The sequence below is a fragment of the Phaseolus vulgaris genome, chromosome 7 (assembly GCF_051622355.1).
Source record: "Phaseolus vulgaris cultivar YP4 chromosome 7, ASM5162235v1, whole genome shotgun sequence".
Taxonomy (NCBI): Eukaryota; Viridiplantae; Streptophyta; class Magnoliopsida; order Fabales; family Fabaceae; genus Phaseolus; species Phaseolus vulgaris.
The window spans coordinates 44,433,751-44,505,839 of NC_143504.1; the positions used below are offsets into that span (position 1 = coordinate 44,433,751).

Genomic DNA, 72,089 nt, shown 5'->3' on the forward strand with positions numbered 1-72,089 from the left:
TCTTGGTTAAGAGTGAACCAGTATAAACCTGTGTGTTCAATCTCTCTATCCCTTGAACTCTTTAAATTTAGTTTTATATTTGTGAACTGGTATAAACAACCGATTGTTTCTGTGAAACAACCGATTGTTTTTCTGATGTTGTGCTTATTTGCTTTGTGTTTTTGGCAAACTGATTTCTTAATCAAGTTCTCTCGAAGTAATTTCATTCTAGACTTAAAAGTTTGTGAAAACCCTCTTTAAACCATTCACACCCCCTCTAGTTTAAAGCCATACATTCTAACAATTGGCATCAAGAGCTTGGTACTTGAAAGATAATCAAGTTTGATCCGAAAATCTTTTTCTATGGCTGGAAAACTATCTTTTGAGGAAGGTGCTTCAATCTACAAACCACCTTTATTCTGTGGATTGAATTACAAATATTGGGAGGCTAGAATGAAAATATTTGTGGAATCTATTGATCAAGGAATTTGGGATTCAATCGAGAATGGCCCTTTTCATTCCAAAGCTTAAAAGTAATGGTTCTTTTATTGAAAAACCTTGGTCCCAATGGACCAATGAAGAATGTAAGATGGCCAAACTTGATTGTACTGCTCAAAACATAATAGCTTCTGCACTAGATACTAATGAGTTTTTCAGGATATCAAAATGCAAAACTGCTAAAGAGATGTGGGACACACTCAAAGCTACTCATGGGAACATCAATGAATCAAAGGAAGTAAGGTCAAGAAGTCAAACACGAAAGAAAAGGAGGCAAAACAGAAAAAGCCTCAACCTCTACTTCATGGCCAAAAAGGAAGATGACTTAAGTAGTGTAAGTTCTTCTAACTCCTTAAAATCTGAAAATTACAGTCAATTGCTTCAAGCCTTTCAAGAAACACATGAAGAAGCCAACCGATTGGCCCTCTTGAACAACCGGTTAAAGGGAATGAATAGCTAGCTTGAAAACATAGTCAAAACACTGGAAGAGGAATTGGAAAATTCAAAAACAGATTTTGAAAACCTTGAAATAGTTTACAAAAACTCCTCTTGCAAGTGTGATACTCTTATTTGTGAAAATTGCGAAAATCTTGAAAAGAAAGTCCATTATTTTGTTAAAACTGTGGATAAGCTTTCTAAAGGTCAATCCAACTTTGAGAATGTCTTGACATCTCAAAACGGTGTTTTTGGAAAAGCTGGACTGGGTTTTAACCCACAAAACAAGCAAGATAGATTTCAAAGTCTTTTTCGAAACTGCCAGAAAAACAACCGATTGGACCATCGAAACAACCGGTTGTTACATGCTTCTACTGCATGAAAAGAGGTCATTCTATCAGATTCTGTAAAATCAGAAAATATGTTGTTCCTAGGGGCTTTATGAAGTGGATTCCCAAGTGTAGTAAAGGTTGAAATGATGAATGTAAACCAAATGGACCCACATTTATAAGGGGACCAAATCTTTGTACTTGAAAATCTTCTTTGTAGGAAAACTTGGAGGAGAGCATGCAACAATGATACTTGGACAATGGGTGCTCCAAGCACATGACTGGGGACAAATCAAAGTTTCTAAGCATCTCCTTTAAGTAATAAGGGCATGTTACCTATGGGAACAACAACAAGGGGAGAATTCTTGGGAGAGGATTGATAAGTGTCTAATTTCAGTAATATTTCATATTAAAATATAGGCACTTATGAGGATTTATTGCTAATTTACATATAAAATAATCCCTAATTTATGAATTTATACTTTTTTACATTTTTTATGATCTTTATTTGAATAAGAGTATTTTATTCCCAAATTTGGTGTTAATTGCATATTTCTAAGGAAGATTGGAGATTTGGATTAAAGATGAATGATTTGAGCTAAAAAGATAAAGATAGAAGGTCCCAGAATGGAAAAAGATGCAAAGAAAGATTGGGCATTTTTTATGTTTTATCATTTAGCCCATTAGCGCGACACAATAAACAACCTAACCCTAGAAAACTAGGATAAATAGAGGGCTAGAGGCTCAACCTTAGGGTGCCAGATTGAGAGGAAAACATCATAGAGTGAATTGTAACCCAATTGGGAGAATGGAAGGTGCTAGAAGTATGCGTGGCTAATTCTACCCTTTGGGGTTGGGAGTAATCTGCTTAAACTCTTATGTATTGAGGTGATATCTTATATATTAATATTCAGTATATAACTTGTATCGTCACCCATTCATGCATGCTTTATCTTTCTTCAAGGCACATTGATCAACAACTTGTACACACATTAGGAATCTCATGAACACCCGTGTTTTCATAATACATACATTATTTTGTGTGTACAATTTACTATGCCCATTTTGGTATATCTCTTCTATACCATTCATTTACCAACTCACACGTATTATGCTTATCTATCACTCAATTATTTTTCGTTTATAAATTAAGGCTACTACCAATTTACTATAGTTAAAACCCCACCATTTGCACTACACACACAAAGTTATCTTTCCCTCAACAACACAAGAGTTCATCTTCAAATGGGCCAATTTTGTATCACAAATAATCAAAATTATTTTAATTCTTATTTTGTTGTTGTGTTTGCAAATGGTCATATATGGATGTAGGAGTCCACTTTCAATGTGTGTCTCCTACATTGGTTCAAATTCCCACAAAATTGTACCTTTGATGAATTAAGGGAAAAACTATGCATTACTTTGAGACTTTTGAGTCACACAAATTCAACAAGTTATTGTACCACTGACCTGAAGTCAAGGATCCCAATCTAATTATGTATCATGTTGTTAACATATTAATTGAAGTCCATGTATATAAAATGTTAGTTTGTAAGTCAATTTTCCACTAACATATTTATTCAATTGTGAGCTAAGTTTAGAAGAACTACGAAAATAATTATAAGGCTTCTAATCCCACCCACTACAAGCTAAATTGTCATTCTTTTAGGGTTGCGACATTTGTATGTTAGATAGTAACCATTTCGACTTTACATAATGTTGGCTCGTTAGATAAGTCATCCAAAGTATTTAATAAACTATTTAATAAAACACCACAAATATTATAATAAAAATACCGTAAAAAAGTCACCAAAATTAACTATTAAGTACTTGTTTACAATTCCATAGAAATCAAAATTAATACTAATCTCGAACAAATAATAAACTGTTAAAAACAAAAATAAACTTCTTCATTCAAAAATGTGCTATACATAACCAACATTAAACTATTTATCCAAACTAAAAGTTTAGGCAAAACACAATAAAATAGTACATTATCGATCTATCCATTCACATTTCACTTTTGAAATAAATTTAATTTCACTTAATATTTACTAAATATTTAAATTTACTTTATTAAATATGAATAATATCCATATAATTTAAATATTTTTTCATAAATATATATAAAATACATATTATATTAAATAATTATTAGATAATAATTATAAATACTTTTTTATTTTAAATTTTAATCTGAAACTTTTATAATAAAATTTATAAAAATAATTTTTTTAATATTCATTTTAAATAATTTTACCTTTTTCAATACATTATTAAATATTTATAAAATTATTATTATTATTATTTGTATCATATATAAATATATTTTTAATATTATTCTTAAATTTAAAATATTTTCAAATATTAACAATAATTTTAAACTTTTTATATATTTTATTAAGTTATGAAAACAAATAATAATATTTAAATTATTAGTTATAAATAGTTTATTAATTAAATATTTATAATTTTATTTATATATTTTTATTAAATTTACTATATACAATATAAAAAAACCGTACACGGGAAATCGATCTAAAAAAGTCGATTTCTAGTGGGGAATGATTTTTTCACCCACGTATACAACAGTAGTGAGGTTGATGTTGGTAAATAAATTAGAAAGTGCTATTAAAGTAATTTTTAAAACTTTTTATTTGTGGTTTATTCGAGAAAGAAATTGGTTGATGGGAAGCAGGTGACACGCCGCTAACCCCTGGCAGCAAGCTGACGGTCCTGATTCAACACCAAATCACCTTTTAACGATCCAATGATGAAGTGGTAGCAAATCCCTCCAGCATGTTAAATTCCAATCAACTTTTATTTAAGCAAGAAACTACTCTCAAGTCTTCCACATTTGCTGGTGCTTCTTGATGTGGTGAGGCATAGAATTAGAGAAAAGAAAGAGACTAAGTAGTCGTTAAAGAAGTGGAAGTGTAAATGGGAAGTGTATGGGTGTGTTACTTCCCCACCTGCACCATTCTTCCTTGTCGCCACTGCATTTTCTCTCCAAACCACCTTCTTCGTCACTCCACCACTCTCTCTCTCTGCGCACGTCCTTCTCAAACCACCGCCACCACCGCAAGAACCAGAACAAGGTTTTCTCTCTCACTCACTCTCAGTCTTTGCTTCTTCATTCAATTTCTGCGTTTCTTGATTCGCTCTCTTCGCGATTCAGAAGAAGTCGGAGAATCAAGACTGACGTCGAGATCTGCAACGATATCCGCGAATTTCTTGCTTCGGTTGGCCTTCCGGAGGACCACATTCCCTCCACCAAGGAGCTTCTTCTCCACGGATGGTCCTTTCGCTTTCCTTCGAAACTCTGCGTTTTGTTTGCGCCTTTTGCGTTTAAGAATGAGCATAGTTAACTCGCGATATTCAATTGCTTCATTATTTTGCTTCTAAAATTCTGCAATATTAAAGGAATTGAGTTGTGATATTTTGTTTAGCTGGAATGCTATGAAATTGCGAATCTCCTGCATGACTGCTCTGCGTAAGTTTTCTTTTAATAAACCATCAATGTCATCCCTAATCTCGTTACTGGTAGAGTGGAGAAAAAATAGAGTGGACTAAATGAACATAATAAATGATGAGTGAAGATAGGTGAGAAATAAAATAGAAATTAAAGTTGTTTAGGGAGAGAAATATAGAATTGATGAGGCGAGAGTGAGAGAGATGGGTGGAAGTAAGTTAGAATTATTACATTCCAAATTTAAAATTAATTCTTCTCTAACTTTATAATACCGACACCAACTTATTTCTATTCACTCAATGTTATTTCCATCATAAATAGAAATTACATTAAATAGTTCCCGAGAATGAAAAAATCCTCAAAACAATACATCAAAGCAGGGACTAGATTGACGGATGTTTAATATTTTAATGACTAGTATAATTTCATTACTTTAGGGTAATACTTGAGCCACCGAATTGATGATCTACTCTTCGTTTTATAGTTAGAGGTTGTTATTTATTTTTATTAGCCTAGTCTCCTCTGTTTATAGGAATGACCTGGCAAACATTGTCAGAAGGAGAGGGCATAAACAGATTCAGGAGCTTCTCACTAGCAGCTTATTAAAATCTGACGCTGATTTTTTAAGTGCTGAAACTAGTTTAGACGAGAGATTGGACGCCGCAGATGATTTTGAAGATCCCTTAACAGGTCAATTAAATTTCTTCTTTATGAATGGGTATTATTTTGTGTTGCTCACGACTGATGACTTAATCTAATGCAATTTAAAGGTCAGAATGAAAAGGTGGACAGTTTAGTCGACAATGTTGAAACATCATCAGAGTATTTTCTGGGAAGTAGTTCTAGTAGTTTGTATGTTAACTCTTCTCACAGTTTAGGTGAAGGTACTGACATCGTGGAAGAAGCCTTGGCTAATTTGACCATAGAGGATGGCCTAAGAGAAGTCAAAGATCATGCTGAAGTGGTAAGCAATGCGACAGAGGAGAATTTATACCCAACTGAAGTGACTATTGTGGATGATGATTGCGATAGTCTTTATCCCAACTTCAGTAGCCAAAGTTCCATCATGCCTGCAGAAATCTCTGGTGAATTACCGTTTGAGACAGTGTCTTCTGGTAACTCTGAGTCTGAGGATAGTTTAACGGGAAAAACAATTGGACAGTTAACCTTGTGGACGGAAAAGGACTCTGGCACTTCATTTAATGATTCCAATCTTGGTGCTGAAGAAAAAGAGTTCAGTGATTTAGAGCAAAAGGACTTCGGTGCATTAGAAGGTCAAGATGATGACAATGATGATATTGTTGAAAATGTTACAACAATTTCTGAAGTTTCCATTAGGGAAAATTTATCTGGTGATGGCAGACTTGAGTCAATTGTTCATTCTGCTGACAGCAGTTCTACAAATCTCGACACTTTGGCCAACTTGAAGGAAAAGGTTGCAAAATTTATTCAGAATGGAGATTTGGATCCAGTTGAAGGTAATTGCTAATTGTAGTGATGTATTGTTTGTTAAAATTATGGGGTTTTAAATACAGAGGAAGATAGATGAAAGAAGATGAAACACTGAATTGATATTAACTAAGGTATTATAGGGAGTGAGATAAAAGAAAATGAAACACTGATTTTGATATTAACTAAGATGTATTGCATTGTATTGATGTATTTAATATATTCACATTCTTAACAAATTTGGGTAACAAAATCATCGTAAGATAAGGAAATACATATGAGAAGATATATTCATATATTCTAACTGTTATCATGAATGGCTACAGTTATGAGTTTGACAGAAGTGGTTTCCGATTTTCAACATATTTAGTAAAAAGAAAACAATGACGAAAAAATAGATGATCTACCTTACCTTAACTCAAAATTTCTCTCTAAATGTTGGCTACTAAATGAAAAAAAGTTCTTTGGCAACGAACAAGTGACTATGATTTAGTCAAACCCGTTCTAATCAACAGATAAAGTCAGCATATTTTCTTCGTTCAGTGCAAATTTTATGTACACCTTCTATTTTCCCCTTTTTGACAATGCCCCTATTGTTTGATTCTTAGATCATGTCTCTGGCATTTCAAATGGGGATGATCCCAAGGAAAGCAAAGAGACTATTGAATCAGAACTTGTCATGGCTCATGTGAACTCATTGACATCCAAACTAGATCTATCTGGGCCATTGGATTTGGATAAGCCTCTTTGGTCAGTATTTTATAATTGTGTGGATGTTAGTAACCAACTGGGACTATGAGAAGTCCATTGATGTTTTCATTTGAACTGAACCCCTCCTTTTTTCTGCATTCAAATCATATATAGGGATGATCACTTGCCACATGAGGATCTAACTACTCATTTTGACAAGGACGCAGATACTGAGGTCATTTTGTGTATAAATATCCATAAATTGTATCTATCAACAGCTTCTTGTGATCTTAATTCATTTTACTTATTTTGATTATGCAGACTTCAAAGGTACCAAATGAAAGTGAGATAAATCATCTCAAGTTCATGCTGGTAGTAATTATTTAAAAGTCTTTTTTGTGGTTTAGATGTTGATAAAGCTAACTATTTTTTCTTAGAATATTTATGAATATAACCTGTAATCACACTTTTCCTCTTCCGTTTGCAAATGTTTCAGAATCAGAAGGAGTTGGAACTTTCACTGCTGAGGGAACAGATTGAAAAGGCAAAGGTAAGTGAGTAGTATCTGAAAACTGGCACTACAAGATGTGTGTGTATTTTGCTAAGATCCTACATTGGCTAGGTGCTAGACTACTTGTTATTTGAGCACTCGTCCTTTCTTGGACTAGCTTTTACAGTTGAGTTTGAACCAATCCGTTCTCAATTCTTATGTACATTTTCTGGCATCAGCCTAGTTGTTAGCATAAAAAATGACATTTCTCTGGACTTTGGCCGCTTTAATTCACCAGGTTAAAAAAATACATTTCTTAATTCATTTTGACAGACCTAAGAGTAAAGATTATAGAAAGACAGGAACATGTGTTCCTGAATGAGTGATAAAGAGAGACAAAGATTGAGAGGCAATGTAAAGTGTAATAGGGAGAAAGAGATGACTGTAACGTATTTTGTACTGTTTACTTTCTCTCCTTTTTTTAAGAACTACCTCTTTGGATGTCTCCCTATTTGATTTTACATAAATTCTGTGATGGAATGAATGAAGTCCTGTTTGCTTAATGTGTACATATGATCAGGAGATAACTTTGTAAAGATTCTCTAACCCTTTGGGAACTTGGATATTATGGGGTACCTGGTGATGTGATCTTGATTGGGTCAATGTAATTTTGGATTTTCTTATAATTTGTGTTATGTTTTTAATTAAGAGTACCAAAGGATGCACTTGGAAGAATATGAGGAATAAAGGAAATTGACTGATTTGTATGATAGGCCCATGAAAATATATCATTTCTACGTGTTGATGAAGACTTGGGCCCAATTTGAAGATAAGATACGAAGTCCAAATTCACATGATCTAGAAAAAGGATTGATGGCTGGAGTTTAAATAGTTGGGCTAAATAATTGCTTAAGCCCATTTTCATAATTTTTAATCTATTTTTAGTATTTTTTTTATTTAAATATTCAGATGTCTTTTAAGATGCCCTAGGTCAGTTTTTTAGGGTTCTTCAGCTTCCTAAACTATAATGATAAGTAGTGGGGTAGTGAGGAGTCAATAATAGTGAAAAAGAAGTTAGTGGGAATTTAAAATAAGTGCTAGTGGGAATTTATGTGGAATTTATAGAGGATTCGGTGGAGTATTTAAGTGTTCTCATCTCCTAGTCCCACATCAATTAGTATTACATGCACGGTGGAGTATTTAAGTGTTCGAGTATTCGGTTTTCCCTCCTTAATTGTTAGGTTTTAAGGGTGGGTTCCCCAACTATTTGAGTACTAATCACCCTTATCCTGTAATGAAAGCATTTGAATCTCCTGAATTTATATCATAACTGCAAGTTATTTCTAGGAATGATGATAATCCAAGATCACATATGTGAAAGGTTTTGCTTTTAAAACTTGAATAAGTGTAGTTCAATCTGAAGTTGTGTCCCACATCTGACGAAATTCAACATATTTTTGTTAGTGTGGAAGTGTTAACATGATCATAGCAAACTAGAAGCAATTGAACGTTCAGCCTTTCTCTCACCCTTTTATTCAATATAAGAGAGTTATTCCATAATCCATACAACTCAGTTACATGTATGTTGTTGCTTTCAGCTTGCCTTGTCTACGTTGCAAACCAAGGCAGAAGCAGAAATCAGTAAAGCCCGAAAACTTATATCTGAAAAAGATGAAGAACTACACTTTGCTGAAGAAAGTCTTTCAGGACTCAAGGAGGTATTGCCTTTGTCTTCTTGTTTACTTGTAATCCAGTAATGTATTTGGAGCACCTTGCATTCTTGGGGTAGTGGTTATCTTTTCCAAAATTTTAAGCAGTTTCAGTAGGAATATTGCTTACAAAATTGAAGAGTAATTGTTTTAAATTATTCATACATTTGATTAGAACATTCAACATTCCCTAAACTTACAGTTGCAAAACAAGTCTTGAGTATCGCATGATAAAACCACCTGATCCCTGCTTTTATAGGGTCGTGTTCTAATTTTGCAAAAAGAACAATCAAAGCTGATGCCATTTACGAAGCTGAGTTTCATATGAAAAAAAAAACTTTCAAACGCCATATTTAATTATGTGTTTAGGGGTAGCTGCTGTAGTTTTAATACTCCCTTTATATGGAAGATTTTCGTATCTGTCCCTGAATATACTATAGTTCATATGAAACTGTATACACATTCCTTACAATATATGCAAAGGATGCGCCAGAAGCAACAAATCTGGGGGCTGTTGGACAAGGGGGAAGTGTAGCCTAGAATATATATCTGCTGCTCCTGGATCTTCAAGTATCATTGGATCGATTTACAATTTGACCAGAAACTTCATATTTGATATTATGAGAATCTATAGTTGAATTAAAATGTTAATCCAGCTATGTGGTTGTCTGCTTCAATGAATGCATGATGACAGGAGTGTGTTTTTTCACATGGAAAAGAAGGTTCTATTTGATCCCATATATGGTGTATTTGGTAATCAATACGAACTAATGACTTTATATCCAAACAGATGAAAAATAGATTATTTAGATTAAAACTTGTATGCATGATGATAGTTCTGTTGTAATCATATTCCAGATTCAGATTGAGTTCTGTGGTGATGGTGACATTGTGGAGGTGGCTGGTAGCTTCAACGGTTGGCATCACCGAATAAAACTGGATCCTCAACCATCAACTAGTGCTGTAGACCTTGGGGGATCAAGGTTTTATTAGTTACTTTTAAGTGATTAATTATGTGTCATCATTCTGTCCTTGTTGATTACGTATTGTTTGTTGATCATACCAGAGGGAATGTGTAGAAGATTCTTGGTTTGATGCTGATCAGTGTTAAGGCTAAAATTGGAAGCATCATTTCAATGATTTGTTACTGGAATCAGCCAATGTTATCTATAGGATACAGAATAAAAAACCCGTTGCATATCGTGATAAAAATTATATTAGAAAACTTAACTTGTCTTAATAATAATACTGACCAATGCTGTTCAATGTAATAATATCCAGGAGTTCCAGATTTTGGTCAACAGTACTTTGGCTTTATCCTGGTGCATATGAGGTGTGCATCTTCAACGATACTAATTAGAATCAGTAATAATTAGAGTCAGCATCTTTCTGGTTCCTCTTTCCATTTTTTTCCTTTTTCATTATGGGCTTTATTTTGTCTTTTCGTTTGGTAGGGTAGCAGTTGGAATAGGTTGTTGGGTGGTTTGTTACCTATTTGTTTCAGTTAGTTACCTTTTTTACTCGTAAAGCATAATACTTATAGATGATTTAATACCTGTATTTATTTCTTGTAGATAAAATTTGTTGTTGATGGCAAATGGATAACAGATCCTCAAAGGGAGTCGGTAACAAGGGGTCACATATGTAACAACATTCTAAGAGTAGATAGATGATGCATTACGACTCAGGTCAATTGTTAGATGTATATAATCTGGTAAGCCGATGGTTTTCATCTTGATTGTTCTTAATCATCAATTTAAAAAATGTTGCGAGATACACTGGAAATTACAGAGTCGAACTATGGATTTCAAGTGAAAATTGAAAATCGTGGATGTGCAACATTCTAAGAATAGATTACTGATATATTCAAATATTCAATTATTGTCTTGTTTTTTTTATCATTAATCAGTTAGGGCTTGCTTGCACTTATGTTAATTTCAGCATAGTCTTATAACTTCTTAATTTTTATACAATACAGAATTTTTGTTTGGTTTTTATTAGTGTCCTAATATTATGATGAACTACTATAGGGTACATAAAGATTGAAGAAAATGTGGTTTGCTGTGAATTTCTAAAATCACCAGGCTTGACAGCTAATGGACCAGGAGGGGAGACGCTAGAATGAGCAGAATCTTAACGAGTGTCGTTTGCTACCGTCCTATTTGTACATTTGTGTCTAAAATTTTAAAAATTAGGAAATTTAGGGTGGGTTAGTGGGGAGGATTTGGGAGTCCATAACTGAGAAGTCGTAGCTTCAGACCACGCAATCATTGTATGAATCAGGGAAGAATTGTAGCCTCCTTCGTTTTTGTATTCTTTTGTTGTCGAAGCCAGGATATTTTACATGTGATATTTGATGACTTCCTACGTTTTCAAGTTGGCACGAAAGAAGCGAAAAAGGGTTATGGAGGGGAACAGCAACCGGCGCATAAAACCTCACTTGCACAATTATATACGTAACATCCCTTTCATAATCATTACACAATTTAGAATAGAACATACAGTGCGGTAATGAAAGATATATTTAATAGTGTTTAAATATAAATTTAAACCTTCAACCTTTCCAGGCAGATTGTCTGATTCTTCCTCACTTTGCAATTTCTCTTTGGATATATAGGAAAGAAAAAGGTGGGCCATATGGTAGACTAAAATAAAGAAACCAGAAATAAGTAAAAAAAGAAAGAGACTGTAAATTTATCTTTAGTTAAAAATTGATAGAACCTTGATAAAGATTCATTACAGTTTATCCCATCATCATCTGATAGTCTTGTCTTGAATGTTTCTTTCTCCATATCTAGTATTTTTTCTTCTTGAACACTCACTTCACTTTATTTGACAACCTTGTGATTCCTGAGTAGATCAATAAGTGTTTGTGTTCTTTTTTTAAGATTCAATCTCATTTTTCATGGAAATCTGTCATTCTTGACCTTCTATAACTTCTATGGTTTCTTTAAAGCTTTTAGGTTGAGAATCTTTTATCTCTTTAATTGTAGTCAAAACATAATAAATAATATCAACATGCCTAAACCTATGTACATGTTTGATTGTTTCTGCTCTTCCTATCAACCTTGATAGTTGGAATACAAAAGTACACCTTTTGACCTTCTTGAGTGAGAGATAAAATGTTGATTTTCATCGTTTAATGTTCCATCGTCTAACCCCACCAAACAATTTGATGCATCACTATAAGGTTCTACCTCATCCTTTCTTTGGATCTTTTCACAACATAATCATCGAATGTGATATCCTTGCTACTGGAGGCATTTAACTTCTGTAGGTTCCAACCTCTATAACTTATACCCCTTCAAACCTTCAATGTATCTAATGAAGATACAAGCTCATGCTTTCAATTTATCTTTATTCACATGTGAAAATGTCAAGGTGCCAAACGCTATTAGACTATCATAATCTATTGACCTTCCACATATCCATGAGAGTTCTACAATTTAGAAGGGACACCGACTCCTATCAGATAAACGATATTAATGAAAAAAGAGAAAAAAATATCTTTATCATTAACAACCTGTTTGTTTCTAAGTATCACAAGTGAGGAGGGAGGGGTGAGTGAGTGTAATGTATGTTTGGTTCTGTGTTTTTGAGGGTGTTCAAGCGGATGGGGGAGCAGGTGAGAGCGTTGTTTTTTACTCTTCACAAAAATGAAGAGATTTGTGTTGATTCCACGTAAGCACAATGCTATTTTACTTTGATACCTTGGATGCATTCTGAATATATTAAAAATAGTGAATACATTGGTGGGTAGTTGTGCATGCATTCAGAATACAATGGTGTCAGTTTGTGAAAGTTGTGCTTGCCGTGCTTAGAGAGAGTGAACCTTGTATTGTGAGAGCTGGTTTTGTTGTGCCCAGAATGAGTGAACGTGAGAGCTGGTTTATTGTTAGAGTTGTTCAGTTTTATGTGCTTGAGGAAGAAAAAGAAAAAAAAGAGGTAAAATCATGAGTCTCTGTTGATTTTTTTACTAGAATCAATTTCGCTATACGTCTCCGGAAACAAGCATAATCAATTTTCCAATTTTTCCAAATGGTGCATGTTGGTTTTATAGAATAGATTATATAGTTTTTAAAACTAGAACGAGAATCGATCCTCGTTATGTGACAAATGTGCTATAATTGATTTTGGTTTATCTATAACTACATACAAAATTGATTTTGTGAATTTATAATATTTTTTGTTGTGTTTTTTTTTTCTAGATTGGATCTTGGGTGTTGTGGTGGTTGGATACCCCTAGCAGCCCCATCATTGTTAATTTTAACCCAGTCTCGTGAAGGAAACTCTCATCTAACAGGAAGAGGACGAAGAACTTTACCACTACGAGTATTAATACCAAAAAACTTAATCACGTTGAAATTCAACATATCATTCTTCATTGGACCTTTAAACGAATTTTCCACTAGACAAGTTAAATCTTTAATTACTGAAATAGCCCAAAAAACCTCAATCTTATCCTGAAATGTAGCATAATTCCTCATACACCATATCATCTGTACCGGTGAGACCCATACGAATGAAAATACATCTCCTCATCAATGGGCCGACCGACACCACGAATCTAATTACGCTTAAGCAAAGTTAATCAAGCTAATCAATGGTTAAGAGCTAGGTAATGTATTCCTAAACGTGACCCAAACCCTTTAATCTGGCCCAAGAACCAGGTACGTCATCATATAGTGTTATGACTATCGAGTGCCGTATACTAAAACTGACTTGAGCGTTGGAGTGCCTTCTGCAGGTACCATCCGAGTTTGGGCTACGAGAAGACCGAGAGGTGGAACGAGTAGAGGGAAGGAAAGATCTTGCTTGGAGAGGAAGTGAAGTGTCATCCGATCGACCGATTAAGGAAGGACAAGAACAATCTCAATAGTTCTCTAGGCCTCAACCTTGTTCGAGAACATCATCCAAATAGAAAAATTTATCACAACAAGCTTAATCAATTTAATAAAAGAAATAAAATCATCCTTATTAGAGAAATGAGAAGTAAGAAAACTCTTCCGAGCCCAACTCAAAATATGCAAAGCATTAGAACATTCAAAAAATAAATGTTGAATAGATTCCTCAAGCTTTTCACAATGCGTACACATAGAACATATATGCAAACCTTTATTCTAAATATGTTGATTTGTAGGAAGCCGCCCATGAAAAACTTTCTAGAGTACTAGAGTTTTGGAAGGCGGAATAGATGAAGGCCAAATGAATTTACCCTAACCACAGGGAATTCCTGGTTCCAAGAAAAAAGTCCTAGCCAATTTAAGATTGAAATGACCAGACTCATTTAGAATCCAATTAGGAATATCCTGTTCCTCCCTAACCATGATATGATTAAAAAAATGAGGCATCTGCTGTAAAGATAAGGAAATATTCCAATCACAACCTGTCCAAAACTGAGAGGCTGTATCCGGAATGCTAACACCATAAGATAACCTTGCAATATTTTCTAAACAAGTAGTAGAACACCATTTATCATTCCAAAAATTAATAAAAGAACATGCACCAACAGTCCAAGAAATATAATGAAGTATAATAAAATAAATCTTCTTAATTCCAGGCCAAAGAGATGAAGATCTATAAACCATTCTAAACTTATATTTTGATTTAAGAACCCTATCTTTCAAGAGCAAAGACCAAGACCTGTTGCTATAAGCAAAGTTCCAAGCAAGCTTAAGAAGATATGCATTATTTTCATGATGAAGATTAATAATCTTCAAACCTCCATTCTCAAGAGGAGAACAAATCGTATCCTAATTCACGGTGACTACGCGTTTTTTCATAATATCATCAGTCCAAATAAAATTTCGACACCACTGCTCAACTTGGTTAAGAAGTGAAATAGGTCATTTATACATATTACAACTATAAGCTAGAAATCCAGTAATCATCGTATTGATCAACTGAATCCGATTCATCATGCTAAAAGATTTACCTTTCAAAAATGTTCTAGCTTCAATTTGACTCTATCAGCCAAAGGTTGAAGAATTCGACACTTTGGAGCACCAACAAAGATAGGCACTCCAAAATAATTGAAAGGTAAACAACCATGACTACAAGAAAGAATACGTTGAATTTTGGTGACAAATCTTGCAGAATTATCCATGGTGAAAAAACTACTTTTAGAGTTATTAACATAATGACCAAAAAAATCACCATATATTTTAAGAAAAATACTCAAATTTCTAAGAGACTTAATATCCCCCTAAAAAAAAAAGTATGTCATCAGCATATAAAATATGAGAGGGAGTGAAATAACCGTGCAGACTAGCCATATGTAAACTTTTCTTATCATTCACAAACTTAGAGATACCTCTACTAAGAATTTCCTCTGCAAGACAAAAATGTAAAGGAGACAAAAGATCATCTTGTCTAACCTCTACTGCAAGGAAAAAACCCACCAAACTTCCATTTATTCCAATAGAAAGCATAGATGAATGAAAAATTGTACTAATCCAACCGAAAAACGAGGGGTGAAAACCAAAGCGTGTCAAAAATAATAAAAAGAACTTTCAACTCAGAGTGTCAAAGGCTTTATGAATATTAACTTTGTAAGCCACATTACCTCCTCTAACCTTTTTAGAAATCATGTTAATAGCTTCAGAAGCAATACCAATGCAATCCTGAATTTGTCTACCCTGCACAAACTCATATTTATTAGGAGAAATGATTCTAGCAGCCACAATTGCAAGCCTATCCGCCAGTATCTTGGAAATAATCTTAAATTTGAAATTAGCAACAACAATTGGCATGTAATCTTTAATTGAGTTAGCACCTTGAATCTTAGGAATAAGAGATACCACATTACTGTTTATTCCAGGGAGAACCCAATTTTGTTTAAAAAACTGTTGAACAACATTGCAAACATCTGTCCCAATAATGTCTCAACAAGAATGATAAAAAAAACAGCAAAATCATTAGGATCAGGAGCACTATTACCATTAATAAAAAGAACAGTCTTGATTTCCAAAAAATCAGGACATTTAATCAACATCATATTCTCATCAGAGGAAACTCCCAGGAATATAAGAACCAATAAAATTTTCCATATTACTTGTATCCGGAATATAGAAATAGACTTAGCATAAAGATTTTTATAAAAGTCCAAAATATGATCCTAAATGAGTTTAGGATCCTCAGTAAACTCATTATCAATCCATAGACGATGAATCATTATAATTATTTCTCCTTTTGACCACATCAAGGAAAAAAACAATATTTCTATCTCCATCTTTGAACCATAACATCTTAGCCCTTTCTTTCCATAACAAATACTAACAGTGAAGAGCATGGTCAAGCTCCTCTTAGCAATCTTTTCTTGACAGAGAAGTCCATCTATATCAGAAAAACTAGCAGTCTCTAAGTTTTGTTGAATACCAAGGAGGAGACCTTGCTTAAGAAGAACTGCATTGTGAACATTACCAAAAAATTTTTATTTCAGTCTCAGAGCTCAATTTTCAACCTTTCTAACTTATGTTGCAAAATAAGCATAGGACAACCAACAACCTTATTAGTCCAAGAATCATGAATAAGTTTTAGACATGAAGTGTCCTGAAGCCACGTAGAAAAGAAATGAAAATTGCCAACCTTCCTCAAAGAATTACTAGCAAGACTAGCAAGAATAAAGGAATGATCAAAACAATTTTTAACAAAAACTTGATAAGTACAAGAATCCCATTCATCCAGACACATTCCATTACATAAAGCCCTTTCCAGTCTTCTATGAATTCTATGCAACCCTCTCCTTCCATTACACCAAGTATAACAAGATTCAGCAAAAGGCATACAAAAAAGATCATTAGTATTAATCTAATCAAGGAATTCATTTCAAGAAACCTGATTAGGAGTCACCCGCCTTTATAGTCATCCGTCGAGAGCACAACAGTAAAATCTCTAAAAATACACCAAGGCCCTGTGAAGAAACTAAGATCCCTCCACAAAAGCCATCTAGCCAAGCATGTGTTAGCACCATAAACACCTGCAAAGCTAAAAATTTTATCATGCATAAGACAAGTTACAAAAATAAACTTTATTAACAATAGGATATATAGCCACCAGATGCATATTAACAGATTTGAAAAGGACATCAAAAGCAACAATGTACAACATCATAGGTTCAGCAAGAAAAACCAGGAGGAGTTTATATAGTTTAAGTAAATGATAAGTGCCTAATTTCAGAAATATTTGATATTAAAATATAGGCACTTGTGAGGATTTATTGCTAATTTACATATAAGATAATCCTTAATTTATGAATTTATATCTTTTTACATTTTTTATGAGCTTTATTTGAATAAGAGCATTTTATTCTCAAATTTGGTGTTAATTGCAGGTTTCTAGGGAAGATTGGAGAATTGAATTAAAGATGAATAATTTGAGCTGAAAAAAGAAAGTTGGAAAGTCTCAGAATACGTAAAAGTGTCGAAAAAGCCAGTTTTGCAACAGGGATTCTCGCTCAAGCAAGATATTCTCGCTTGAGCGAGAATGCTCCAAGATAGTTTTTGAAAATGGACACCTTTCTCGCTAAAGCAAGAATTCCTCGCTTAAGCGAGAATGCATCATACAAATTGGGCATTTTTTTTGTTTTATCACTTATCTCATTAGCGCGACACAGGAAGCCACCTAACCCTAGTAAATTAGGTTAAATAGGAGGCTAGAGGCTCAACCCTAGTGTGCCCGATTGAGAGAAAAACACCATTGAGTAAATTGTAACCAATTGGAAGAATGGAAGGTGCTAAAACTATGTGTGGCTAATTCTACCCATTGGGATTGAGAGTAATCTGTTCGACCTCTTGTGTATTAAGGTGATATTTAAATATTTAATATTATGTTCTTGATTGATTATTGGTATTGTTGTTTTGCTTCTAAATAGTTGTGACATGTTTGAGAATCTTAAATCTGTCTGAGAGGTATTTTTAGGGTTTTGACCTAAACAACAATACTTAACATATTTGAGTGTTAAAGATAGACTTGAAATGTTAATTGCCATTAACGTCTGAGTGTGATTCTAAGTTATTTTTATATGCGAAAGATCGATATTTAGGAAACATTGTTAAGAATTTTATATGCGAGTATAAAATAGTTTTCTACGGGCATCAATTTTAATCAAAGAACCTAATATGAACATGCTAATCAAAATACATAAGAGTGAGAAAGATGAAACCTAATCCCTATTTTCCAACTTGAAGCAACCAATTGTTTGTCTGTTTTCTTATTGATCATTTCCAACACAATCACTATCAACACACTTTTTATTGTTCTGTTTATATTTAGCAAACATTGTACTTAATAATTCACCTGTTTCTTATAGGATCAATATCCGTTCTTAGGGACAATTATTACTTCTGACAAAGCAGTGCACTTGCCGTAGAAAGTCATTAGTAAACTAATCAACATCTCCACAGTTTTGTGGTTTTCCAGTCCTCTAACATTCTAGAAAATGAAGAGACCTTTATTGCGACATTGTAGAGAGAACTGCCTTAGTATTTTTTTTGGATTTACTAGTCCCCTTAGGTGGTCTCCCTAGTTTTCTTTTAGTGCAAACTATTTGCTCGCCAGTATCACTGACATCCTTCTCCATCTATTAGGATCAACCCAAAATTTTGAAACAACATCTGCAGTTTCCAAACCTCCAAGAGAGGAAAAATGATTTTGCAGGACCAGCGATAGTGCTTTAACATCCCCAAGAGATTTAGCCTTCCGAGGGATTGGTATGAGGCGACGAAGATGGTACAATCACAATAGCAGAAACCTCTACATGATGACTATTAATGGAAAAGAAAGAATAGGGTAAATCCCTTGTGTATATTGAACACATAGGGTTATGTTTATATAGGAAAAGAAACGTATGGACTAAGCCCATTACATAAATATGAGATATCTAACAATATCTATAATATCTCATAATATCAAATAATATCTAATAATATCTAACACTCCCCCTCAAGCTGGTGCATATAGATAATATGTACCCAGCTTGTTACAAATGTAATCAATCCTAGGCCCTCGTAAGGGTTTAGTAAAAATATCTGCTAATTGATTATTTGAATTAACAAACTCAGTCTTGATATCTCCCGATATAATCTTTTCTCGAATGAAATGACAATCAATTTCAATATGTTTTGTCCTTTCAAGAAAAACTGGATTTGAGCTAATATGAAGAGCAGCTTGATTATCACATATAAGTGTCATTTGAGTAACCTCTCCAAATTGCAATTCTTTAATTAATTGTTTAAGCCAAATAAGCTCACAAGTAGCCGAGGCCATAACTCTATATTCTGCTTCTGCACTAGATCTTGCCACAACACTTTGTTTCTTGCTCTTCCAAGAGATCAAGTTATCACCAATGGAGACACAATAACCAGAAGTTGATCTTTTATCAGATGGAGATCCTGCCCAATCAGCATCTGAATAACAAACTACTTTAGTATGGTTATTATGACCATATAACAAACCTTTTCCAGGAGAGCCTTTAATGTACTTCACTATACGAATGACTGCATTCCAATGATCTTCACATGGAGAATTAAGAAATTGACTCACCACCCTGACTGCAAAGGAAATATCAGGACAAGTAACAGTGAGGTAGTTCAATTTTCCAACTAATCTCCTGTACTTCTCAGGATCTAAAAGAGGCTCCCCTTGATTGGGTAGAAGCTTGACATTGGGATCCATGGGAGTATCAACAGATTTCGAATTCATCAACCCAATTTCCTCCAAAATATCTAATGCGTATTTTCTTTGAGAGATAACAATACCAGTATTGGATTGTGCTACCTCAATCCCCAAGAAATATCTGAGTTTGCCAAGATCTTTAGAATGAAAGTGTTGACAAAGGTGTTGTTTTACTTGTGAGATACCATGGTGATCACTGCCTGTAAGAACAATGTCACCAACATATACTACAAGATAGATACACCCACCACTCGAGTGACGATAAAAAACTGAATGATCTCCTTCACTGCGAGTCATACCAAATTGTTGAACAACATTGCTAAATTTTCCAAACCAAGCCCTAGGAGACTGCTTGAGGCCATATAAGGATTTGTGAAGACGACATACCAATCCATAAGACTCCCCTTGAGCAACAAAACCGGGAGGTTGCTCCATATAAATTTCTTCCTGCAAATCCCCATTAAGAAAAGCATTTTTAACATTCAGTTGATAAAGAGGCCATTGTTGAAGAGTAGCTATAGCTATGAATAAGCGAACAGAGGCCATCTTTGCTAGAAAAAGTATCACCATAGTCTAAACCAAAAATTTGGGTATAACCCTTAGCCACAAGACGAGCTTTGAGACGATCAATAGTACCATCAGGACCAACTTTGATAGCAAAAATCTACCTGCAACCAACAACAGATTTCCTAGATGGTAAAGGAACAAGTTCCCAAGTTCCATTATTCTGAAGCGCATTCATTTCATCAAGCATGGCCTGACGCCAACTAGGATGAGCTAAGGCATCACCTACAAATTTTGGAATGGATACAGAAGAAATAGACAAAAGGCAGGTATAAAAGGGTTGAGATAGTCTATGGTAACTCAAAGCAGTATAATGTGGAGAGGGATTACGAGTAGAACGTATACCTTTACGGATAGCAATAGGAAGATCAGGTTCAACAGTCAGAGGTTCAACTGTAGGAGCCGGAGGGGGATGAGGTGTTGACCGGAATAGAGTCTGCTAATGGACGATGAGACTTTTGACAACGACTATACACCTGAAGAGTTGGTGGCGGTGGTGAATTGTTAGGTGCACTAGGCACAACAAGAGGAATATTAACTTGATTAGATGAAGAAATTGAAGGAGAAAGACAAGACTTAAAGTAAAGGGAAGATTCACTGAAGGTGACATCTGCTGAAATAAAATAACGGTTTAAAGACGGTGAGAAACATTTATATCCTTTTTGTGATCTAGTGAACCCTGAAAAGACACATTTGTGTGACTTAGGAGATAATTTATCAAGACCAAGACTAAAATTATGAACAAAACATGTGGACCCAAAAACTTTGGGAGGTAAAGAATGGAGAGGGTCATGTGGAAATAAAATAGAATGAGGAATTTTGTTATCTAAAACTGAAGATGACATGCGATTAATGAGATAACATGCACTAAGAACAACATCACCCCAAAAACGCTGAGGAACATCACCATGGATTAAAATAGTACGTGTTGTTTCAACAAGATGTCTATTCTTGCGCTCAGCTACCCCATTTTGTTGAGGTGTATAAGCACATGAAGTTTGATGAAGAATACCATGAGAAGCCATACAAATTTTAAAAGAATGAGAAAGATACTCACGTCCATTATCACTGCGCAAAATTTGGATGGAAATTCCAAATTGATTTTTAATTTCATTGTAAAATATTTGAAATATAGAAAACAACTCAGAACGGTTTTTCATTAAAAATACCCAACTACATCTTGAATAATCATCAATAAAAATAACAAAATACTGAAATCCTAAATTAGACTTAATACGACTTGGTCCCCAAATGTCAAAGTGAACTAAGGCAAAAGGAGATGAAGCACGTTGTGAGACACTACTAGGAAAAGAACTACGAATGTGCTTCCCTAACTGACACGACTCACACGATAAAGTAGACACATTAGACAAACTTGGAACAAGCTGCTGCATCTTGGCAAGACTAGGATGACCCAACTAAGCATGAATGAGAGATGAAGAATCCATAATTGCGCCAACATGTGCAGAGATCTATAGTTGATAAAGTCCATGAGACTCACATCCGGTGCCAATCATCCGTCCCAAACTCCAGTCCTGTAAAGTAACAAAATCTTTGGTAAAAGAAATAACACAATCAAGGGAACGGGTGAGACGACTAATGGATAATAAGTTAAATGGAGACCCAGGGACATAAAGAATATTATCAATAGATAAAGAAGAAAAAAGATTAATAGTACCAACACCATGTGATGGTACCCTATATCCATTGGCCATGGTAACCGAAGGTAAATAACCCGTAGTAGATAAGGAAGAGAAAAAAGATTTATTACCAGTAATGTGATCAGTGGCACCTGAATCTAGAACCCAAGGGCCATGGGAAGTGGAGTGAGTGAGGCCAACAAAAGATGTAGGAGGATGACCATGTAAGGCATAACATCTGTCAATTTTGTGACCAAGTTTGCCACAATGGTCACACTTGTGACGCCCTTTGCCCGACTTGTGAGAGCGAGTACGATCATTATGTTGAGAGACTAAAGCAGAAGAGTCATCAACATGAGACGTTATATCAGTGGTGTGTTTACCTGGCACGCGCAAAAGGGTAGAACAAGTGGAAGTAAAATTGGGCACAATAGGAGATCCCAAAACTTGATCACGAACGTGAGAATAATCATCAGGAAGGCCATGTAAACCCAATAACATGAAGAACTTGGATATTTGTTCTAGTTCTTGAGAAGGAGTAGAGGCAGGAGGTAATAACTCATTAAAATCATGAAGAAGAGCATGAAGTTTACCTAGATATTCTGCCATTGTACCATCAAGACGTTTGGGAGCAACAATTGTGAGAAGATTTTGACACACACCATAAAGACATTGAGTATCATTGGTGTATAATAATTTTGCTTGTTCCCAAACTTCTAAACATGTTTCATAGGTACGAAAAATTTGTTTTAAAGATGAGTGAATGATCGATTTGATAAGAATGCATAATTGAGCATCAATTTTCAACCAACGAAAAACCTCATTTTCAGCAAGAGTAGGATGAGTAAGATGATCAACATAACCTTGACTCTTAAGCCATAATTTAATATTTGATGCCCAAGTGTCATAATTGGTTCCATCCAATTTGTCAATGAAAAGATGAATATTGACGTAATTAGTATAAATAGATGAATCCAGAATAATGACTGCAGAAGAAGCCACAGTGGTAGCGGCAGCGAAAGAAGCCATAGTGGCAACGGAAGCGGAAGAAGCCATAGAAGATAAGGACAAATCTAGTCACCGGTTAATTGGTGACAACAACAAAGATGAAGGCTTCGGCAGCGTCTCCAGCGGAGGCTCCGATGAGATTTCGGCGACGACTCCGTCGAGATTCCGATGGCGGCTCTGGCGAGATTCTGGCGGCGGCTCCGGCGAGGGTCCGACGGCTGCTCCGAAGAGGTAGTGGTATCTCCGACGAGACAGTGGGGTGGTGGCTGGAAAATTCCAGTGAATAGTGTGTTCACCAATAAAAATTGAACCTTAAACCCTAACCTTATGCTCTAGATACCATATTAAAGGAAAAGAAAGAATAGGGTAAATCCCTTGTGTATATTGAACACATAGGGTTATATTTATATAAGAAAAGAAACATATGGGCTAAGCCCATTACATAAATATGAGATATCTAACAGTATCTATAATATCTCATAATATCAAATAATATCTAATTATATCTAATAATATCTAACAATGACCATCAATTGGAGTCTTAATTGGTGCTTTAGAATCTGCAGGTGATTTAGCCCTCCGATGAGAGGTAGGATGCAACAGAGATGGTACAACCACAAGAGTAGAGACCTCCATAAGATGATCATCAATAGTAGTGGTAACTGAATGTGACTTTGAGCCCTTGGCTTGCATAACAGCAGGTGAATTCCTTAGCATCCTCGGTTCTGGAAAATCCGAAGTGGGAGTGGACAACCCCTACCTGGATAGGGACCTATCATGATCTGAGGCATCCTTGAGAGGAGGCATATATGCAAAATCATCCTCCCGTCCACCTATTTTATCAAAAGTAAGGTGACCTAAGAGTGACCCTGCATTAGCCTCGCCAAGAGCATCAATTTTCAATTTATCAGTGGGGCGTTCCATGAGCTTTGGTTGCGGATCTTTCAATGATTTTCTTTCATTATTGTTTGGTTTTGAATAACATATTCATTGTTGAATTTTTATGTTTTGTAGGATATAATGACAACTCAGGAAAGTAGTCATGCAACATCTTTTTGTGGATGATAAGGTTTGATTTCGAATATGCTTAATTTTTTTAGGCATACAATGACATGACATTCTTAGTAAACTGTACATGTATTTATTAATGCAGGTCTTTAGGCATTATTGCATGCCAAAATTTTTGGGAAGTTTTAACAAAACCTTAAGTGCTGAAGAACAATTTATTATTCAGTCAACCCTCTTTGGTTGGCTAATTGTGTCGGATGGGAACCTGAAATTGAGTCGCTACCTTTTAAGGGAGTTATGTACTAGGTGGGTGGAGAGAAGTCATGGTTTTGTAGTAAGCTCTACAGTTGTCCCATTTACTTTGTTAGATGTTTTTTTAGGTATAGGTCTTAGAGTTGTGGGAGACAAATTTGACTTAGATAAAACAGAAAACAATTGTAAGAGTATGAGTTTTTTTTCAAAACTAGTCATGTATCTGTGAAAATGATTTATGATGAAATTGTTAAGCATCGCAACGAATGTTCCATACATGACTTTTTCAGGTTGTACTTCTTGTTAGGAATGTGAGAGTTTTTATTTCCAAGTAGAATGGGTTTAGTTCTTGGTGGGTTGTTTAGGGTTGTGGATGATCTGGGTGAATTGGGTAGGTTTAATTGGGGAGGTTTAGTTTATGACTTTTTGGTTCAGAGTATGTGTTTAGCTTCAATGTGTATGAGGAGGAAAACTAATGCTACATATATCCATGTTTGTGGTTGTGTGTACTTGATGCAGGTAATTTAAAATGTTTCCTTCGTATGTGTAATGACTTGCCATACATTTTCTAGTTAGTGGCATTAATTTGACATGAGTTGTGTAGATATGGGCTCTTGAACATTTGTTCTCTTACAAGCGGCAAGTTCCGAGGATTGGAAATATATATCCTCGTATCACACAATGGATGGATGTTAGGCTGAGTGACATTGAAATTGCATTTGGACTGCAACAGAATGTGGTGTGTAGAATATATTGATTTTTTTTAAATGTACAATACTTATTTTTTTTTCATTTATGTTGGTATTTTTTGTGTGCATGAATAGGTTATTGTGTACTTATCTACGTCCAATGAAGAGTTACAAAATGAATTCGTTGTACAAGCATTTGAGGTAGTTCAACGTGGATTTACAACCGACATGTCAAACAAAAAAGGATTATGGTAAAATGAAGGTGAAAGTAGTTGATATGCTTTGTCAAGCGAAGGAACAACAGGTAGTCATCAACAATTTGGAGAAGGAATTGAAAGAGTTACAAGAATTTTTAAGTGCACGTGCAAAATCTTATATGCGTGATAGTCCTTCTGCAAATGATGACGAACATCTGCAGATGTCTTATGTTGATGATAAAGATGTACCCGATGAGCTAGGTGTACCCGAAGAGCAAGGTGTACCCGAAGAGCAAGACGGACCCGAAGAGCGAGATGTACCTGAATAGCCAGACGTACCCCAAGAGCAAGATGTACCCGAAGACCAAGACGTACCCGAAGACCAAGATGGGGGAGAAGAAAAAAGTAACATATTCACCCGAGTCAAGCATAGAGGAAGGAAACATGTGATGTTAGCTGTGATGAAATCACCATGGACTAGGTATGGAAGGGGAAAAAATGATTTTGTTAGTCATAATTGAAAGGGATCGTACATGACGTGCTTAGTACTTAAGTATGTTAATTATGAAGTAGTTGTTAGAAATGATACATGTTTATTTCATTGGGTGTAATGTGGTTAGAGAATTTAAGACATGTATCTAGCAACTGCGTTCTAATTTTACTAACTGTAAATAGGTTGGACTTTTTGAAGTGTTTTTGAATTTTAATTGTTTCCCATTTATGTGGTTGAAGTGAACATAATTTTTAAATTTGAATGTATGGTAGTGTCAACACACAGAAACTAAGTTGATACAAACTAAGAAGGACAAGTAACCAACAAATTAAGTTAAGACATGTAATAAGCATTGTTCAAACATGTGCTTATAAATTATAAATACAATTGTGTATCATCAATTATACAATAATAGTCTTGATTATGCATATAGGCATGTTTGTAATATGTGGAAGTTTAAACCAACCTTGAACTTCAGATTCTGTCTTCCTCCATCTTATTCAATAACTCCAATTGCTTTGCATCTGAATATATTTTGGATATTGAAATGTGAATTACAATAGTGGATATAGGACATTGTTTTTTAAGTATAGACAATTTTTGGAATTGTACCTAAAGTCAGTGGATCGCGTATTATTGGATGACAACAACGAGCTTCCTCTTCAGATGGTGGACATATGTCAAATTTGAAAACCTATAGGCACAAATCAGATGGTGGACATATGTCAAATTTTAAAACCTATAGGCATGAATATTGTAATGAAAGGCACACTTGTTTGTACTATAGTTATAATGAAAGTCAAATACCTTAACAATGTTGTTTACGGTTATATTAAGGTAGAATGCTCTTTGATTCGGACTAAATATGGCTACCTATAATAACATTAATGCTTTCATGAAATATGATATGGAGTTATTTGAAAAAAGAGTTTTTTGAAGATAAATACATTCTTTAGCACTAAGACTAATCCTACTACAATTTGTGGTCCAAATATCAGATCTTTTAACACCTTTGTGTGTACACTTGCTCTAACTGTTTCTATTGGATCCTGTAATAAAGAGGTGTATAATTGTCATTTTTGTGTTGCATAAACTGAAAGGATCGAAAGAGTACATAAGCCATATATTACCTTAATAATTATTAACATGTCTCCTAAACCATTTGGTTGAAATTCTTTGACATTACTTCTATTTAAGCGAAAATGGTCCATTGCTGAAGGGGTCCAATTCAGCTTGCACAAAAAAATTTAGATTGAGCGAAAACAGTCAAGTGCTGAAAGGATCTAGTCTAGGTTGCACCAAAAACGTTGGTTTGAGCGAAAACGGGGCAGTGCTGAAGGGGTCGATTTTAGCTTGCACGAAAATATTTGGATTAAGCGAAAACGAGGCAGTGCTGAAGCGGTCGAATTTAGCTTGCACAAAAATATTTGGATTAAGTGAAAATGGGGCAGTGAGCGTCGATTTTAGCTTGCACGAAAATATTTGGATTAAGTGAAAACAGTCAAGTGCTGAAGGGATCCAGTCTAGGTTGCACCAAAAAACTTGGTTTGAGCGAAAACAGAGCAGTGTTGAAGGGGTCGATTTTAGCTTGCACGAAAAAATTTGGATTAAGCGAAAACGAGGCAGTGCTGAAGGGGTCCATTTTAGCTTGCACGAAAAAAATTGGATTAGACAAAAACGGGGCAGTGCTGAAGGGTTCCATTTTAGCTTGCACGAAAAAATTTGGATTAAGCAAAAACGGTTCAGTTTAGCTTGAACCAAAATTTTTAGATTACACGAAAAAGGTCCAGTGCTGGAACGAGTTCACTTTAGGTTGCACTACAAATATTTCATTGATCCAAAATATGCAGTGGTAAAAAAGTTGCCAAATTTTGAACTTTAACTTAATATTGTTAACTTTAAACTTATTTTAGTGTAGGAAATTGAGCAAATGTAAATATTTATAACTTTTTTTTACTGAGTCCAACGAACTAATAACGAAGTCATACTTAACCACGGATGACCGTTAAATTAACCTTCCACAGAATGTGACACCTGGTAATGGATCCTTTGGGTTTGAATACGAATAAAATCATTTGTGGGAAAACTTGTCATCATAATTACAAATGATCGAAAGTAATATTAAGTGTAATTAGAAGGTTTGTTGCATCATATGGTACAACAATATTCGTCTTCAGTTCTTAGCATTAAAAAGTTCGCACATTGTTCAACTTAATGGAAGTGCATGTAATCCATTATGTTTCTACAATTATGAATGCTCCTAGGATCCACTAAAACATGTAACAAATAACTACACAGAACATGAAGCTTCACATCCAACGCAATCTCAACCACCATCATTTTGAAGTTCCACGAAAGTTGAACTCCCTCGACACATTTTCTCATTATGCATTACGTGCATCAAAGATATTGTATGAGTTTCTACAGGATGTCAAGGCCAACATGTTGAACAACCCAAAGCTACTCCTAAAAAATTAATGTTAGTAATTTAAAACTAAATAAATGTAATAAAGTTAAAGTTCATAATTATTTCTCATAATTACCACTAACCTACAGAACAGGAACGCAACCAGCCAAATAAATTTCACGGCCATTCGTTTGGTTGTTATATACCTCAGATGATCGTGTTAAACTGGAAACTATTAAGTCATACACTGCACCGCCCCAATTGTATCTATCCAATGCATCTAAATTATCTAAAACCTTAAAAGGAAATGAAGAAAAAGTTCTATAAGTCCTAGGCAAAAAGAAAACATGTAATAAAAGAAGTATGTACAATCAACAAAATTCATCAACATTTTTTTTCCTATAAACTCTGTTCCCCAATTTTTCCAAAAGAATGTTTATCTTTATGTCCTATCCTCCAAAGACCTTATTCACCAACCCACCACCATCATTCTACAAACATAATTCTTCACCCACCACTCGCAACCCCAACGCGAAACAAACATCAACAACCTTAAAAGGTACTAAATGTTGTCTGATCCTAAAACAATTATCATCAACACTACACCTGCTAATCAATTCGCGAAGAAGAGGACTTCATATGTTCAATTCTTGTTCTAAGTGGAGCATCCACTTAAAGGGGGTTTCCTCTATTCTTTGTCGCAGCAATGACGTTAAATTTCTATTGATGTTAACAATATGTTTAGGTTGCACTCTATGTCTTACTCGAATCTACAAAAATAAACGTGCAAGGGAAATGTTTATTACAGATGTTCCTACTTGGGTCACCAGATGTTCCTACTTAGGTCACCACATACTGCAATCCTCTAAGTTGAGTGAATTATTGCTCACTTGACACTGCATGACACTCATGCCCTCTAAAGACCTGATCTAACACACTTTCTTCCCACATCATGCCCACCCCAACCAACACGCACTTCACATTTCCAGAATAAGTTCGCATTGGGTTTGTACAAGAAGTCTAATGTGGGTCACTAGATGTTCCTACTTGGGTCACCACATACTGCAATCCTCTAAGTTCAGTGAATTTTTGATCACTGGACACTGCCCTAAACTCATGGACTCTCAAAACCTGATATAACACACTTTCTGCCCACATCATGCCCAACCCAACCAACACTAACACGCTCTTTACATTTCCATAATAAGTTTGCATAGGGACTGTGCAAGAAGTATAATGTGGTCAATACATATTCCTACTAGGGTCACCACATACAACAATGCTCTAAGTTGAGTGAATTTGTGATCACTGGACATCGCCCTACATCATGGACTCTAAAAACCTGATCTAACGCATTTTCTGCCAACATCATGCCCACCCCACCCCAACCAACACCAACACACACTTCACATTTCTAGAATAAGTTTTCACAGGGACTGTGCAGGAAGTCTAATGTGGTAACCACATACAACAATCATCTCAGTTGAGTGAATTTGTGAACAGGTATGGTATTAAATTCTAGCTCAAAATTTATGTACAGTGTTGAGTACTATAGAGAAAACCTCTGATTTGTTATACTATGTATTTTCTCAACCCTTATATTACTTGTTACAATGCTTGACAGATTTCGGAGGTTGTCAACAACATGAAAGACCTAATACATATATGTGCAGAACTCAGAGTTGGGGTAATAGGTAATTTGCGTGTAGTTTTTATGATGAGGTTACCCTATCGTGTTCTATTTTCAATTAATCTAGTTGTACGAAGCTGTTTTAATTTGGGCTTTTGGAATTATATTTTTACATTGGCCATTGGCCTTGCCTGCAAAGTGTTTCAAACAATTATCCTCTACTAACAACAGCCTCAAAGCTCAAGATGCAATAGATGCAGGAAATGGAGCACATGGCAAATGTTCATGGTCTCCCAACTGATACAAACACATTTAATAAGTTGATGGACTCTAAAAATTTGATCTAACGCACTTTCTGCCCACATCATGCCCAGTCCAACCACATATTCCTACTAGGCTAACCACATATTACCAGTCCCTAAGTTGAGTGAATTTTTTGCTTACTTGACACTGCCATACACTCAAGGCTTCTAAAAACCTTATTTGACCCACTTTCTCCCTACCTCATGCCCCATCCCAACCAATCGGAACAGTCACGTGACATTTGCAGAAAAAATTTTCTTGACATACTGCCAGTGTCTCAGTTGACTTAATTTTGTGGTTACTTTTCCACTTAGGAAGAAGATGGTTGTTATCTAAAATACTTCATCGTAATACAAGTGGCTGAATCCAAGGAAAACATTGAGAAATTATGCCTTGGATATCCTACAAAAAACAAGCTTAATGGATTGTAAGCTCATTGACAACCCCATCGGTCCAAATCAAAAGTTAGCAAAGCAATCTTAGATAAAATGAAATCCTAAAACGTCTTGGGGAACAATTGGAAAACTCCTTTGTCTTAACAATTACCAAATATTACCAACAATTACCAAACTCGTTTGTTCAATGATTAAAGCATACAATTTATATGCTCTACCTTCATCACTGTGAAAAACATTTATCAATTTTATATCAGTATGTCTAGTAATAACAATAATACCAACAATTCAGCATTCATGGGAGAAAAGCTTCAAACTTCCTTCAACAGGAAACTCAAACTAAAGCTGAATCATCAAACCATACTTTAAAGATGCACAATACATGTTATTGTCACTCTAACAACTGTTGTAACATGACAATCCTAGTCAACGGTCTAGAACAACATCAAAATCACACAACATCATGAAAATCACAGACCAACAATGTTTCACTTCATAATCCATTGAATAAAAAATGTATTACCTTTATCACCTAACCACCGTGAAAAGAGATGGAGGGCGTCCACCTTGCAAACACCGACCCATGACGATGACAGTGAAACTTGACGAAGAGCAAGGCATTGGAGAACTGAAGAAGAGCACGAAACTATGAGACAAGAAACCAATAAAAGAAGAAAGTGAAAGAGGTAACGGTGCATTGGAGAACCACATATCAAAAGAAGAAGAAATTGAAAAAGGGAAGGTATAGGTATATGTAAATCCCAATTTCCCCTAACCCTAATTTCACATTTGTACCAAAGATTAAACCTTTTCAAAAAGTTTCGTGGCCCCACAACAACAATTAAATATAACTTTTTTTCCCACCTACTAGAGCAACTACATAAGCAGTTGTTCAACCAACATTTTCCTTTTTTTTAAGTGTTTACTGTTTTAATTTTAATAATTGTATTTACGTTTTTTTTAGGTTTTCACTGTTTTGTTTATTTTTTATGTATTTAATGTTTATAATTTTTACAAATGTATTTATATTTTTTTATTTTATTATGTGTTTTTATTTTTAATATTTATAAATGTATATATATATATATATATATATTTTGTTTTGTTTTTGTTTTTGTTAATGTGTTTACTATTTTCTAATTTTTATAAGAATATATATATATATATTTTATATTATGTGTTTACTTTTTTTTATTATTTGTGTTTGCTGGTTAGTTTTTTACTTTATGTGTTTACTTTTTTGAATTTTATAAATATATTTTTTTGTTAATATGTATTTACTACTGTTTTTAAATTTTTTTATTATGTGTTTAGTATTTTTAATTTTAATAACTGTATTTATTTTTTTCCGGTGTTAATTGTTTTTTTTATGTGTTTATGGTTTTTAATTTTTGTAAATGTATTTAATTTTTTTTATTATGTCTTTATTATTTTGAATTTTTAATTATTATGTGTTTACAATTTTTACATGTTTTATTATTATGTGTTTTCTGTTTTTAACTTTTATAATTTTGTTTAGATATATAACTAAATTTTTAATTTGATTTTAATTTTGTTAAATAGGCACTCTTATTTTGTATTGCAATTAAGTTCACGTTATTATGACTTTAAATAAATTTAGAATTAGTTATAAAAATATTGTTTAGTAGTAATAAAATAATTAATCATGTATAACTTTAATTATAAGGATTAAAGTAAATCCTAACCCTAACACTATCATTTACATAACCCTATTCCTAATTCAATTGCAGTAATTTTAACTCAAAGTGGTTAGAGTTATTTGTAACATAAACTATTTCAAGCGTATCCATAAACTATTTTATGGTTGTCAATGACAAGGTCAAGATTACATGTATAACGAGAACAATTGTCCACCACTTTGGGACGACGACGCCATGTAAGAATTTGAGGATGCAATTGCAATTTATAATGATCTTGCTCGTGTGAACATGAATCTAATTGAAAAAATATAAGAAGAATTGAAAAGAAATACTGAACTTGAATCAGTGATGATCCTTTGCATAAGTGATGATCCTTTGCATCATTGCTTTTGGTTTGAATTTGTTGCGTATGTTAAGTGATACTGTGAATTCTATTACTGAGTTCGAACCAAGAAAATAGTGTCACAAACAAGAATTGATAGAGTATTCGGTGACATTATTTGCATGAGACTAGAAACATTCATTCAATTATGTGAACGAATTAGGGCAACCGAAGTTGTTAATGATGCATATCGTTCAACACTTGAAGAACAAGTTTCTATATTTCTTCATATTATTGTATATAATGTCAAGAATCAAAGTATTTTATTTTTTTCCATCGGTTTAGAGAAACAGTTTCTCATCACTTTCACAATGTATTAAATGCAATTTTGATGTTGGAAGGACAACTCATAAAACAAGCAGATGATATTCATGTTCAACCTCAAATCTTACACAATAACCAATTTTTTTTCGTACTTTAAGGTATGTTTGTTACAAATTTTCTTTACAATTCTCATAATTTTTTTGTATCTGTATTTTGTTTAGACTTGAAATTTTGGTTACCATTAGGATTGTTTAGGGGCCATTAATGTCACTCATGTACGTGTGAAGGTCTCACGTGCTGATACACCTCGTTTTCGAGGGAGAAAAGATTGGCCAACTCAAAATGAATTCGCAACTTGTGATTTGGACATGAAATTCACAAATGTTCTAGCCAGGTGGGAAGGAATAGCCTCAGATTTGAGGATATTGAAAAGGAAGCTTTCATAGGAGAGGATCCTTTGGTTATTTCGGAAGGTAAGTTTAATGTGTTTGAGAATTCATAAACAATAGATTCAAAGTTCATAATATACATAACTAATGGAGGCTTCCTTGGAATGTTTGTAGGAAAATACTATCTTGGAGATGTAGGTTTTATGTTAAAACCACAAATATTAACACCTTATTATGAGGCTAAATGCCATTTGAAAGAGTACTCTCGAAGAGGACCACAAAATGCGAGATAATTATTTAATCATCGACATTCGTCGTTTAGAAATGTAATTGAAAGGACATTTGGTGTCATGAAAAAACATTTCCCAATTATAGCAAGCAGGATTGAGTCACATTGCGATTTGCATACTATGACAAATATTGTTTTAGCTTGTTGTATTTTGCATAACTTCATGGGGTGGACAATGATGAGTTTTTGGTAGAAGAAGTGGATCGTGAATTGTTGCAACATGATATACAAGTTTCTGCTTATCAAGCCCGTGACGATGATCATAGACTAGGTTCACACATTAGGGACACTATAACGAAAAAACAATACGGTAAGATTATGTAAACAATTGATATTGTAATAAATGTTGTTTTATATTATGCTTACTCTATTTGATACTAACTTTCATAATGCTTGTTTAGATGAATCGCAGTAAAAGTGTTCAGCCAAGTTCATCCACTAGGTTCACACAGACAACAAAGTGGACCACAAATATGGATTTTATTTTGCTTAGTCATGGTGGATGAGGCACTACGAGGGTCGAGAATCGATGGCAACTGGACAACTCAGGGATATAATAACATTGTATAAGACTACCATATTATGAGACATGGTCGGGGTTTTTTTTATTCAAATCTTCATCTAACGACATAGGGTTACCTTGCTACTCACATCAATACATACAAGATTATAATTAGACATAGGGATTAAATGAACGTGGCGAATATGAAATATGATGGTCTATTGTTAACCCCTGGTACCATCCCTGAGGACATACATTTTGATTGTCAACATGCCCTATTAACCATGACAAGAGAAGAGGTGCATGGTCAAAACGTAAGAAATGTAGGTAGTTTGACTATGAATGACATACTACTTCATTACATAAGAGTGCACATGTTGTGTCCTTGGGGAAGCAACTTCTCACATCTGGTTCATGAAGATGTTTTCATGTTATAGTGCCTGAAAAGTAATGTAATGATTAACTGACCTCATTGTATCATGCAACACATGATAACATGCCGTGAACATGATATGTCTCTTCCATATAGTTGTTTAACCACACACCTCATGTTGTTGTATGACATGAACTTGACGGGAGAGTCATCAATCACGTTAGGGTGGAATAACTTCTTAGAAAAAATAACCATGAAGAAAATTAATATCTTTGAGGTCAATGGTGTGTGGCAATTTGGAAGGCCTCGCGACGAACAAGAACAAGAACACAAAGACATTCCATACCATAAGAATATGTTGCAGGCGATCATCCTTAACCCGAAATCCCCTATGATTCGGCGATGTTGATAAGTGTCAGATTTCAGTAATATTTCATATTAAAATATAGACACTTATGGATATTAATTGATAAAATAATCATAATATAACTCCTAATTTATGAATTTAAACCTTTTTACATATTTTGTGTTTATAATTTGAATTAGAACGATTTATTCCCAAAATTGTGTTAATTTCATGATTTTAGGGAATAATGAAGATGAAAGGAAAAAAAGAAAATAAGCTAAAAAGGAAAAGTTGGAATGACCATCACTCACCCAAGCTCGCCCATGCTAGAAGCTCCCAAAGGATCTCACCCAAGCAAGATCACTCTAGTAACGTTGGACCTTTTCTCGTGCAACTCGTGCAACTCGCCCAGGCGAGCGCAATAACACCCATGCCCAATAACGCCTAAGCGAGAAGTCACTTAACCCAAGTCCAACTAAGTTAAATATGAAGCTTGAGCACAAACCTACTAGGATCATCGAGTGGATTGGAATCCAATTGGGAGAATAAAAGGTGCTAGAAACCCTCGAGGAGGCAATCGTCAAGGAGAAACATCTTGGTTCTTCTTTTCTTGCTCTTCATGCTTGTAAAAGCCAACATGAATGGCTAATTCTATCCTTTGAGATTGAGAGTAATATGTTTAAAATCTTATGTATTGAGTTAATATTTAAATATAATATTTTGTTCTTGATTGATGATTGATATTGTCATTTTATTTGTAATGCTTGTTTCTATGATCTAGATCCTTAGATTTGACTAGAAAGTACTTCTAAGTTTCTGGTCTAAATGATAATGCTTAACATATTTGAGTGCTCGGAATAGATTTGAAATGTTAATTGCTATCAATGTAATCGTAATGATAAGAAGTTTTTATAAATATACGAGGAATCGATATTTAGGAGACTCTCTTAATAATTTTGTATGTGAGAAATCAATATAAATGACTTTTATACGAGCATCAACATAATCAAAGGATAAAATATTACCATGCTAGTTAAAATACAAAAGAGTAAGAAGGATGACCTCAATCCCAATTTTCCCAATTGAACCAACAAACTCTTGAATTGTTTTCTTTTCAATCATTGCAATCATAACAAACTCCCAACAAATTTTATTATTTTATTTTTTATTTAGTAAATATTTTACTTAATTATTAATTGTTCCTTTTGAATTAGATATCCGTTCTTAGGGAAAAATTATAACTTCTAACCACACAGTGCACTTATCTTAAAGTAGTTATCAGATGTTAACACAAATTTGGGGATAATTCAACATATACAAGAAAGTATGTCAAGCATGAGGTTGGATATCAACACACGTTTGGACCGAATCGAAGATAGACTTCATCATCTTGAAGGCAATGAAAATCATTGATTGTATTTTTAATGTGTTATTATTCTTTTTTAAAATCACAACATCATGTATCTCCATTTTGATTCTAATGTAATGACTTATCTATTGTCTACGGTAGTCATTGACTATTTCATGTTTATTTAATATTTATTAATAATAAATAAAGGTTTTTATTTTATTTGTTTTATTAGATACAAAAGTGAAATAAAAAATATAGATCAAAATAAAAATGATTAATTAATGTAAGTATGATTATGATATGATGTTGTGAATATTTTGAAATAGAGTATTATTTATTTATGAGTAGTGATAATTTAACATCCAATGCTCCAAATTACATCTATCTTATGCATATTATTTTACAAAAATACTCCTATCACATAAGTAATTCAAAGGTGTAATTTGGATCAAAGCAAAAATGGGGTGTGAAAAAATCATTTTTCTTTATTTATATCCGAGAAAGGGAAGAGAGAAGCGTGTGGAGGGCACGCGGAGAGGCGTAGAGTAGTAGTAGTAGCTTCATAGTAGGCGTGTCTGTTTCCACACCTTTCCACTCCCAATTCCTGTCAACATCATATCTGCTACTGCTTCACCTTTTTCTCATTCTAACTGCAACACCACATTGCTTCTTTTCATCATTCTCCACTTTACAAAAATGGCCATGGCAGTTGCTTTCTCTCTCTCTTCTCCATCCTCAGCTCTGTTCCAGTCCCGCCACTCCTTCGCCAAGTGTCTCGCATCAAAGCAGAACTCACCCCTGCAACTGGAACACGTCAAATCCAGAGACAACACCCAAATCACCCTGCACTCTTTCTCTCCGTTCCCATTGCTCTGCGCCGCCGCTCTCTTACCCGGAGGTAAACTCTTCCAAACATTTCTCTTTTTTATTTTATTCCTAATATTCTATCATACCAATTTCTGCTATCTATCACAGGTGAAGCCGTGGGTTCCGTTTTTGGGCCTTTCGTTGACCTTGTCAAGTCCTGGAATCTTCCAGACTGGCTCGTTCATTGGGGTCACCCTGCCAACATGGTAACTAACACTAACTTAATGGAGTACTTTTTCCATTATTATCACTTCTGAGAATAAAATAATTACAACAAAAAATTTAAATTAATTTCTCTTTAATTAGTACAAGTTATAGTATCTTTCCATTATTTTTATTTATTTTAATTTTTGTGCATGCTTATGAAGAAAGTTAGTTTGTTAATGGATTTTGCTGTTTTGACCTTCAGGCAGTTGTGCTCTTTGCCATGGGTGGCTATGGCACCTATTTGGGATTTCGGATTCGTTATTCTGATAATGTGGTATGTAATTCAAATCCTTTCCCGTTTCATTACTCACTGTAGATTTTTTATGTTTTGAATATTTTGCAGGAGGAAAAGGCTAAGGCTAAGGATTTACACCCTAAGCTTTTAGCTGGTATGTTTTTCTTCTTTGCTTTTGGAGCTACCGGGGGAATAACAGCTCTACTCACTTCGGATAAACCCATTTTTGAGAGGTCATTTTTTAATCTCCGTCTTTTTTTTTATTGCAAGGTTTGCTTATTCATTTTCAACTGCAAATAAAACGAATAAGAATCATGTTGCTGTTTTTATGTTCTGTTGTTTGCTCGCAGTCCTCATGCTGTTACAGGCGTCATTGGCCTAGCTTTGTTGACAATACAAACTATATTGCCCTCACTCTTTGAGGTAATTCATTAATGCTTATTTCTTTCCTCTGTTACTTGCTAGTGGTAAACACTGAAGTTTGTTTATGAATATCAAATGAGTTTATAAATGAAATTAGAGCTGTCTTGTTTTGAGCATTGTCAAGAAGCAAGTAAACCAAATTAATTCATGAACTGGATTATAAAGCCTTACATAATTCCATTTGTTTGTCCTTACTCTTGGTTCTTGAAAATGATATGCAGGGAAATCCCGGACTAAGGAATGTTCATGGTATCTTGGGTAGTGGTATCATGACACTTTTTCTAGTTCATTTTGCCCTTGGACTTCAATTAGGATTTAGTTACTAATTGCGGCTTCCATTGGACCTGTCTTGTTATGTTGAGGTTATTTATTTTAATTATGGTCTACATTCTTTCTTGCAAGGTTCTTAGTTCCAATTGTGAACTCTGATTACCATGATTTTTTGTTCTAGACTCTATCATTTTGTTTTTAAAAATAGTTCAGAGATTGGTTACTTATCCACACACTATTTATGGAAAAAAAATTGATACAGTTACAACCTATCTCAAAACTCACCATGAGAGAGGGAGTTGGAACTTGAGATTTTAGTGTAGTAATTGTAGAATCATTGATTGTCTATGATTCTAATTACAACTTTTGAACCGAGAGATCTTTAAGTGGTCAAAAATACTGAGCAGATATTAGTGGCTTGTAGCAGCTAACTCGGTAAAAAACTAGAGTGAGATAATGAGAAGCGACACTAACTATTTTAGATATTATAATAATACAACTTAAATCATATATAGTACATATATAAAAATCAACTTAGGAGAAATAAGAATATTGTAATGAAGTCAACAAATGATGGTGAAGTATTCCACTCCTATCAATGCTCACCCTATTCAACACTTTGATCCCAATAACTTAATAAGCAATTTGGCAATGAGGTAGTGGTTCTTCAGAAAGATTTCCAAACTTAATGTTAGCAACACTGCTGGTGAATAATAACTTGGTCCACAGCGACCCTGGCCATAATTTCAGGACATTATTCGGCTACACTCTCGGAGATGGCAAGACCATATCAGTAGTAATAACTTGCCACATTCCAATTTTTTAATGCTTTTTGTGTAGGAAATAATTTTTTTTATTGTCATTATTATCCTTAATTAAAATATGTTCAATTACACCCAGCCTGAATTTTTAAAATTTAGGTGCTGCGGCTGGGGATTTTGCACCCATGTACTACACTACCTACAAGAAATTGGACCATTAGTGTGGGATAAAAGTCCACACAAAACCAAAAAAAGTTTATATTAATTGCTTAATAGTGTTTCCAAAACATAGTGATCATAAACGCTAATACTCTAAATGTTAGACATTAGCTACCGGATGTAATAGACTTGGTTAAATTAGCGTTAAGAAAAGTTTAGTTTAATACTAATTCAATCTAATGTCCACTTAATTCACTCTAAATATTTTAAATTTAAATATTTATTAAAATCTAGTTTCAGAGCTAACCATGATGACTATTATTTGACAAGTAAAGTAGAATAATAAAGTTTATATATGTATTAATTATTAGTGAGAATAACGTATTTTTTATAATCCTCATTTAGTTTTCTATATTATATAGTCTATTTCTGTGTTTTAAATACGAAAAAGTTTATTTTGACACCCAAACATTAAACCACACACATATTTGACAAACAATTATAATAATATTAAATAAAAATGAAATAAAATAAATATAATTAAAATAAAAATTTATTATATGGGATCAACACTCTTTAAATATTAAAATGAATTAAAATGTAGGGTAAGTGAGTAAAGTGAGGCTAGAAGTTAAAGCAATGTGAGAATACCATTTTAGGAGTATGAAATGTAAACAATAGTTGCAGAATTAAAAAGAAAAATAGACATGTGTTATAAATAAACAAAAAAAAATTAGATTAGACACGAAATAAGAGAGATAGAGAGAAGATGAAGCGAGTCTTTCGTATACGTAATCTCCCCCTCACTGCCTCTTCTCCCAAAATATGTTCATATAACACAATCCATCTCAACTCTTCCTCCTCAATTTCGCATCTCATTTTCCTTCTCAATTCAAAACCAAAATAAACACGGTATGTATTTCTCTCCCTAATCTCAATTCAATGCATGCTTCTTGTCCTTATTCTTTCTCTTTTGCCATTTTATAAATTCGCATTTAGATCTCACATTTCATTTCGTTTCTGTCATAACTGAATATTCATATTCATTCTTGTTAATTATTTTATAATGCCAATACGAAATGATTACAAATTACGACGCCTTTGATCCTCGTTGGGTCTGGCATTTGTGAATCCGCGATGTGATTCTCTTTTATGCTTGTGAATTGTGATTGTAGATTATGTTAGAATATGAGATAATGCAGTTTCTGTTTAAGATGTTAAACGAATATAACATCATTTATTCCCTATTATACGAACAAGCCGAATTTGAGAAACATAAAATTTCCAGCCTTTTTTCAAACGCTGCATTTAAGATAAATAATTTATGTTTTTTACGCAATTTACGTGAAAGCCAATGACAAGGTTTTGGGATTAAGATAAATAATATATGTTGACTTTTAAAAAATCATCCAATCACAAATAATTCATATTTAGCTATAAATTTTATATTAAAAAAATAGTATATCCTAAAAACATTTGCATATTATTATCTAATTACATAAAGTAGTGTATGATGGATTGATTTTGGTTGGAATGACAGTATAAAAATTGTCCATTTTGTCAATATATACCTAAATTGGAAGTGTATATTTGGATTTTCTTTGAGTTTATAAAAGTATTTTACTTTCAGTGTACCAAATTATTCCTTCTTTATTTTGTATACCAGAATTTGTTATTGTACATTGAAATTTGTAAAAATAATTTTAAACTTCAATCTAAAGCTAGTCTATTTATTATTATTTTTACTTATAAATGTAGGTTATTTATATACTTTCTTAATTCTATATATCACGCAATGATAAATATTTAAAAGCACAGGAAGGAGTTCTTAATCATTATTTTAGTTATGCATGTTTTGGAAATAGTATTTGTTAAAAATTAAAAACATCTACAAAAAAATGTTTCCTTCAAAAAGCTAATCTAGACTCAAATTAACGTAGTTCTCTTTCCATTTTTTTTCTTTTTTAATTATGGGCTTTGTTTTGTTATTTTAATTTTTTTTAGTAGGAGGGTAGCAGTTGGAATAGGTTGTTGGGTGGTTAACTATTTGTTTCAGTCAGTTACCACTTTTACTCCTAAAGCATAATTAGATTAGTCACAGATATAGATAGGGAGAAGATGTTACAAGTCTTTCGTATACGTAATCTCTCTCTTTGCCTCTCCTCCCAATATATGTTCATATAACACAATCCATCTCAACTCTTCTGCTTCCTCTTCCTCTTTCTGCTCAATTTCACATCTATCTTCCTTCTCAATTCAACACCAAAATAAACACGGTATGTATTTTTCTCCCTAATCTCAATTCAATGCATGCTCTTTATCCTTATTCTATCTCTTTTGCCATTTTATAAATTCACATTTAGATTTCACATTTCATTTCGTTCCTGTCATAACTGAATATTCATATATCCACTATTGTTAATTATTTTATAATGCCAATGCGAAATGATTGCAAATTACGACGTCTTTGATCCTCGTTGGATCTGGCATTCGCGAATCCGCGACGTGATTCTCTGTTATGCTTGTGAATTGCGATTATAGGTCGCGTTAAAATATGAGACAATGCCGTTTCTGTTTAAAATGTTTAACGAATATAACATAATTTATTCTCTATTTATACGAACATGCTGAATTTGAGAAAAATAATAAACTCCAGTGTTTTCGTTGAAACGTATGCTCTAGAAGTTGCCTTTACAATTTGAAGTTAATTTGTTTGATCTAAGTCAATTAACATGAACGTAATGCACCACACTGTTTTATTTGAATTGAACAACAGAAATGGAAACCTTCCTCTTCACCTCAGAATCTGTAAACGAGGGACACCCCGACAAGATCTGTGACCAGGTTTCTGATGCCATCCTCGATGCTTGTCTGGAGCAAGACCCAGAGAGCAAGGTTGCCTGCGAAACCTGCACAAAAACCAACATGGTGATGGTGTTTGGTGAGATCACAACCAAGGCCAAGGTGAACTACGAGAAAATAGTTCGCGACACTTGCCGAGGCATTGGGTTCGTGTCTGCTGATGTTGGTCTGGATGCTGATAAGTGCAACGTTCTTGTCAACATTGAGCAACAGAGCCCTGACATTGCCCAGGGAGTTCACGGTCACTTGTCCAAAAAGCCGGAGGAAATTGGAGCGGGTGACCAAGGGCACATGTTTGGGTATGCCACAGACGAAACAGCTGAACTAATGCCACTCACTCATGTGCTTGCTACCAAACTTGGTGCCAAGCTGACGGAAGTGAGAAAGAACAAGACATGCGCGTGGCTTAGGCCTGATGGTAAAACCCAAGTGACTGTTGAGTACAGGAATGATGGTGGGGCCATGGTCCCTATCCGTGTGCACACAGTCCTCATCTCGACCCAACATGATGAAACCGTCACAAATGAACAAATTGCAAAGGATTTGAAAGAGCATGTGATAAAGCCTGTGATCCCAGCTGAATACCTGGATGACAAGACCATCTTCCACCTCAACCCTTCAGGTAGGTTTGTGATTGGAGGACCCCATGGAGACGCAGGACTCACTGGGAGGAAGATCATCATTGATACCTATGGTGGGTGGGGTGCTCATGGTGGAGGTGCGTTCTCAGGCAAGGATCCAACCAAGGTTGATAGGAGCGGTGCATACATTATGAGGCAAGCCGCAAAGAGTGTGGTAGCTTCTGGTCTTGCACGTCGCTGCATTGTGCAGGTTTCCTACGCAATCGGAGTGCCTGAGCCATTATCTGTGTTTGTGGATACCTATAAAACAGGGAAGATTTCTGACAGTGATATTCTGGCTCTGATTAAGGAGAATTTTGACTTTAGGCCTGGAATGATTTCCATCAATCTTGACCTCATGAGGGGAGGCAACTTCAGGTACCAGAAGACTGCTGCTTATGGCCATTTTGGACGAGATGATCCTGATTTCACATGGGAGACCGTCAAGATGCTCAAGCCCACTGCCTAAATGATTAAGGCTAAAATTGGAAGCATCAATTCAATGATTTGTTACTGGATTCAGCCAATGTTATCCATAGGATACAGAATGAAAAACCCGTTGCATATCGTGATAAAAATTATATTAGAAAACTTAACTTGTCTTAATAATAATACTGATCAATGTAATAATATCCAGGAGTTCCAGATTTTGGTCAACAATACTTTGGCTTTATCCTGGTGCATATGAGGTGTGCATCTTCAACGATACTAATTCGAATCAGTAATAATTAGAGTCAGCATCTTTTTGGTTCTCTCCCCATTTTTTTCCTTTTTAATTATGAACTTTATTTTGTTATTATGTCTTTTTGTTTGGTAGGGTAGCAGTACGTATAGGTTGTTGGGTGGTTTGTTACCTATTTGTTTTAGTTAGTTACTTTTTTACTCGTAAAGCATAAATACTTCTAGATGATTTAATAACTGTATTTATTTCTTGTAGATAAAATTTGTTGTTGATTGTAAATGATAGATCTTCAAAGAGAGTCGGTAATAAGGGGTCACATGTAACAACATACTAAGAGTAGATAGATGATGCATTACGACTCAGGTCAATTGTTAGATGTATATAATATGGTAAGCCGATGGTTTTCATCTTTTTGTTCTTAATCAACAATTTAAAAATGTTGCGAGATACACCGGAAATTACAGAGTCAAAGTGATGGACATTGAGAGATAGAATAACCACCGAACTATCTCAATCCTATGTAACAATGATTAGGAGCATGAGAAAGGAACCAGGACCCACATGAGTGGTCCTAAGCGCATGTTGTTTTCATTACTTTTAATTTCATTAGTATAATTTAGTATAATTTGGGTTTGTCCCAAGCCCATTTTTTTTCCATGTGCCACTAGGTTATCACTATTTTACCCTAACTTCTAGAAACCCTTCATATGGTGCAACTTTGACACTAGGAATTAGACATACCCGTCCCCTTCCCATCCCCCTCTATCTCTTGTTTTTCAAGAGAGTGTCTCCTATAAATAAAGTGTATTGTCTATTGTATTTACACATTTAATTTGAATAGTAAGAAAACTCTACTTGAGTGTTTAGTGAGTATTTTTTCCAAAAGTTTTGGGTCTTATCCTATGAGAGCATGCTCCAAGTGACGACTCTTCACCACTCATCTTAGAATTCCCCATCATTCCAAGTGGTGTGACCAACCATCCAATTCCATCATCTTCTCTTATCTTTCCCTTTTCATTACTCCATTACGCCCCTTTTTCCCTTTCATTTGTGTCTTTCATATCTCTTCGATTTCGGTTTTCATAATTGCTTATCCATTGATTCCTTTTGTTCTTTTCATTCAGCTATCATCATAATCACTTAATATTGTGTTTTTCTCTTTGCTCTTTAGAAGAGAATTGATGAACATAGTTTTATTCACACTTATTAACTTTAATAATAAATTATTGGAATGTAATAATAAATAAATTCATTGTTTTAATTAACATTCTTGCAATTGGATTTATTTGGGCCTAAATTATTATTTCTGTTAATTTTGGATTTTTAACCCAAGTTGCGTTAAAGCAGGAAACAAAATCTGAAATAAAGAATTAGAGAACTAGATCTGCAAATATCTCAGAAAAGGAAATGAATGCAAATTTCTGCAATATCTTTCACAACAAAGTGGAAATCAGTTACCATCAATGCACAAATCTAAACAAAATTGGAAACCATATATTTGGAAGAGAAGCAAGAAGAAAATCCGAGACTATTTGGGAATGAAGATATAAGTTTAAAAATTTGAAACAGGAAATGAAACATCTGATAATTGTAAAACAATATCATAAGCCAAATTTTTAATCTGATTTTCTGTAAGGAAAAAAAGATTATAAAAGAGACTTCAGAGGAAGGAAGAAGTAGTTTTTGGGATCACATTTCATTGGAGTAAACACATTCTAGACCTAGTTTTCTTTTATTCTTTGTAATTCTTTTGTTTTACCTCCCCATGGAAGACTAAAGCTTTTTGGTTGATTCCTTTGTAATTTCTCATTGAATTTTGAGATTTTGGTCAATAAAAGTTTCAATTTTTAATTCTCTATAGCAGTTTTTTTAATATTCTAATCTCTTGGAAAACTGGTGTTTTTGTGAGAGGTTGTACTTGAACGCATGATTGAGAGTCTTCCTTATCTTAAACTTTTGGTTTCTCAGTTAGTTTACACTGTTCTAATTAATTTATTGGGTGCATAATTCAAGGGAGAGGAGATAAGCATTCTCATGGAGCATACACATTGAACAAAGTGGGTATTGATTAAACCAATAGACGCATGATTTACTAGTGAGGTTCAGTTGAATTAGATTGACACATGTTCAATCTGGTTTAGCTCTCTTGGAGGATTGAGAAATGATTAGTCTTTAGAAAACCTATGAAGAATTCAATGGTGGAAGAACTTGGGGATCAACTGCTTTTTATTTGTTTTAATCTTTTTTATATTTTCTGCACAACTATCTCAACCCCCTTTTATCTTTATTATTATCATTGCTAACTTTTATTGCTTGTAGATAGATTCTAAACATTGATTTACTAATTTCATTATTGGATTCGTTGCAAGACGACTTGGGGTCATCTGACCACAATTATACTATCATCTCTCTAGATTTAGAGATATGTACGTTGGAATCATTTTAATTTGACAATAAAACGACAATTATCAAATTTGGTGCCTTTGTTGGGAAATCCAATTTGAATTTGTTGATCAATTTTTTTATCTGCATTTTTTATATTATTTGCGTATTTCATTTTTTGCATATTTAACTTTGTTTTGTTCTTATTAGTGTTTATTTTAATCTTATTTTAATTTTCTTTTATTTTATTTCCTTATATCTTTTATTTTAATGTGCCTTTATTTTATATATTTTTTTTTTAACTTTTTTTTTCTACCATTTTTTTTATTTATGTTTTCGGTTTTATTTTTATTGTTACTACTTTTATTTTCTATATTTTATTTATTTCTTTATTTACTTTTGCATAATTTTTTCTCTAAGTATATTTTTAAGCATTAAATGTAACATTTGCATTAGTTTATATATATATATATATATATATATATATATATATATATATATATATATATATATATAGGATTTGGCATTTAGGGTAGACGGTTTAGCTGTTACTATTTGATTTTTTTTTTAATTTTATTTAAATGGAAAGCAATTCAGGAAACACTCTGACTAGGAAAGACTTGGTTTCTAAGTTTGTCCACTTGTGACTCACCTCTCTTTCCTGGGAGTTGACTTGGTTTTATTCTTAATTAAAAAAAAATTAGGGATTTCATTGGTGCAAGGCGAGGTCAAATTCATCACATTCGTACTTTTGTTGAAATACATGTCTAGTGATATAGAGTCTTCTAGTTCATCATCAACTGTAAATCCTAACTCCGAAACTATGGACGAACGAACCTTCAAAGAACTTGTTGTTCCAGATGTTTCCATCCAAATTATATGTATCCAATACCCAAATGTGGATGTGCAATGTGAGCTTAAATCTGGTTTGATACACTTGCTGCCTAAATTTCATGGCCTTGTAGGTGAGGACCCACATAAGCATCTTAAGGAGTTCCATACAGTGTGCACCACCATGAGGCTAGTTGGGATCTCAGAGGAGCACATCAAGCTTAAAGCGTTTCCTTTTTCAGTCCAAGATGCAACTAAAGATTGGCTATACTATTTGTCAACAAGGTCAATGACTAGTTGGGAAGGGTTGGATAGAGTGTTCCTTGAAAAATTCTTCCCGACATATAGAGTCACATCAATAAGAAAGGAAATATGTGAGATCAGGCAATAAGACAGAGAAAGTCTCTATGAATACTGGGAAAGATTCAAGAGATTATGTACAAGTTGTCCATACCATTAGATTAACAAACAACTTCTAATACAATACTTTTACAAAGGTCTGATGGTTGTTGATAGGCAGATGATAGATGCTGCCAGTGGAGGAGCCTTGGTTGATAAGACACTAGTTGTTGTAAGGCAATTGATTGAAATCATGGCTTTTAACAATCAACAATTCCACACACATAACAACTTTGTTGTACTTGAGTTCATGATATGAAAACCAATTATGTAGCAGTTAACCTTATATCAATGATGAAGCAGTTAACTATGCCTCAGACAGTTGCAAAGGTATGTGGAATTTGTACCGCTAACCATGCCACTGATCTTGCCCCACACTTCAAGAAGTTGAATGAGGAAACAATGTTGAATGTCGTCAAGCTTATGCTACAAACATCTTTAATAGTGGTAGACAATCTACTGATTTCCCCTTCATTAATAGACTGTCTAACTGATGAAGACTTGAGAGATAAAGCATTCCCTGAACTAGCCCAACCTTCTCGAAGGATGATCTAAAGCATGACATAGGATCCATAGCTAGGTCAGGACCATCCACTAGCCTGTGCCTCAAAGCCCTTCAATCCTCAAAGGATCACTAGGAGCAGAGCCCATGGGATGGGAGCTGAGCACCAACTAGTTTCTTTTTTTTTTAAATTTCAGTAGATTAGATTTCATATAGCATAAATAGGTGTGTACTTAGTAAATAGGGTTGTGTCAAGCCCAACTTTCATTACATGTGCACCTAGGTTTAGGGTTTCTTTGACTACCTTCTAGAAGGTTTCTCATAAATGAAACCCCTACCCCTCTCACTCTTTGATGGAGATCAAGATCAAGAAGAGGTTGAGGCCGAAGATCAAGATCAAGAGGAGGTAGAGGCCGAAGTTGAAGAGGCTCAAGAAGACATTAGCTTACCTCAAAGGCTTACAAGAAGCAAGTTTAAAGAATTAGGAAGTAGTGGTAGAATGTTTTCTCTTTTTATAGTGTCTTTTGTATAAAAAGTAGAATGTTTAAATATATAGTTTTTAGGAAGGTGCTTAGAGGGGAACATTAAATACCTCTTTTGTAAAGCATCTTTAGGCTTTAGTTTAGAATTTTCTAGAAGGTGACTCTTCATGTTTCACTATAGGCGTTAGAAGTGAGTAACATGAAAGGGGACTTTTGGTTAGCTTGTGGTGCAAGCTTTGTAAGCCTCATGACCGGCCCTTGCTCCTATAAAAGGAGGGCTTAGGTCCTTCAAATAATAGAATTGGAAATTTGATATAGAGAAACTCTACTCATTTGGAGAGAGATTTGTGTGAGATTTGAATCTCCTTGCTTGGTCTCATCTTGTGAGCTATTGGAGAGCTTCAAGTGGCGGCTTCCTTCACTTATCTTGGAACAATACCTCCAAGTGGTGTGATGCAGTTCCAATTCCCCATTCCAGCCGAGCTTCATTCCATAAGTTTTCATTCCTTTCATCTCCAATTTCAATTTCAATCGGTAGTTTAGTTTTCCTTTAGTGTTCTTCATCTTTCCACCGATTGATTTTGTGTTCTTGTGCTTGTTCTTCAATTTCTACCGTTTATTCTTGTTCTAGGTGTTGTTTTAAGTTTCTATTCGGTGCATCTTGTTCCTTTGATGATTTCAATCAGTAGATTCATTTCTTGATTCAATTCTGTCCAGTTTTTCAGTTTACACATTTCAATTGTGCTTCTATTTGTGTTCTTGTTTTATTCTTGCTTTCCTTTCAATTCCGCCAAGTGTTTGTGATAAGGACATGGCACTCATGATGTATATGAGTTTGGCTCTTCATTTGGATGGCATTGTCCTCCATTGATTTGTCCTTAAGCCTCCTTAAAGTGTTGTTTCTTGTTAAGTGTCTATCCAACTCATATCATGTGGTATCTAGAGTTTAGGTTTATTCTTGTTTGTGTTTTGAGTTGTTTGTAGGCTCTTTAATTCAAGAACTTCTATTCTTGTTGTTTTCATTTTTGTTTTTAGGTTATTTTTGAGTTTTGTTGCTGTTTTCTTCTTGATATTACATTGTGTTTGTGTCATTTTAATTTTTGAATCCTTATAAGTTTTGTCATAGTCATGTTTTTCCAAGAATGTTATCAATTCCTTGTGGTCCTTTTGTTGTAATTTTTGTTTCTTGATTTTGTGTAATGCAGTTTTCTGAGTTTGTTTCTTGATCCTTTGATGCATTTTCTTTTTAGTATTGAGTTCATACCTGTATTTTAGACCTATACAAGTTCTTATACATCATTTCTTTTATGTCTTTGCTAGTTCTTAATTCTGTTTTTCATTCCTGTTAGGATTCTTTTGTTTTCCTGAAAACGTGCTAACTGTTTCGATTTATTGCAATTGATTTGCTTACTGGAAATTGTTGAAATTCTGGATTTGAGTTCGTCAAAGTGTTATCAAAAAGTAGAAAAAAGAAGTACTTCAAAATTCAAAGTACAAAAAAAATGATAAATGAAATACAAACAGTGTGTAATTCTGCCGAAAAAAATACAGTAATCTGGCAGTGATTTTATAAAATTTATCGCAATTAATTGGCCTACTGTTTTTGAGTAATTCCAGTGCCATTGTTGAGCTAAGATCTTCAATTTTCTGTGATTACAATTTCATATTCCAGTTTGCTTTATATCATTCCAGATAAATCTGTAAACATCACGCACAGTTTGCACAAAAATATTTTCCAGTAGTTCTGTTTTTGTTTTCTTCATCTTCTCTAGTGCTTTTCTTTAGGTCTCTTTTGTGTGCCTTCTTTTTCATTGAGTTCCTTATTTTCTTGCTTGTCTTTTATTCATTAATCTTTGAGTTTGTCATATATCTTGTATTCCTTTTGTTATAGCCTTTTCTTGTTTATACCTTTTCTAGATTGTCTTTCATTGATTCTTTGATTTTGTGGTGTTTAGCTTTGAGATTGTGTGCTATTGCTTTGACATCTTTCATTTGAGGTTACTAAATGCCTCAAGATCAGATTGGTAAAGGGGAGTATTCTTTCTTTGGAGTGCTTTGAGTGACTCCTACCTTCGGCATTTTGTTCTCTCCAACTCGGGCAGTATGATGGAGATCAAGATCAAGAAGAGGTTGAGGCCGAAGATCAAGATCAAGAGGAGGTAGAGGCCGAAGTTGAAGAGGCTCAAGAAGACATTAGCTTACCTCAAAGGCTTACAAGAAGCTAGTTTAAAGAATTAGGAAGTAGTGGTAGAATGTTTTCTCTTTTTATAGTGTCTTTTGTATAAAAAGTAGAATGTTTAAATATATAGTTTTTAGGAAGGTGCTTAAAGGGGAACATTAGATACCTCTTTTGTAAAGCTTCTTTAGGCTTTAGTTTAGAATTTTCTAGAAGGTGACTCTTCATGTCTCACTATAGGCGTTAAAAGTGAGTAACATGAAATGGGACTTTTGGTTAGCTTGTGGTGCAAGCTTTGTAAGCCTCATGACTGGCCCTTGCTCCTATAAAAGGAGGGCTTAGGTCCTTCAAATAATAGAATTGATTTTTTAAGTAATGAAACTCTCCCAAATTGGTGATTGAGTGAGTGAGAACTTGCCTTCTCCTCTTACTAGTGTCATCTTCAGTGCCTTAGTTCCTCAAGTGGCGGCAATTCACACTTATCTTGGAGCATTCACACTTCAAGTGGCGTGTTCATCAACCAAGTTCTTCAACCGCATAAGTCTTCTCTCTTTTTTCGTCTATTTCTTTCATCTCCATGTCCATATGATATCTTAAAACATGTCTTAGGTTCTTTCTTGCAATTCTATTCGGTGCTTTAGCTTTATTTCATGTTTTGTTCGGTTCATCTTCTTCTTTGCTGAATATAATCGGTTCATCTTCTTATTTGCTGAATTTAATCGGTTCATCTTCTTTCTTCTTGCTTTTGTTCGGTGCAATTTATTTGTTAGGCATTTTAAACGGTTCATTTGAATTTTTATGCCTTTTAACCGATTCAATTGACAAGAAATGGACTTCCATATGAGTTTTGGCTTGGTTACTTAAGTTTTGGTGAGTTCTTGAATGATAGAACATTGATCCAATTCTAGAAAAGTGCCTAATCATATTCCAGCTCAAGTTGATTCCATAAAATGTCAAAGAATCACCTATATCTTGCTATTGGAATCATATCACTCTTGCTCCCCAAGTCACTCTCTCCTATATAAAGGGTGCCTTGCTTCGTGTATTTACACAATTGAAATTTTGAATAGAAAAGAAAGTTTGTCAGAGTGTTTAGTGAGCTGAGTTTCCTAAAGGTTCTTGGGTCTTATCTTGTGAGTGTAGTGCACTTCAAGTGGCGATTCTTCATCACTCATCTTGGAAGCTCCCATCCTTCCAAGTGGCGTGATCCATCTTCCATTCCATAAGCTTTCTCTCATCTTTCTCTTTTTCTTTCTTCCATTACACCTTCCATGATTCCATTTTCATTTGCTTGTTTGTTCTTTATTTTTTATTCGGTCATTATCTTGCTTCCTTCCATCGTATGTTATTTTAATTTTTGCACCTCATCATCATCATCGCCTTATATTTTTTTTTCTCTTTGTCCTCTAGAAGTGAACCTTTACACTTACTTAACCAGTTGGTTAAGTTTGTGTCCAGTGGGAATCTTCTTTGGGTTTCTTACCATATTCTATTTAAAACAAAATCTCATAAACAAAGTGCCACCATAAAATGTGCAATCCTAAAATCAACTCACATCCCTAACCCACCTTAGCAACCATTCAACCATGATTTGTCCACCAATAAGTATAATCCAGGTTGGAGGAATCATCCGAATCTTAGATGAGGTAACTCACAACAACAACCATCTCCACTACCAGCTGTTGTATCAACAAAAGGTGGATCTTCTTTGGAGGATATAATGAAGCAATTGGCTGAATTTAACATGAAGTTCCATCAGAGAACAAATGAAATAGTACAGAGAATAGATGAAAGAGTATAGAGAACAAAGGCAAGCATTCATAACTTGGAAAATCATATTAGTCAGTTAATCACTAGCGTGAATGAGATGAAATCAAAAGGGTCTAATTAGCTTCCCTACCAGACGACCATCAATCCACAAAATGTCAGTTCTATTACTTTGAGAAGTGGTACTCAATTGCAAGCATCTGTGCAAAAAACCACCAAAGTAGACGATAAGCTGAAATTGTCTAACAACTCCAACATAACTACTCCAACGAATGATGATCGAAAAGGGCCAACACAAGCAATAATGACATGGACACTCCTACTACACCGTCTCATGAAGTTGATGTACAAGGAAAAATTTTCAGTCTCGATAGAACATCTATACCTCTTCCTTTTCCACAAAGGGTTGTACAGACGAGTAGAAAAATTGAAGATGTTGACAAGGAGATTCTCGAGACATTCAGAAAGGTTGAGGTGAACATTTCTTTAGACGTATTAAACAGATTCCTAGATATGCCAAATTTTTTAAGGATCTGTGCACATATAAAGGCGTCTTAAAGGAAACGAAAAGGTAAACATGAGAAGGAATGTTTCTGCTCTCATTAAAAAGCTTGTGGCAATAATACCTGAGAAATGCAAAGACTCAGACACTTTCACCATTTCTTGCATAATAGGTCGTAACCGAATTGAAAATGCGAGGCTTGACTTGGGAGCATCTATAAATATTATGCCTTTATTATGTTTACTTCTTTGTCTCATGGTTCTCTGAAACCCATAGGCGTAGTCATTCAACTCGCTAATAGGAGCACAATCCAACCTGCAGGACTTCTTGAAGACGTCCTTATTCAAGTAAATAAACTTATTTTTTCTGCAAATTTCTACATATTGGACATGGGTGGAGAAGATTTAAATTATGGTGCAACAACCATCATCTTGGGCAAACCTTTCCTGAAGATAGCCCGCACCAAGATTGATGTTCACGCAGGCACACCGACTATGGAATTTGGAGACAATTTAGTCCAGTTCAATATTCTAGACGCTATGAAACACCCGGTTGAAGATCACTCTGTGTATCATCTTGATATTTTGGGTGATAATGTGGATGATGATGTGTTGGGTTTCCTAGGGGTCTGTAATATTTTGGATTCAATTGATTGGACAGATGTTGAGATAAATAAGTTTATATCTTCTGATGTTCTAAACTATTCTAACTTTTGTGATGCTGGTTTTGCAACTGAAACTTATATTGTTGATGCACACTTAGCAACATTAGACTATTCTAACCCTAATGAATTGCAAGTTGTTGAAGTCTCTCTAGGCACTAGCTGCTCTCCTATGCAGCCACCACCACCTCCTGACATACCTCTCATTTCATCACATACCCTAAGACCATAGACAATTTAGTCGATCCTTTAACCACCATCTCACCCAACCTGAACCATCTTCACTACCACCTGAGTATAACCTTAAATGATCCAACTCCATCAACACCAATCCGCTAGTTCACCTTTTAGGGCACCTTGCAACACCGCCACCCCTAGATGATCCCATATAAGAAAAATCCATTAGATTGTCTACATTCTATAAGTCTCTTTCTTCCATCTATTCATCACCCACCACCACCCATTCATGGAACCATCTCTACCCTTACATTCTCCCCCTGAACCTTTCCAGTCATACCTTACTGCACAGAGGTTCTTAACAACAGATGTCCTTCATGTTTCACTAGCGACACTTAGGTTCTATATGCCTGGGAAAGATTTTCCATTAGACATCGTCTTTATGCTAATTATACGAAGGCCCTTGGCTTATATTGTAGAGGAGATGGTTGAGGAGATTTTTTACAGCTCTTCCTTTCCCTCAAACTTGACGAGGGAGTAATTCTTTTCTTACTTTTATCATACATATGTATTTGTTGATTTTACATTGAGGACAATGTATGATTTAAGTATGGGGGGAGAATTATAGTTTTGGATTTGTTTTGTGTCTTTTGATTTTGATTTTATTTTATTTGTTTGAATTCCTTTTTTCTTATGTTAAAATAAATAAGCTTTTAGGATAGTCTAATGGCTGGTATGTTTCATAATTCTTGCAAATCTTGGTTTCTTGAGCTTTGTTGTTTGAATTTTCTTAAAAGTTGAAAAATAATCCATTTGTTATATTAGCCTACCTTCATGATAATCCATTTGTTAGCCTTTTGAGCCTATAGTCTTTTTCTTATTTTTAACCCTAATTACAAGCCCCAAAACAGAAAAACCATATTTGTCCCTACCTTAGAAGATAAGGTAGTTTTGAATTTTAAATAGGTTCTTGAATAAGTCTGGGGTGTATCTCATTTTCATAGTTTACCTCTTCAAATACAAAAAAAAAAAGATAGGAAAAAAAGGAATATAACGAGAAAAAGAAAAGCAAATTAGGAAAATAAGAATGAATCCTCTAATACATTGGATTGATTGTCTACTATATGAGAAAAATGATATCTTGAAATAAAAAAAGGAGTTGAATTGTCATGATACTTACACTTGTTTTTAGACCTATCCTTCATTGCTCTTTTGTTTTTCTATGGTTTTTAAGCCTATTTTCCCACTTTTACCCACCTTTACCTTTACTCCATTACATCCCTTATAAAGTTATCTTGATCTTTTATTGCATGTTTTTTCTATTGTTGTGAATATTAAAGTCTTGCTAAACATATGGTAATGTTTGTCTACATGAGTGCTGAGTGTAAATACAAACCCTAAACACATGAGAATTGGAGAGTTTCTAGTGAAGTTCTGTCAATTTTGAGTCAACCTTTGATTTCAATTACTTGCTTGTATATTAAAATATAGGAATTTCCATTCACATTTTTCTTGATTCCTTGATTTCTAGAAATCATATCATGTCTATCATTATGCGTTCTTAGAATTTGTTATTTGTTATTTGCACTTTTTTTTTAATTTTCTTTTTGAGTCCTTAGAAATCATATCATGTTTTTCCTAGGAGTGCAAAAAGATAAGTGTGAGGGTATTGGATGAACATGGTTTTATTCACACTTATTAACTTTAATCACAAATTATTGGAATGTAATAAGAAATAAATCCATTGTTTTAATTAATATTTTTTAACTTGGTTTCTTTGAGACTTAATTATTATTTCTATTAATTTTGTATTTTTAACCTAAGTTGCTTCTTTTGGATCAAAACATGAAACAAAATTTGTAATAAAGAATTAGATTTGCAAATATCCTAGAAAAGGAATTGAATGCAAATTTCTCCAATATCTATCACAACAATCTGGGAATCAATTACAATCAATGCACAAATTTGAAGGAAATTGGAAACAATATATTTGGAAGAGGATCAAGAAGAAAAATTGAGACTATTTGTGAATGAAGATATATGTTTAATAATTTGAAACAGGAAAGGAAACATCTGATAATTGTAAAACAATATCATAAGGAAGATTTTTAATCTGATTTTCTGCAAGGAAAATAAGATTATAAAAGAGACTTCAGAGGAAGGAAGAAGTAACTTTTTGGATCGCGTTTCATAGGAGTAAAACACATTCTAGACCTACTTTTCTTTTCTTCTTTGTAATTCTTTTGTTTTTCCTCCGATGGAAGGATAAAGCTTTTTGGTTGATTCCTTTGTAATTTCCCATTGAGTTTTGAGGTTTTGGTCAATAAAAGTTTCAATTTTTAATTCTTTATAGCATTTGTTTTAATATACTAATCTATTGGAAAACTGGTTTTTGTGAGAGGTTGTACTTGAACGCATGATTGAGAGTCTTCCTTATCTTAAACTTTGGTTTCTTAGTTAGTTTGCACTGTTCTAATTAATTTATTAGGCACATGATTCAAGGGAGAGCAAATAAACATTCTCATGGAGTATACGCATGGAACAAAGTGGGTATTGATTAAACCAATAGACACATACTTTACTGGTGAGGTTCAGTTGAATGAGATTGGCGCATGTTCAATCTGGCTTAGCTCTCTTGGAGGATTGAGAAAGGATTAGTCTTTAGAGAACCTGTGAAGAATTCAATGGTGGAAGAACTTGGGGATCAACAACTTTTTATTTGTTGTTTTAATCATTTTTATATTTTTTACACAACTATCTCAACCCCCTTTTATCTTTATTATTATTATTGCTAGCTTTTATTGCTTTAGATATATTCTAAACACTTATTTACTAATTTTAGTATTGGACTCGTTGCGAGAGGACTTAGGGTCATATGACCACAATTATACTATCATCTCTCTAGGTTAGACAAATGTACATTGGAATCATTTTAATTTGACAGCAAAACGACAACTATCAAGAACCTTCAAACTTACTTAACCCTTTGTTAAGTTTGTGCCCAATGACATTCTTCTTTGAGCTTCTCACCATATTCTCCTAATTCAAAAAGCTTTAAAACAAGTGCAACCTCTAAAATTTGCCAATCTAAAATCAACTCACATCATATGGTAATCAGAACATGGTTTTAATTGTGCTTAATTTGTCTGAGCTGATTTTCTGCTTTAAAATTCCAGCACATTTCAATTATGTTTTTATCTTCCAGTAATTTTTCAAATTTGCTTTACAATTCAAAACCTTTTAATCCAGTCTTTAATTTCCTTGTCATTTACAATTCCACTTTTTATTCATTAAGAAATTTAAATTTTGCTTTTGAATAATTTGTGTCAATTTTTTTTACCTTACTTTTTTTGCTTGAGTCTTTTGTGCTTAGTGTTCTAGGAGTCCTGCATCTATTATGCTTATTTTGACTTTAATTGTGAAGAACTAAAAACAATTAGAATTTGTTTAAGTAGTAGTTGATTTAGTTCCAAACAAAGAATTCAAGTGATCATATGAATTGAGTCCCAATCCATTTGCGAAAATTGAAAGTGAATTAAAAATATGCATGCCAAGAATGAGGACATTTTGAATCCATAAAACAAAAACAATTTGTGTGCAATTCAATATTCAAGTTTAAAGTGCTAAAGAAGATTATTTTTGTGGCAAATTGTTTTCAGGAATTTAATCCTTCTTGCTTTTACAATTTCTAAGAAAATTAAACTTCATAGTTAAAAGTTTAAGTAAGTATCTTTGAGTCTTAAAAGTTATTTTCTTGTTTGTCTTGCTTAAATTTTCATCATCAACTTAATTCCATTTTGGTTTAGCTTTCTTTCTTTCAACTTTTGCTTACTTGTCTTAAAACTTTCTTTAATTTTTGTTGGAGTCCTTGTATAAGTAAGTGATAAGAGTTTTGACCTCTTTTACTTGAAGTCTTGCTCCCAAAGTGTGGACCCTCTTTGAGAATTGAAAACCTTTCTTTGAGTGAACTTAACCTTTTCATCCTTGTTTATAAAAAAGTCGAGTGATACACGTGAGTGAGTGCATTAATTGTTGTTTAAACTAATTGTTTGAATTTTCTTGTGCATTATGGCTCATTTATCTTCAGGAAAATCTTTCGAACCCCCCTCTCCTCAAAAGGCACACCTTTTGGTGGAACTTGAAGAGACCAAGAGGATTTTAGTTCAAATGGAAAAGAAAATGCGACAACTAGTAGAAAGGATGATAAGGCTAGAGGATATACAAGAGATGCAAAACCGAGAAAGGAGGTGGGAGCTGATAAGTGCCAAATTTCAATAATATTTCATATTAAAATATAGGAACTTATGGATATTAATTGAGAAAATGACTATAATATAACCCCTAATTTATGAATTTATACCATTTTACATATTTTGTGATTTGAATTTGAATAAGAACGATTTATTCCTAAATTTATGTTACTTTTAGGATTCTAGGAAAGAATGGAGATGAAATGGCAAAAGGATAATGTACAAAGCTAAAAAGGGAAAGTTGAAACGAACCAACATTCAGCCAAGCTCACCTAAACTTGTCCAAGCTAGAAGCCTCCATAGGATCTCGACCAAGCGAGCTCAATCTCGCCTAGACGAGATCACTCCAGTGACGTTGGATTTTTTCTTCGTGCAACTCGCCTAGCCGAGCCCAATAACGCCATGCGAGAAGTCACTTAGCCCAAGCCTAACTAGGTTAAATACGAGACGTTAGACACAATCCTAATCATCATCAAGTGGATTGGAATCCAATTGGGAGAATAAAAGGTGTTAGAAACCCTAAAGGAGACAGCCGTCAAGGAGAAACATATTGGATCTTCTTTTCTTGATCTCCATGCTTGTAATAGCCAACATGAGTGGCTAATGTTGAACAAGGTGCTTTGATGCTTCCAAATATGCTTTGAAGACTTAAAGAATTTGTTGCAGTATTTGTGTGTTGTTTAGTAGATTTTGTATTGTCAATTCACATCTAATATTGATCCAAGCTCACTTGACACTTTATCTCTTTTAAAAAAAGTATTTTATAAAAAGCTGTGAAATTTTAGTCAGTTGTTTTTCAAATCAATCAGTTGAAAAGAAGCTGTTGGTCAAAGTCTTGTGACTACAACAAGTTTTTTATCCAGTTGATTTGTCGAAACAACTGTTTCTTTTATCAGCAAAAAAAGAATAAATAATGGAGATATTTTAGGGATACCTCAACCCTTGTACCAATACCTCAAACCACTCACAGAACCTCAAGAACATCATCAGACTCTTAACTAACCTGATTTTTTAATAACAGACCTCATGCACACTAGTGGTTCGAGACACCAATCAGAATAAGAAAAACATGCTAGTCTAACCTTTGCAGTTACTCATGACCAAACTTTAAGTTGAACCATTGTGAAGATTTCACCATGATCTATTGTACCATTTCTAAAAATCTTCTTGTTCCTTTGTTTCAACAATTCTCCAACGACTGCTATCCATAAACAAAACCATATGTTATTGACTACTTCACTTTCCTTGGTCAATCTGAATTGGGTGAAATGCTTTTTAGGATCATGTACTAGCCAGACCTCAGACATCGGCATCAGAGATCGACATCCGACGTTGACATCAGATCTCGGTGGTCTGGTCGCATTGATGGGCCACATAAGTGGGCCCCATAAATAATAATGAGCTATCATCCATATATAAGAAAGATTTAAATCACGGGAGGGTTCATGCATGAGGTGTGTATAGTACGTTCAGGTATAGCACAAGTAAGTGTTCTCTGGAGGCGCTAAGGCCTATAAGGGTTAGGGTTTCCAGGGAAAGACTGCATGCATGGCACGTGAATAATTAGGGCACCTATAGAACAGATGACCTCGCAGCGTTGGTGCCTGAGTTGGAACCCTGGCGGCCTTCCTGTTAGGATTTTGCACTCCATAAGAGGAAAGTCTTGTGCGGCGGCTGCGTTAAGCTTGTGCAACACGCAACAGGATGCCTTGCTAGTAACCCTAATTCCACTTAAGGAAAGATCCTTGTGGGCCAGGGAAGTTGACCTAGATACAACCTATAAAAAGGGTGGTAAGAACCCTAGAAAGGTACGCCATTTCTAAGACTGAAACTGCTTTACATACTTATTGTTTCTTATCCTAGTACTGACTTGATCGTCGGAGTGCAATCAACAGGTAGGGCCCCCTCTGTTTCAACGGAGCCACTCTCGATCACCCAAGGAGAGAACAAAAACCACCAGAAAATAGAAGGAGTCACCATCTGCCTCTGAAGTCAACGACGACTGAGTCAACCGGCGAGAACATTTGGCGCCTACCTGGGCCCCGATAAAACTAAGTCTCACTCGCAATCGTGTTGAGAGTCATCCAGCAACATGAGGAATACGAGACAAGGTGCACCTGCACTAGAAGGAGAAGACAACGTCTCCATGCAAAAACTCATAGAGACCATTCGCGCTCTCCAGCAAGCCGTAGCAGCGTTCGAAGCTGACCAGGACAAGATTCTGGCTGAGGTTCAAGCCGAATAGGCAACTAGCCAGAACCGATTCCAGGACGATTTAGTTGCATCGCGTGCAAACAATGAGGAATTGAGCCATGCCCGACCTCGAGGAACTGGTCGTCCTCAGCCCATAAGGGTACACGAGGCAACGACAGAGAAGAAAACCCCGGGAAAGCAGCTTCCGTATGACACAAGGAAGCCTCAGACCAGGGCACGGGCAAAGGAAGGCACCCCCACATGACAAAACTTCTGAATGGATCTTAAAGAGTTGATTGTCATCCCTAATGTGGCAGACAGACTGAAGTCTCCACTGAAGACCGACAGGAGGCTAGGACCCAGCAAAGACACTTGGTGTGAATTCCTCCAAGCCTTTGGCCACAGCCTGCGCAATTGTTTGGCATTGGGGTACCAGTTAGACAAACTAGTAAGGAATGGGTTCTTGAAGAAGTACCTACAAGAGAACCAAAGGGCCCCAACGACAGCGGTCCCCGCGGGAGACGAGGGACATGAAATACCTGTCCATGGAGAGATCAACACAATTTCTAGAGGGTTCTCAGGAGGAGGATGTACTGCCTCCCAGTGAAAGAAATATGTCAGGGAAGTGATGGCGGTAGAAGTGGGAGAGCTTGACCAGTCCCTGGAACCTGACCTCTTCTTCACGAAGGTCGATCTACCAGATGTGGTTCCACATGACAACGGCCCCATGGTGATCTAAGTAGTAACAGTAGGAAGGAAGGTACATCGGGTCCTCATCGATCAGAGGAGTTCGGCATACGTGATGTTCTGGTCGATCGTCAATAAGCTGCAAAGGTCGATCGATCAGTTGAGACCTTGTGACGGTTGCCTATATGACTTCGCTGGGGACCAAGTGGTGGTGCGAGGGCACATAGAGCTAAGGACAACTTTGACGGATGGCACCACATCCCACACAATTAACATAAGGTACCTTGTTGTCAACGCCCCTTCAGCTTACAACATCCTTCTGGGCAGACCTGCCCTAAACAGAACAAGGGCAGTAGCCTCGACGAGACATATGAAGATGAAGTTACCCTCCCTTGAGGAAACAGTGATAACAATCAAGTCTGACCAGAAGGCGACAAAGAAGTGCTATGAGAATAGCCTAAAGACAAAGAGAGGGGTCTACACCGTAACCAACCAACCTCTAGGGGGAGAAGGGGTTACCCGAGTAGAGGTCGTTTGAGAAGATCGACCCGAACAAGCGGAGGAGGTGCTGGAAAGGGAGATTGGGGGAAGGATGTTCAAGCTTGGAAGATCCCTGAGCCAGGAGGCACATAACCAAATTGCTGAGGTGATAGCGCGACACCTGGACGCCTTCGCATGGACTGCCTCAGACATGCCTGGCATCGACCCAGATTTCCTATGTCATCGTCTTACCATGGACCCCCAGGTTCGACCAGTGCGCCAGAGGAGAAGAAAATTTAACGAAAAGAGGCGACTGGTCATTAGGCAGAAGACCAAGAAGTTGTTGGATGCTGGCCACATAAGGGAGATCTAGTATCCCGAATGGCTAGCCAATGTAGTATTGGTCAAGAAGCCCAATGGTAAGTGGAGGATGTGAGTCGACTTCACAGATTTGAACAAAGCTTTCCCGAAGGACTCATACCCATTGCCCAGTATCGACGCCTTGGTGCACAGCGCGTCAGGCTGCAAGCTCCTTAGCTTCCTGGATGCTTTCTCTGGATATAACCAGATCCGGATGCATCCCAAGGACGAGTGTAAGACGACATTCATGACGAAGCTCTCATGTTACTACTACAAGGTGATGCCTTTTGGGCTCAAGAATGCAGGTGCAACCTATCAAAGCTTTATGGATAGAGTGCTCGTGCCCATGATAGGGCAAAATGTCCAAGCGTATGTGGATGACATGGTGGTCACCTCCCAGGTAAAGGATTAACACGTTGCTAATTTGGAGGAGCTATTCACCATGTTAGCCAAGTACATATTGAAGCTAAACCCCGAAAAATGTGTGTTTGGGATAGAGGCAGGAAAGTTCTCAGGGTTTGAAGGTGCATCCTTATTTTCAGTGTTTGAAGAGGAACAATAGGTTCGTATGGACCAAGGAATGTGAAGAATCATTTCTCAAATTGAAGGAATACCTAGCCAGCCCCCCAGTACTGTGCAAGCCACAGCTAGGTACCCCGCTCCGTTTGTACTTCACCATTACATATTGGGTGATCAGTTCGATCCTCGTCTAGGAATAGGATAATGTGCATAAGCCAACATATTTTGTCAGCAAAGTTTTGCAAGGGCCTGAGGTGAGATACTAGGCCATAGAAAAAGTGGCCCTGGCAGTAGTGTTTTTCAGCGCGAAGACTTCGCCACTACTTCCAGATTTTCACTGTAATAGTGATGACAGACCTCCCCATTCGCAAGGTCTTACAGAAGCCCGATGTGGCAGGTCGAATGGTGCGTTGGGCAGTTGAGCTATCAGAGTTCAATGTGCGGTACTAACCAAGAGGACCTATGAAAGGCCAGGTTTATGCTAACTTCGTGGTCGAGCTCTCCTCGGCAGTCACACACCAAAAGGAAACAGGTTTCGGATGGGTCCTCTCCGTAGACGGATCCTCCAACCAACAGAATAGTGGGGTTGGCGTCATTCTGGAAGGACCAAATGGGTTGCTGATAGAGTAGGCCCTACGATTTGCCTTCAAGGCTAGTAACAACCAAGCTGTGTATGACGCCTTGATCGCAGGAATGTTACTGGCCAAAGAGATGGGTGCTAACAATTTGTTGGCAAAGAGTGATTCCCTGTTAGTAACGGGGCAGGTTACGGGAGAATACCAGGCCAAGGACCCTCAGATGGCCGCATACCTAAAGTATATGAAGATCCTAAAAGAGACTTTCCCAGTGTTCGAGCTAGTACACGTCCCCAAAGAACAGAATGCCCAAGCTGACTTGCTAGCAAAGCTCGCCAGTTCAAGCAAGGGGGGATGACAGAGGACAGTCATACAGAAGACCTTGAGACACCTCGAACCACCACAACAGAAGTTCAGCAAGTAAGCACCTTGGAAGGCGTTAAGAGAAGTCACTGGTCGCTGACCTAAGAAACGTTGAAAACACCCAGAATAAACGCATACATCATAGCAAGGGAAGAGTCGTTTCACATTTGCCTAGTTGAAGAAGGCGAAACCTGGATGACACCCTACAGGCGCTACTTGGCTGACGGGATACTCCCGCTGGAGCCCACAAAGGCCAAAGTAGTCAAGAAGAATTCGAGCAGGTATACCCTTGTGGATGGGAATTTATTCAGACATGGTTATACTCATCCTATCCTAGCTTGCGTAAGTGGTGAACAATGCACGCGCATCATGACAGAGCTCCACGAATGGATATGTGGGAGTCACATCAGCGCCTGAGTCTCTCATCAAAAGCCATTCGCGCAGGGTACTATTGGCCAATCATGAGGGAAGACTGCACGAGGTATGCACAGGGATGCAAGCAATGCCAACGACATGCTGATTGGAATAGTGCACCCCTAGAGGAGTTACAATCAATCCATAGCCCTTGGCCATTTCATACCTGGGGAATCGACATCCTGGGACCGTTCCCTCTAGCAGTTCGACAGATGAAGTATCTTGTGTTTGCCATTGAGTACTTTACAAAGTGGATAGAGGCCGAGCCAGTTGCGCAAATTACAACCCACAAGGTTCAGCACTTTGTGTGGAAGAACATAGTATGCCATTTTGGAATGCCAAAACGCTTGGTGTCCGATAATGGCTCCCAGTTTGCAAGCCAACAGTTGGGCAAGTTGTGCACAGAACTTGGAATAAAGCAGGTGTTTGCATCAGTCGAACACCCCTAGACGAATGGGCAAGTTGAGTTTGCCAAACGAGTTCTGCTAAGGGGTCTGAAGAGAAGACTGGAAAAAACCAAGGGAACTTGCGCAGAAGAGGTTCCTAGAATTGTGTGGGCCTACCACACCACTCCCCAATCCACCACCAAGGAAACACCTTTTAGTTTGGTGTATGCTTCGGACGCGATGATTCCTGTAGAAATTCAGGAGAGTTCACAACGCTTCCAGAACTTCGTGGCCGAAGAATCCAACGAAGAAAGAAAGGTGGACCTGGATCTACTGGATGAGGTTAGGGAGGAAGCACGCATCAAGGCTGAAGCCTTGAAGAGAAGGGTGGAGTACAGGTACAACTTCAGGTTGAAACCTCGGCAGTTCCAGGTCACCGACCTAGTAATGTGAAAGACTCACCCCTACCAACTAGAGACAAGTTATCTCCCAAGTGGACTGGTCCATTCCGTGTGACAGAGACACTTGAGAACGGGGCGTACAAACTCGAGACCTTAGAAGGTGGGACAATTCCTCGAACTTGGAATGGAGCAAATCTAAAGTTTTATTTCAGTTAATTATATCATTGTACACAATTAAAGGGACACTCTTTTTCCCTTATCAGGGTTTTTTAATGAGGTCACCCAATAAAAATTAGTTGAAAAGATATATTTGCAAGTGTGTTGTACGGTGCAGTTAGTGAACCTCTCCCTTGGGAAGAAACTCCAAGGTCGGGAATAGTAAGGTTCTTAGTTAGCCTCCCTCTTGTGAGAGAATGCCAAGGTCCAGAACAGTATGGTTCCCAGTTAAATATCTCCCTTGCCTTTATATGCCAAGGTTAAGATCAGTGGCGAACCTCTCCCTTGGGAAAAAACACCAAGATCGGGAATAGTAAGGTTCTTAGTGAGCCTCCCTCTTGTGTGAGAACGCCAAGGTCGAGAACAGTATAGTTCCAGTTAAATATCTCCCTTGCCTTTATAGGGAAAGGTCGAGATCAGTAAAGTGAACCTCTCCCTTGTCTTGTAAGTCAAGGTCGAGAACAGTATGGTTCCCAGTTAAATATCTCCCTTGCCTTTATACGACAAGGTCGAGATCAGTAATGTGAACCTCTACCTTGTCTTGTAAGTTAAGGTCGAGAACAACATGGTTCCCAATTAAATATCTTCATTGCCTTTATACGGCAAGGTCGAGATCAGTAAAGTGAACATCTCCCTTGTCTTGTCAGTCAAGGTCGAGAATAGTATGGTTCCCAGTTAAAAACCTCCCTTGCCTCTATACGGCAAGGTCGAGACCAGTAAAGTGAACCTCTCCCTTGTCTTGGTCGAGAACAGTATGGTTCCCAGTTAAATATCTCCCTTGCCTCTATACGGCAAGGTCGAGATCAGTAAGGCGAACCTCTCCCTGGCCTTTACACGCCCAGATCGAGAGTAGCATGGTTCGAAACAAGACATCTCCCTCGTCCTTATACACTAAGGTCGAGGACAGCGAGAAAATCTCTTCCTTATCTTTGTATGCCAAAAATGAGGCCAGTTAGAGCTTGAGCAAACATCACCTCTACCTCAATGCGTTAAAGATCGAAAAAGGGATAAGATCAAGCAGGTTGGTAAAGGAGCGTACTACTTAGGTATGAACAATCATTAAGGCGTTGTTAGCGAGGCTAATACAAGACAAGCAAGATAACAGACAGAGAATACAAAAGAAAAATTGAAAGAAAAAGGACTTCATAAATAAAGATATATATACAGATTCATCGAGTGTTTGTTTGGCTACCAAATAAATACAAATTGAGGTGGCAAAGTGGGGCAGGCCGGTCCGCGGCCCACTGAAAAAAACGCAGGACGGGTTGCTTATTTCAACCCCTTGGCCCGCTTAGGCCCGCCCCGCATAACACGCGGGCCAAGTGCGGGGCGGGGTGGGTTGGCTTGCATAACCTATAACCTGCATAACTTTAAAATGTATACTTTTTTTTACACCCCCATATTTTCTTCATGTAGCCTTATATTTTACATTTTGAAATTTTTAATAACATCTTACTATGCATGTTTCATGAAAATAATATTATGAGATCATTTACTTAATGCATCTAAAGAAAAAGAATTCAAAAATTTTATTTAAGAAATTATTATTTTTAATAAATATTTCTTATGCAGGCTGGCTCGCAGACCCACGGGCTAACCCTTATACGGGGTGGGTTAGAAAAATCAACCCACAGATTCTATGCGGAGCGGGCCTATGCAGAGCGGGCCAGTCCGCATTGCCACCCCTAAATACAAAGGAGAATCATTGTTACTCGGCGTCTACTAGTTGTCCATCAGCGATAGTCTTTGTCAGCCTAGTTTGGGAAAGATCCACCCAGGATGCACATAGGCAACCTGGGCCATGTCATCCTCAAACCCTGCTGTGTAGGACTCTGTGGCATCCCGGGTAAGTTCATCCTTGGTCTGTAGGAAGATTTCATCCTTACAGACCAACTCCTCCCTCAGCTTGGACATCTCCTCTTCAAGCTTGGCCATCTCCTCTTCAAGATTGGACGATTTTTGCCTCAGTTGGGTCACCTCTTCATCCGTACTGCCAAGCTTCCCCATCAAGTCATCTACCTCAGCCCGAAGATCACCATTCCTAGCATATAGCCTCAAGATTTCTTTAGACTTGTCAAACAAGATCTGGCGAAGCTCATCCACCTCCAGGGCCATACCGGTTGATCAGCATTTGAGCTCCGTGATCTCGAGAATGTCTTCCTCCCTTGCCTTCTGCATATTGGAGAGGAGAAGGTTGGACCCCACGAGGATCTCCCCAAGGTGCCTCGACACATGATCAAGCAAGGGGTCCTCCTCCAAGCTCTCCAACCTCGCTTGAGTTTGGAAAGAGTGTAGTGCTTTTTGGACGAAGGGTGGCAGGTAGGCGTAGGAGTCACCCTGATCACCTCCTGTGGCACTCTCCCCCTTACCTTCTTTTACCACGATGTCACGAGGAGAAGAGGCACTGGGAGGATGCTCTCTGTACGAAGGAGCTTGACCGTTTGAGCCTGATGGTGCGGGAACGACAGCATCAGCCTTGCGCTTCCTCTTGAAGACAATGCCTGAATAGGTATCCTCATCTTCAGAAGCGGCAGCTTCAGCAACCTCGGCCACCCCTTTTAGCCTTTGGTCTATGGGGGCTAGGGAAGAAGGGCCAGCAGCAGAGGGGCCTGGGGCAGCCTTAAGTTGAGCCGCCATAACAGCCAACTGCCTCCTCTTTTCAGCATTGAGCACCATACCTGCATAAGAAGATTAAAGAACATAAGAATTTAAACCAGTAATGCACACAAGAAAAGAGAAACATAAGCATAAACAGGGGAGAGGGGGTACCAATATAGCCCTTAAGGGCCTTAGGGTTGTACTCAAGCTTGAGCAGTTCGATAGTGCTAAACACTGCTCCCAAGTTTGAGAAGAAAGCGCACACCTCTCGTTCTCGCGTGGGTAAGTCCTCGAGGCTTATGGGTTTCTTGAGCCCAGGTTCCTTCACCCAATATAGGGGGAACCCATCCAAAAGGGTGGGGTCTGACATGCTGCACCGTATCTTGAAGAACTTCCCTTTGAAACCCTTATACGACTGTTGGAAGAGGGTAAGCAACACTCTCCCAGCGACCCCATTGAAGCTCACCCACAGCTTCTTCCCCGGGCTCTTGGCTTCAAAAAAGTATAGGAAGACATCCATCGACGATGTATGGCCAAAGTGGTTGTAGAGGATGGAGAAGGCCCTATCGAATGCCCAATTGTTGGGGTGTAGCTGGGAAAGGGCCACATTGACCTCAGTAAGAAGAGCGCACTCGAAGCTAGTGAGGGGTAGGCGAAGGGAAAGTCTATTGAAGACTGTTGAGTAGATGAAACAAAAGGGGCCCTCTAGGTTCGACGACTCATCAGCACAAACAGGCTCACCTATCCTACAGGGCACAACCTTTACGAACCTATCGTGCTCCTTCCCAAAGATGCGGGATATATGGTAGTCCTGGTTCTTCCTATATGTCGCTATGCTCGCAAAGGAGGTGAAACTAGAGGTTTCGTCTAAGAGATCCTCGGATACCCAGCGGTATAACGTTTTATAGTTGTTCCTACTAGAGAGATGGAACCTAGAGTACTATTGAAGTCTTCGTCTTCCTCCTTCGGTTGGGCAGGTTGCTTGGTGCTTGGTTGGGATCCTTCTCACCTCCGTGTCTCTTCTTTGGCTCTCGGTCTTGGGTGAATATTGAATGGGGGGGGGGGGGGGGGGGTACCAGTAGAAGGCACTCCGACGCTCAAGTCAGTAAACCGGGTGATCGGCACTCAGGTAGGTGCACAATAATAAATGACGTATCTTTCTCCTTGGAAAGTGTGCTATTTATATTATTTTAATGGGCTTACCTTATTAGGCCTGATTAGTGGAAGGGATCACAATTATGGGTGTATTACCTAATCCTTAATGACATATTAGCTTCACTGACCTTGGTTTTAGCATTAATGGATTTATGTGTCGGTCGGTCGGGCCGTCCGTGGTCGTTTCCCTCGTCTCAGTTAGATTTCCATGGTCTTGAGCAGGTTTCCCTGGTCTCGATCAAGGAGATCGAATCTCGATCTTGCCCATAATAGTACACTTGCCCTCAGACTCGAGGACGCCTGTGTCTGATAAGAGGTGTCGGTCAGTCCCCCTGGATGTGTGGGTGTTTCGTTTCTCGAGGTGTGATATGACCTCAGGCAGCGTGACGTGACCAGCATTAATGAGGAGTTTTTCAGGCGGGAAACGTTGTGGACCGTTGGATCTGGAAGATCTAACGGTTGAGATCGTTTTGACGTTTTGCGTTTCGAGGTCCTTAGGCCCCATAAATAGTGGTCTCAACACTTTCAAGACATTATTCTTTCTTTGTGTGAGTTGTTTGATAACCAAAAGAAATCTCACCCAGTGCTCTGATAACCAAGCGATTCTCGCCCTTCGGCTTTCCTTCGGTCTCCTACATAATATAAGGTTAGTCATGTCGACTGTTTCTTGGTCTACATCGTCTTCTGATCGGCCTTCTCATCCTCTTGAACATTCTTCTTCTTCTTCTTCTCCTTCTTCATCCTTTTCCTCATCTACCACCGACTCTGTGCCGGTCGGGGTGGCCGAGGCACCACCCTAGGTAGAGGTGGTCAGGGGAGATGACCCGGCCAATGTTGTTGACCGGTCGGACTCCCCCCCAATGGTCGTTCCTCTGGTGAACCTCAATTGGGTGGACTCTAAGGTAGTGGGGATATCGTCCAACCTTAAGATCGAGGCTTTTGTGTCCAAATTTTTGGACAAGTGCCCAATTTTAAAGGTGGGTGGAAATTCCAACTTTGTTTTTTTTTTTTGCAGAAATCATGGCACAAGAATCACCTGCAGGTGCTAATGTCCTCGACGCCTACAGGAAACGGGCGGCCAAGCGCAAGGGGCGTCGGAGCATTGACGCTCTACCAACCACAAAGGGCTCGGATGCCTGAGGTGACAAGGGCTCGGATGCCAGGGATGGTGGTAACATTACCACCACTACTTGTTCCCCTGGGTCCCTGCCGACGCCACCACCAGGTCGGGACACGGTCGAGGTGGACTCACCCTCGCCCAGGTACGTGGAGCAGGCGGCTCTACCTATCAAGGCCAACCACATAATGGAGGTCTCAATGTCACCTCTCACCCTCCTGGAGGGTGACTTGCACTTTAGGAGAAGGGTGCGCGTAGCTCTTCCCGAGGACACTTGGGAGGTGATCCGGGGTGTCCCTTCCTCGGAGTTGCTGAGGGGTGGCCTTGAGATGTTGTGTCACTCGGTCGTGCTAATCCAGTTGGGCATCCAGGAGAGGGAGCGCCATGCCGAGGAGATATCTCGGTTGGACCATCAAGTGGCCGAGAGGACCGACCAACTCTGATCTCTCCAAGAGGTTGGATTCTGAGGTGGCCGAGAGGGAGAAGGCTCGAGAGAAGGCTGCTGTGGCCGAGCGCCTGTTGGGGGAGGCGAGGGCATAGATGGCCAGGTTGGCGGCTGAGAATGCCAAGCTGAAAAGGATGGTCGAGGAGAGAGATGAGAAACTCTCGTCCTCGGCCACTGAGTTGGCCAACCTCAAAGCTGCCAAGGACGGGGCCGAGGAAGAGCTCGATCGCAACTTCGAGCAACTTCAAGGAAGGCCACTGTCCGCCAGGCCCACGTGCTCTATGGGGGGTTACCGACCTCTGGTGCTTTTGACATCGACCACGAGGTATACCAAGGTCATCTGATGCCCAGTGCCGAGGCGAGTGCTCTGGCGACGCAAGAGGTTGGGCCGACCGAAGGAAAATAGGGTGAAGTTCGTGAAGACAATAAAGATTAGATTTGCCTTCGGTCGGGTTGTGACCTTTTTGCTTTGATGTTTCTCTCTCCTCCGAGGGCGGGGTGTGGCCTCCCTCTTTTGCTATCAATGTATCGCCCTTTTCTTTTTTATTGTGCTCTCGGTCACCTTGAATTTGAAGAAGAAAATTTTCAGAAGTTAAAAATATCGGTCTCTATTTGATTGGGTGGTCGACCTTTAATGCGAAACCTGAATTGGAACAAGTTGAATTGGTTGTCGGCCTTTAACTGTGAATGCTTAATCAAATAAGTTATATGGTGGTCGGTCATTAATTGTGATTGTTTAATCGAAAAATTTGAGTAGGCTGTCGGACATTATTGTGATTGCATTAATCGAACAAGTTGAATGGGCAATCGACCCTTAACTCGTTTCTTTTTCTTGGACAGGTTGATTGGTCGATCAGTCTCGGCCATATCTTGATTTTAAGCTTGTTAGTGCCAAGTTAAGAAGTTAACTTGGGTGTGTTGATCGGTCTCGGCAAGGTATGCCGGTTAAGGCTTGATCCAGACCGAGCCGAGAGAGAGGTGTATGCTGAATAAAGCTTCATCCAGACCAAACCTGGTTGATCGGTCTCGGTAGGGTGTGCCGGTTAGGGCTACATCCAGACCGAGCCGAGAGAGAGGTGTTGGCAGGGTATGCCGATTAAGGCTTCATCCAAACCAAACCTGGTTGATCGGTCTCAACAGGGTATGTCGGTTAGGGCTGCATTCAAACCAAGCCGAGTGAGAGGTATTGGCAGGGTATGCCGGTTAAGGCTTCATCCAGATCAAACCTGGTTGATCAGTCTTGGCAGGGTATGCCGGTTACGACTGCATCCAGACCGAGCCAAGGAGTTGCAGGAGAACAGTGCTAGTACTTTGAGGAAAACACCTCCTCCAAACCTCCCTAGTAGGGTGAGGAAAGAGTGCATGACTTTATTTAATTCAGCTGTAATAAAACTTGAGGTGTGTGGCATTCCATGTCCTCGGTACAATTTTTCCCGAAAGCCATTCCAAGTGATAAGCTCCCCCCTTTGCGACTTCTCGGACTCGGAAAGGTCCCTCCCAGTTGAACGAGAACTTCCCTTCGCTTTTTCTCGCATCGCTGCGCATTCTCCAGACGAGGTCTTCTTTCTGGAAGCTCCTCAGCCGAACTTTTGAGTTGATTCGTCTTGAAGCCCGGATCTTGCAGACGGCCTCCTGAATCCTGCTTTTGTCACGAAACCCGCTTACCAAATCGAGGTTGACCGCTAGGCTTTCCTCATTTAGGGTGAGGTCGAACATCTGCCTTCGTATGGTAAGCTCACCCAACTCGACCGAGATCATGGCCTCGACCCCATATGTCAGGTTCTATAGTGTCTCTTGCGTGGTAGTCTGGGGGTGCATATGTACGCCCAGAGTACTTCTATCAGCTCCTCAGTCCATCGGCCTTTTGTCTTGCCCAGACGTTTTTTCAGCTCATTCAGTATGACCTTGTTGGCGGTCTCGGCCTGTCCGTTGGTTTGCAGGTGTTCTATCGAGGTCGTAACTGACTTGATACCCAGTTCTTCATAAAAGGACTGCAAGCCTCGGTCAATGAATTGTCGGCCATTATCAATTATTATTGTGTGCGGGACACCGAATCGGCAAACAATGCTCCTCCATACGAAATTTTGAACATTTTTGGTTGAGATGGATGCAAGGGGTTCGACCTCGATCCATTTGGTGAAGTAGTTGACTCCCACCAGGAGGAACTTGGTTTGCCCTTTTCCTGGCGCAAAGGGACCGATAATGTCCATCTCCCAGATGGCGAACGACCATGGGGAGATAATACTGTGCAACTCTTCCGACCTTGTGTGGTGGAAAGGGTCGAACTCCTAACACTTAGCACATTTCTTTACGTACTCAGCATAGTCGTCCTGGACGGTCGGCCAGTAGTAGCCAGCCCTCAGGACCTTAGCGGCCATCGTCCTCGCCCCTGAGTGATTTCCATAGACCCCCTTGGGGATCTCGGTCAGGATATACTCGGCCCGTTTGTTGGTGATGCACTTCAGTAGAGGGGCCGAGTATCCTCTTTCGGTACAAGACATCGTTGATCATGGTGTACCGAGCACACTGTTGCTTCATTCTTTTTTCTAGTTTTGGCTTGCATGTGCCATCCTCCAGGTACTGGATGATGGGTGTCATCTAGTTATCCATTTCGGCCTTGTCTATTGCTAGGCATTCGGTCTTGGACACATTGGAGTGCCTCAACCATATCTGTATGACTAATTTCTAGTGGCTCTTCTTCTTGGTGATCGACAGCTTGGACAATATGTCAACCCTTTTGTTTTCCTCCCTCGGTATGTGCTCCAAGGGTGCTTTGTTGAACCAAGCAATATTATTTTTGGTCGCGTGGTAGTATCGTTGCAGTAGAGACTCCTTCACCTCAAACTCTCCTTTGACCTGGCCGACCATTACTTGGGAGTCGCTTCTCCACAGAACCTCGCGTGCTCTCATGTCGTACGCTAAGTTTAGCCCAGCAAGCAAGGCGTCGTACTCGGCCTAGTTGTTAGTCGCCCTAAACCCGAACTGAAGTGTTTGCTCCAAGAGGAGGTCACCTGGTCCTTCCAGGACGACTCCTACTCCGTAGGCTATTTTTTGTTGTAAACAGAAAGTATATATTGCAAAGAAACAAAAAGTAGAT

The 72,089-nt window shown here is 36.9% G+C and overlaps 4 protein-coding genes and 1 pseudogene across 10 annotated transcripts; 4 read left to right on the forward strand and 1 right to left on the reverse strand.

Moving 5' to 3' along the window:
- The first annotated feature begins 3,900 nt into the window (after positions 1–3,900).
- On the forward strand, positions 3,901–43,033 carry LOC137828785 (5'-AMP-activated protein kinase-like protein). 6 transcript variants are annotated; one of them, XM_068635468.1, is made up of 13 exons: positions 3,901–4,339; positions 4,420–4,539; positions 5,246–5,403; positions 5,484–6,191; positions 6,771–6,912; positions 7,027–7,087; positions 7,174–7,224; positions 7,349–7,402; positions 8,941–9,060; positions 9,910–10,034; positions 10,333–10,384; positions 10,626–10,765; positions 11,082–11,427. In XM_068635468.1, exons 1-12 carry the CDS (start codon positions 4,182–4,184, stop codon positions 10,722–10,724), a joined length of 1,848 nt encoding a protein of 615 aa, XP_068491569.1. In that variant the 5' UTR covers positions 3,901–4,181; the 3' UTR covers positions 10,725–10,765; positions 11,082–11,427. The 6 variants fall into 6 exon arrangements, with proteins under 6 accessions (XP_068491569.1, XP_068491572.1, XP_090161046.1 ...); XM_068635471.1 differs by having other exon boundaries at positions 4,423–4,539; positions 5,592–6,191; XM_068635470.2 differs by having other exon boundaries at positions 3,924–4,339; positions 5,592–6,191.
- Positions 21,787–22,985, reverse strand: LOC150025938 (uncharacterized). Its single transcript, XM_090304291.1, has 2 exons — positions 22,082–22,985; positions 21,787–21,824 (listed from the first exon to the last, which is right to left on the reverse strand). Exons 1-2 carry the CDS (start codon positions 22,983–22,985, stop codon positions 21,787–21,789), a joined length of 942 nt encoding a protein of 313 aa, XP_090160417.1.
- Positions 36,386–38,097, forward strand: LOC137828871 (translation initiation factor). The gene is made up of 6 exons (XM_068635612.2): positions 36,386–36,766; positions 36,844–36,941; positions 37,145–37,216; positions 37,286–37,410; positions 37,528–37,600; positions 37,822–38,097. Exons 1-6 carry the CDS (start codon positions 36,565–36,567, stop codon positions 37,924–37,926), a joined length of 675 nt encoding a protein of 224 aa, XP_068491713.1. The 5' UTR covers positions 36,386–36,564; the 3' UTR covers positions 37,927–38,097.
- MAT3 (methionine adenosyltransferase 3) lies at positions 39,621–42,910 on the forward strand. 2 transcript variants are annotated; one of them, XM_068636369.2, is made up of 2 exons: positions 39,621–39,702; positions 41,567–42,910. In XM_068636369.2, the coding sequence occupies exon 2, from the start codon at positions 41,569–41,571 to the stop codon at positions 42,739–42,741; it is 1,173 nt and encodes a 390-aa protein (XP_068492470.2). In that variant the 5' UTR covers positions 39,621–39,702; positions 41,567–41,568; the 3' UTR covers positions 42,742–42,910. The 2 variants fall into 2 exon arrangements, with proteins under 2 accessions (XP_068492470.2, XP_068492469.2); XM_068636368.2 differs by lacking the exon at positions 39,621–39,702 and adding an exon at positions 40,973–41,066.
- Positions 43,034–46,099: 3,066 nt separating the features above from the next.
- Positions 46,100–46,627, forward strand: LOC150025939 (uncharacterized; annotated as a pseudogene).
- The last annotated feature ends 25,462 nt before the right edge of the window (positions 46,628–72,089 follow it).

Bases quoted from the DNA above. Each gene is read 5' to 3' on its own strand.
- LOC137828785 (XM_068635468.1), top strand. From the start codon at position 4,182: ATGGGAAGTGTATGGGTGTGTTACTTCCCCACCTGCACCATTCTTCCT. The intron at 5,404-5,483 runs GTCAATTAAATT...TGCAATTTAAAG, and splicing joins TTTTGAAGATCCCTTAACAG to GTCAGAATGAAAAGGTGGAC. The intron at 7,088-7,173 runs GTCATTTTGTGT...TTGATTATGCAG, and splicing joins ACAAGGACGCAGATACTGAG to ACTTCAAAGGTACCAAATGA.
- LOC150025938 (XM_090304291.1), bottom strand. From the start codon at position 22,985: ATGGCTTCTTCCGCTTCCGTTGCCACTATGGCTTCTTTCGCTGCCGCT. The intron at 21,825-22,081 runs GTGCCACTGATC...GTTACTTTACAG, and splicing joins CCCTTGGGTTCTAGATTCAG to GACTGGAGTTTGGGACGGAT.
- LOC137828871 (XM_068635612.2), top strand. From the start codon at position 36,565: ATGGCCATGGCAGTTGCTTTCTCTCTCTCTTCTCCATCCTCAGCTCTG. The intron at 37,411-37,527 runs GTCATTTTTTAA...GTTTGCTCGCAG, and splicing joins GATAAACCCATTTTTGAGAG to TCCTCATGCTGTTACAGGCG. The intron at 37,601-37,821 runs GTAATTCATTAA...AATGATATGCAG, and splicing joins TATTGCCCTCACTCTTTGAG to GGAAATCCCGGACTAAGGAA.
- MAT3 (XM_068636369.2), top strand. From the start codon at position 41,569: ATGGAAACCTTCCTCTTCACCTCAGAATCTGTAAACGAGGGACACCCC.